Genomic DNA, 72,089 nt, shown 5'->3' with positions numbered 1-72,089 from the left:
TCAAATAGTGAAGATTGATATATTCAAAACTAATAAGAGAACCATGAATTTTAAATTTTCTAGGAATCACAAATATTATCTAAGCCAAATCCCATCAATTTAAGGCAAAAGAAACAGCCCTACAGAGGTTAATTAACTGAAAAGTCAATGATTTCAAGATTTAGTACTAAAGGAAATCCTAGAAATCATCTCTTCCAGACTCTTCATTTTATAGTTAAAAGGATTTAGGATTAAGAGATTTTTCTCAGTCATATTGATAAGAAATGTGGCTTGTAAGAATAGTGTCTCTCTGTGTTTCTCTCTGTCTCTCAAAGAAACAGTCGATAGTGAAACAAAACTCAAAGAATATACGTAGTAGAATAAATATCAGACAATACAGAGGAAAGAAGCTCTCCTAATAGGAGTAAGGAATTCAGCTCAACCATCAAAGAGAGAGAGTCCTAAATCTTATCTTAGAGAAGCTTCCCTAAAGTCTCTAGTGTACCAAGATGGAGATAAAAACATGGTAACAAGTGTTAAATCCTCAGTCAGCTTCTCCCTCAATCTTTTCCTTCAGCAACTTGAAGAAGCATTAACATCTTCCATTTTTTCTATTGAACCTGAAAACCAGAAGCACCTAACACAATTAAAGAGATTCATATGACTACAGATGTTTTTTTTTAATTTCTTCTTCTGAAAACTATCTATTAATATCCTTTGAACATTTATCAATTAGAGAATGATCCTTATTTTTTAGTTTTGATCCATTTCCTCTACTCTCTATATATTTGAGTATGAGACCTTTACAAGGAAATTTGTATTTTTTTTTTTTTTTTTGGCATTATTTTATTGATGATGGTACCTTTTAGTAAAATGGGTCTTTTTTTGCTTTTGTTTTGTCTATGATCATGACTGTTATATCCCTTTTTTTTTCTTTCCCCTCTTGTGTGTTTGCTTAACTGGAGCAGGTTGGATTCTATTCTAGGCCTTTATGTGATTTTCTCTTTCAAGTTGTCTATTATAAACAACTTATTGTTGGATTCTAGTTTCTAATATAATCTACTTCCATTGTATGGATGAGAGCAAGTCATTTATATTGAAAGTTTTGATTACTGTATTTTCTCCTATATCTCAATTTCTTTTGTTTCTTCTTCTTCCTCTTTTCCTTCTTCTTCCTCTTCTCCTTCTTCTTCCTCTTCTTCCTCCTCTTCTTCCTCTTCTTTCTCTTCTTCCTCTTTTTCTTCCCCTTCATCCTCCTCTTCTTCCTCCTCTTCTTCCTCTTCTTCTTCCCCTTCTTCTTCTTCTTCTTCTCCCTCTTCTTCCTCTTTTGCAAGGGCATAAAAATCTCACAAATGCAGAAAGGTAGAAATAGTAAATGTTTCCTTTTCAGAACACAATGCAATAAAAATTATATTCAATAAAGGGGCAAGGAAAGATAGACTAAATATCAATTAGAAATTAAATAATCCAATTCTAAAAAATGAGTGAGTCAAATGCCAAATCACAGAAACAATGCACAATTTCATTTAATAGAATGACAATAATGAAACAACATATCAAAACTTATGGGATGCAGCCAAAGCAGTTCTTCGGGGAAATTTTATATCTCTAAATAGCTATATGAATAAAAGAGAGAAATAACAGATCAATGAATTGAGCATTCAACTAAAAAAAAAAAAACTTGAAAAGGAACAAATTAAAAAACCCAATTAAAAATCAAATTAGTAATTCTGAAATTCAAATGAGAGATGAAATTAAAACAAAGAAAATCATTGAGCTAATAAATAAAATTAATAGTAGGTTTTATTTAAAAAAACAACAAAAGAGAATAACTTTTGCTTTATTTAATTAGAAAAAAGAAAGAAAAAAGCAGATTACCAGCAGCAAAAATGAAAAGGATGAAATTACCACCAATGAAAAAAAAATTAAATCAATAATTAGTATTTATTTTGCCCAACTGTATAAAACCAAGTCTGACAATCTATCTGAAATGGATGAATATTTACAAAAATATAAATTACCAAGGTTAAAAGAATAGGAAATAAATTACTTGTATAGTCCTATTTTAGAAAAAGAAATGAACAAACACTTAATAAACTCCTTAAGAATAAATCTCCAGGGCCAAAAGAATTCACAAGTGAATTGCACCATACATTTAAAAAACAATTAATGTCAATACTATATAAACTATTTGGGAAAATAGTTAAAGAAGGAATACTGCCAAATTCCTTGTATGACACAAATATGGTATTGAAAACTAAACCAGGAAGAGAAAAACAGATAAAGAAAATTACAACCAATTTCCCTAATGAATACTGATGAAAAAATTTTAAATAAAATATTAGCGAAGAGATCACAGCAATTTATCAGCAAGATAATAAGTGATAACCAAATGGGATTTATACCAGGGATTGCCCTACTGTCCCAGGAATGAACCAACCCAGAAATGCAGGGCTGGTTCAATATTAGGAAAACTATCACCATAATCTACTATATCAATAACAAAACTAATAGAAATCATATAATAATCTCAATAGTTGCAGAAAAAGTTTTTGACAAAATACAGCATGCATTTGTATTAAAAAAAAATTAATGAACATGGGGATAAAGGAAGCTTTCCTTAAAAAAAAAAAAAAGCAGTATCTATCTAAAATCGTAGCAAAAATTATTTGTAACAAAGAGAAGCTGGATGCATTCCAAATAAGATTAGGGTGAAGGAAGGATGTCCATTATCCCCATTATTATTCAATATTAAAATAGAAATATTGGATTTATCAATAAGAAAAGAAAAAGAAATGAAAGGAATTAAAATAGAAAGGAAATAAAACTATCACTCTTTGCAGATGATATGTTGATATACTAGACAGTCCTAGGAAATCATCCAAAAACCTACTGGAAACAAGTAACAGCATTAGCAAAGTTGCGGGATACAAAATAAACCCACAAATCATCAGCATTCCCATATATTATTGAGAAAGCCCATCAGCAAGAAATAGAAAAATTGTATTTAAAATTATTGTAGACAAAATGAAATACTTAGGGGTCTACCTGACAAAACAAATCCCAGAACTATATGAATACAATTACAAAACACTTCTCATACAAATAAAGTCAGATCTAAACCATTGGAAAAAATATGAATTGTTCATGGGTAGGCCAAGCTAATATAATAAAAATGACAATTCTGTCTAAATTGATCTACTTTGTCAGTGCCATAAAAATCAAACTGCCAAAAAAATATTTTATAGAAGTAAAAAAATTAACAAAATTCATCTGGAAGAAAAAAAAAGGTCAAGAGAATATTGGCTTAGCAATACCAAATATAAAACCAAAAATAAAAATTTTATAATGTAAAGCATCACACATCAAAATCATTTGGTACTGGCTAAGAAATAGAGTGGGGGGTCAGTGGAATAGATTAAATACAGAGAATACAGTAATCAAGACCTATAGAAATCTAGTATTTGATAACTCTCAAATTCTAGCTTAACAAAATAAAAATTCAGTCTTTCACAAAAATTGCTGGGAAAACTGGAAAATAATGTCAGAAACTTGGCATGGACCCATACCTCACACCCCATCCCAAAATAAGGTCAAAATGAGTACATGATTTAAGCATAAGAGGATGATCCATAAACAAATCAGGAGAACAAGGGATAATTTGCCTATTAAATCTTTGGAGAAGGGAGGAATTTAGGAGCAAAAAAAAAAAATCTAGTTATATTATGAAAGGCAAAATAGACAATTTTGAGTACATTAAATTAAAAGGCTTTTGCACAAACAAAACCAACAGAAACAAGATTAAAAGCGGAATAAAAAGTGGGGGGAAATCTTAACAGCCAGTGTTTTAGATAAAAGTCTAATTTCTAAAATATATAAAGAACTCTGTCAAATTTATAAGAATATTCCCCAAATGATAAATGGTCAAGGATATGAATAGAGAATTTTTAGATGATAAAATTAAAGCCATCTCTATTCATATGAAAAAATGCTCTAAATCACTACTGATTAGAGAAATGCAAATTAAAACAACTCTGAGATATCACCTTACACCTCTCAGATTGGCTACAATGACAGGAAAAGATAATGATAAATGTTGTTGGAGGTGATGTGGGAAAACTGAAACACTAATACATTGTTGATGGAATTGTGAAATGACCCAACCACTCTGTAGAGCTATTTAGAACTATGCCCAAAGGGCTATAAAACAGTACATAGTCTTTGACTCAGCAGTGTCATTACCGATTCTGTATCTCAAGGAAATTTTAAAGGAGACAAAAGATCCCACATGTGCAAACATGTTGGTAGCAGCTCTTTTTGTGGTAACAAAGAATTGGGAAATGAGCTGATGTCCATTAAATGAGAAATGGCTGAATAAGTTGTGGTATATGACAATACAGGAATATTACTGTTCTATAAAAAATGATGAACAAGCAGATTTTAGAATGACCTAGAAATATTTACATGATCTGATGCTGAACAAAATAAGCAGAAGTAGGAATTCATTGTGCATAATAATAGCAAGAATGTGAGATGATCAACTATGAAAGACTTGGTTTTTCTCAGTGGTTCAGATATTCAAAGCAATCCCAATAGACTTTGGACAGAAAATGCCATGTGCATACAGGAAAAGAACTAAGGAGAATGAATGTGTATCAATACATGCTATGTTCACTTCTTTTTTCTGTTTTGTTTTTAATCTCTTCCATGATTGTTTCCTTTTGCTCTGATTTTTCTCTCCCAGCATGATTCATAAAATAATGTGTATTAAAAACAAATAAATGTACTTGAAAAATAAAAAAAAAGGACTGACAGACTCTGAATGCAGATGTAAACATATTTTCCCACTTCATTTTTTCCTTTTTTTTTCTTTTGATCTGTTTCTTTTTCCACACCTTTGACTAATATGAAAATATATTTTACATGATAGCACATGCCTAAACTAGATGAAAGTGATTACCTTATTCAGTAAATAGGGGAGGAGGTGGAGGGAGAAAACTGTGTTATTCAAAATCCTGTAAAATGAATACTAAGATTTTTATTCTCATGTCTCTAAGGGGGATAAAATATTGCTATATTAGCACCCCTACACACAGACACACACAGGCACACACAGGCACACACACACACACACACACACACACACACACACACACACAAATGATGCTCTACTCCCTTGTACTTTTGAACACATCTTTTAATAAAATCACAGAAATAATTAGAGTCATAGTCTGGGCAATATTATTAAAAATGTAATCAATCGAGTTATGTAGGAGTGAAATGTTTCTAACCACAGAATGAAATCAGATGAGAAAATGTTATCTCATCTCTTGAAAGAATTAGCTACACCTCTGTGTTTATGTCTTCTGGGGAAAGAAATTCCATTGTGGGCATTTCAGCAATGGCTTCACCATTAAAAAAAAAAAAAAAAAAAAGTGGAACATGCTTTAAGTAAGGAAATCTCTTATGCCTGTTCTAGAGTGTAGCAAGGTGAAGAAAGAAATAAATTTGCAGCCTGTGAGACTGTGTTCAGAGGGGTTACTTCATTCTCATGAATATTTGTTTTCTCTTCTTTTACAATTTAAGATCTTTGAGGGCAAGGGCAGATTCACTTTGCTATTATATTCCTAGAAGGAAGTAAATGTTTAAAAAATAATTTTTTTATTGATTGATTCTGCAGTCAAATACCTAGACTTTAGTAAATAGTAAATTTAGTAAATAGAAAGACTACTATAACTGTAGTTCCTTCTTTTAAGTTATTATTCAAATTTGCTGTAAGCAAAGCATGCTAATCTCTAGGGGGAAAAGCACTTAACATTTTCTTTCTGGGCAACATAATAGCATATGTTATTCCTTTGTGTGTAATGTTCCTTCAAGATTAGTGATTTTTTTTTGTTTCATGAGGATCTTGACTCAGAATGAATAAGCAAAGTATCAAGCTAATTCTACTTTTAGTATTACATTATCCCACTGAATGAACAAAATAAAAGATATTCAGGAAATAAATCTATCACATTTTAAGATTATCAATCAGAATTAAAGGGGATCTATGTAAAGCTTCAATTTCAAAGAAGTAGGAGATAACATAAAATTTTAAACTGGATTAAATATTCTATGTTGTCAAATTAGACAAAAGTTCTATAATGTGGTACCTTCTCCCACACCTCACCTCATTTTGAAGATGTATGATAGATTCCTTATCTTTTGAAATATGTTCTAACTGGGAACATTCATGCATATTTATATTTATTTGCTTAAAATAACCAAATGATACCTCAGAAGATTGGGTTGTGAAGAATATTTTGGAAGACCCAACAGAATAAAACAACTGTGTTTCTTTATATTAAAATTTTTAAAAAGTAAGTTCACAATGACAAATATGGAGAATCAATAAATTATGTTTAAGAAAAATAGGTTTATAGATATATTTTAAAAACAGACATCTTACAATGTGTCTAGGTAAGCATATGAAGTCAGCCTATTCATCAACTACTATTTCCAAAGGAATATAAAAAGATCCAAGAGAGAAAGTTGCAATGATTTCCTATACCTTTTTTTAAGGTGTAAGAAAAACTTTGTATGACATTTTTCTTTTTCTTTTTTTTTTTTAATTTTTATTTAATAATTACTTTATATTGACAGAATCCATGCCAGGGTAATTTTTTTTTTTTTTTTTTTTACAACTTATCCTTTGCACTCGTTTCTGTTCCAATTTTTTTCCCCTCCCTCCCTCCACCCCCTCCCCTAGATGGCAAGCAGTCCTTTATATGTTGGATATGTTGCAGTATATCCTAGATACAATATATGTTTGCAGAACCGAACAGTTCTCTTGTTGCATAGGGAGAATTGGATTCAGAAGGTATAAATAACCCGGGAAGAAAAACAAAAATGCACATAGTTCACATTCATTTCCCAGTGTTCTTTCTTTGGGTGTAGCTGCTTTTTTCTGTCATTTATCAATTGAAACTCAGTTAGGTCTCTTTGTCAAAGAAATCCACTTCCATCAAAATATGTTCTCATACAATATTGTTGTCGAAGTGTATAATGATCTCCTGGTTCTACTCATTTCACTCAGCATCAGTTCATATAAGTCTCGCCAGTCCTCTCTGTATTCATCCTGCTGGTCATTTCTTACAGAACAATAATATTCCATAACATTCATATACCACAATTTACCCAGCCATTCTCCAATTGATGGGCATCCATTCATTTTCCAGTTTCTAGCCACTACAAACAGGTTTGCTACAAACATTTTGGCACATACAGGTCCCTTTCCCTTCTTTAGTATTTCTTTGGGATATAAGCCCAATAGAAACACTGCTGGATCAAAGGGTATGCACAATTTGATAATTTTTTGGGCATAATTCCAGATTGCTCTCCAGAATGGTTGGATTCGTTCACAACTCCACCAATAATGCATTAGTGTCCCAGTTTTCCCGCATCCCCTCCAACATTCATCATTATTTTTTCCTGTCATCTTAGCCAATCTGACAGGTGTGTAGTGGTATCTCAGAGTTGTCTTAATTTGCATTTCTCTGATCAATAATGATTTGGAACACTCTTTCATGTGAGTGGTAATAGTTTCAATTTCATCCTCTGAAAATTGTCTGTTCATATCCTTTGACCATTTATCAATTGCAAAATGGCTTGATTTCTTATAAATTTGAGTCAGTTCTCTATATATTTTGGAAATGAGGCCTTTATCAGAACCTTTAACTGTGAAGATGTTTTCCCAGTTTGTTGCTTCCCTTCTAATCTTGCTTGCATTAGTTTTGTTTGTACAAAGGCTTTTTAATTTGATGTAATCAAAATTTTCTATTTTGTGATCAGTAATGGTCTCTAGCTCATCTTTGGTCACAAATTTCTTTCTCCTCCACAAGTTTTCAAAAACAATCATACTGAATCCTAGATAAGCTACACTTCTGGAGTCCTGAGTTCCAATTCTGTCTTAGATGATCTGATTATAGGAGTTTAATAAAATCTTTTATGCCTTGATCTCTGTTTCCTTATTTGTGAAATGAAAACATTGTACCTAATGATTTCAATTGGTTCATCTGAGTCTATGAAAAATCTATTTGGAAGAATAAAGCATTTGAAATTGTATGTAAGAAATATATATACTAAATATATATTTTTTAGTCTGGAATAACAAGCTAAAATAAGTGATGAAATAAAATGCCTCAATAGAATAACTCAATTTTGTCTCAGATTAGGCTTAATCATAAAGCCAAATTGAATGGAGATATGAGAAGACAGAAGGAAGTCATCTGGTGCTCAGCTAGAAAGGAAAGGTAAGACAAGTAAGTAATTTTTTTTTTTCAAGTAAGTAATTTCAAAGACAGAGGAAAAGAGATGGCAAAATGCCTTTTGGTTTACAAAAATGGAAAGGAGGGGGAGAAGGTACAAGATCAAAGAAAACTTTTGCCTGATTTGAAAACAGAGGATACTAAATAGTTTAAAATCATATATTGACGTCTGCTCCTCTGAAAAATTAAACTTTGCTGAAAACACCTTTGGATTTCAGTATCCTCTTGAAAGTTGGTTAAATTTTGAAGATGGCGGAGAGGAGGCTCACAGTTGCATAAGCTCCGCGCTTTCTCTCACTATCCACTTCATTACAAGCCTCTGAATCAATGCTTGACTGAAAAAAACCCACAAATAGTTACCAAGAGAAGCCATCCTTGAGATCCGCCACGAAAGGTCTGTCTTTACTGGAGGGCTGGGGCGGTTTTAGATCGGGCGCAGGCTGAGGGCAGCGGCAGTGAGGGCACAGGAGAAGACTGGAGAGGGGGTGGAGAGTGATCGCAGCCGTCTCTGCAGGGAGAGCTTCACTACAGGTTTGGAACCTGCAGCAAGTCAACAGCCCAGCAGAGAAGCTAAAAACACCGGGGCTGAAGAACACAACCCCAAACAGCTGGAGTCTCTCAGGACCTGGCCCCCCCCCCCCCCCCCCCCTCAGTGACTCAGCACGCTTTGGGATCTCAGAGCGCAGGCGCAGCACAGTCCTGCTAGTGCCTCACTACTGCCACCTGCAGTCTGTAGAGGAAGCTCGATAACACACCCAGCCCCCCCCCCAAAGAAAGACTCCAGTTTTTTCTGTTTTTCTTTGGTAGTTTATCTCTGATTAATAGACAGAATGAGCAAGAAGCTGAAGAGGACTTTAACCCTTGACAGCTTCTATACAGATAGAGAGCAGACTCTAAATCCTGAGGAGACTAAAAACAGGCAGTCCCCAGGTGATTCCCCAAAGGAGGAAATCATCTGTTCCTCAGCACAGATGAACCTCATAGAAGTGATTAAAAAGGCTCTCACAAGGGAGCTAGAAGAAAAATGGAAAAGAGTCTGGAGAAAGTTAAAGAGAGAGTGGATAAAGAAGTAAAATCCTTGAAAAATAGGATTAGTGAACTGGAAACAGAAAACAGCTCTCTAAAAAACAAAATTGGTGAAATGGAAAAAAATTCCACAGAACAAAAGAACTCAATTGGACAATTAGAGAAAGATTTTTAAAAAGTGAGTGAAGAGAATACTTCACTGAAAATCAGAATTGAACAAGTGGAATTGAATGACTCGAGGAGACAAGAAGAATCAGTCAAGCAAATCCAAAAAAATCAAACAATGGAGAAAAATGTGAAATACCTTCTGGGGAAGACAACAGACCTGGAAAACAGATCCAGGAGAGACAATCTGAGAATCATTGGACTCCCAGAAAAACATGATGAAAAAAAAAGCCTGGACACTGTCTTCCAGGAAATCATCAAAGAGAACTGCCCAGAAGTCATAGGAACAGAGGAAAAAATAAACATTGAAAGGATTCATCGATCACCCACTGAAAGGGATCCTAAAATCAAAACACCAAGGAATATAGTGGCCAAATGCCAGAACCCTCAGGTGAAAGAAAAAATATTGCAAGCGGCTAGAAAAACCCAATTCAAGTATCAAGGAGCCACAATAAGGATCACCCAGGATCTGGCAGCATCCACATTAAAAGATCGAAGGGCCTGGAATATGATATTCCGAAAGGCTAAGGAACTTGGTATGCAACCAAAAATAACTTACCCAGCGAGAATGAGCATCTTTTTCCAGGGAAGAAGATGGACATTCAACGAAGTAAGCGAATTTCATCTATTTCTGATGAAAAAACCAGAACTTAACAAAAAGTTTGATCTACAAATATAGAACTCAAGAGAAATCTAAAAATGTAAAGATTAATCTTGGGAACTATATTTTGACTATATAGATGTATAAAGAATACATGTATACCTTGTTCTAGAAATTGATGTGGAAAGGACATTGTACCAGAAAAAGGGTAAAGTGGGGGTAGTACATCTCATGAAGAGGCATAGGAAACCTATTATATCTGAGAGAAAGAATGGAGGGGGATGAATATAGTGGGTATCTTACTGCCTTCAGAATTGGCTTTAAGTGAAAAATCTTAAGACATATTCAATCTATGGTGAAACTTCTCCCATCTCATTGAAAAGTGAGAAGGGAAAAGTGGAAAGGGAAGGAATAAGCTAAGCGGAAGGGAATACGGGAACTGGGAGGGAAAGGGGTAAGATAGGGGGAGGAACTCTAAGGCGGGGGGAGGGACACTAAAAAGGGAGGGCTGTGAGAAGCAAGGGGTGCTCACAAGCTTAATACTTGGAAGGGGGGGAAAGGGGAAAGAGGGAGGAAAGCATAAACCGGGTTAACAAGATGGCAAGTAATACAGAATTGGTCATTCTAACCATAAACGTGAACGGGTAAACTCCCCCATAAAGAGGAAGCGGTTAGCAGAATGGATTAAAAGCCAGAATCCTACAATATGTTGTTTACAGGAAACACACCTGAAGCGGGGAGATACATGCAGGTTAAAGGTAAAAGGTTGGAGCAAAATCTACTATGCTTCAGGTGAAGTCAAAAAAGCAGGGGTAGCCATCCTGATCTCAGATCAAGCTAAAGCAAAAATTGACCTAATTAAAAGAGATAAGGAAGGACACTATATCTTGCTAAAGGGTAGCATGGATAATGAAGCACTATCTATATTAAACATATATGCACCAAGTGGGGTAGCATCTAAATTCTTAAAAGAGAAACTAAGAGAGCTGCAAGAAGAAATAGACAGTAAAACTATAATAGTGGGAGATCTTAACCTTGCACTCTCAGAATTAGATAAATCAAACCAGAAAATAAATAAGAAAGAAGTCAAAGAGGTAAACAGAATACTAGAAAAGCTAGATATGATAGATCTCTGGAGAAAATGTAATGGAGACAGAAAGGAATACACTTTCTTTTCAGCAGTTCATGGAACCTATACAAAAATTGACCATATATTAGGACATAAAAACCTCAAACTCAAATGTAGTAAGGCAGAAATAGTAAATGCATCCTTTTCAGACCACGATGCAATGAAAATTACATTCAACAAAAAAGCAGGGGGAAGTAGACCAAAAAATAATTGGAAACTAAATAATCTCATACTAAAGAATGATTGGGTAAAACAGCAAATCATAGACATAATTAATAACTTCACCCAAGAAAACGATAATAATGAGACATCATACCAAAATGTATGGGATGCAGCCAAAGCGGTAATAAGGGGAAATTTCATATCTCTAGAGGCCTATTTGTATAAAATAGAGAAAGAGAAGGTCAATGAATTGGGTTTGCAATTAAAAATGCTAGAAAAGGAACAAATTAAAAACCCCCAGTCAAACACTAAACTTGAAATTCTAAAAGTAAAAGGTGAGATCAATAAAATTGAAAGTAAAAAAACTATTGAATTGATTAATAAAACTAAGAGTTGGTTCTATGAAAAAACCAACAAAATAGACAAACCCTTAGTAAATCTGATTAAAAAAAGGAAAGAGGAAAATCAAATTGTTAGTCTTAAAAATGAAAAGGGAGAACTCACTACTAACGAAGAGGAAATTAGAGCAATAATTAGGAGTTACTTTGCCCAACTTTATGCCAATAAATTCGACAACTTAAATGAAATAGAAAAATACCTCCAAAAATACAGCTTGCCCAAACTAACAGAGGAAGAAGTAAATATCCTAAACAGTCCCATCTCAGAAAAAGAAATAGAACAAACTATCAATCAACTCCCTAAGAAAAAATCCCCAGGACCAGATGGATTTACATGTGAATTCTACCAAACATTTAAAGAACAATTAACTCCAATGTTATATAAACTATTTGAAAAAATAGGGATTGAAGGAGTCCTACCAAACTCCTTTTATGACACAGATATGGTACTGATACCTAAACCAGGTAGGCTGAAAACAGAGAAAGAAAATTATAGACCAATCTCCCTAATGAATATTGATGCTAAAATCTTAAATAAAATATTAGCAAAAAGATTACAGAAAATTGTCACCAGGATAATACACTATGACCAAGTAGGATTTATACCAGGAATGCAGGGCTGGTTCAATATTAGGAAAACTATTAACATAATTGACTATATCAATAACCAAACAAACAAAAACCACATGATCATCTCAATAGATGCAGAAAAAGCATTTGATAAAATCCAACATCCATTCCTAATAAAAACACTTGAGAGCATAGGAATAAATGGACTTTTCCTTAAAATAGTCAGGAGCATATATTTAAAACCATCAGTAAGCATCATATGCAATGGGGAAAAACTGGAACCTTTCCCAGTAAGATCTGGAGTGAAGCAAGGTTGCCCACTATCACCATTATTATTTAATATCGTATTAGAAACACTAGCCTCGGCAATAAGAGTCGAGAAAGATATAAAAGGAATTAGAGTAGGCAATGAGGAAACCAAACTATCACTCTTTGCAGATGATATGATGGTATACCTAGAGAACCCCAGAGATTCTACCAAAAAGCTATTGGAAATAATTCATAATTTTAGCAAAGTAGCTGGCTACAAAATAAATCCCCATAAATCCTCAGCATTTTTATACATCACCAACAAAACCCAACAGCAAGAGATACAAAGAGAAATTCCATTCAGAATAACTGTTGATACCATAAAATATTTGGGAATCTATCTACCAAAGGAAAGTCAGGAATTATATGAGCAAAATTATAAAAAAGTCTCCACACAAATAAAGTCAGACTTAAATAATTGGAAAAATATTAAGTGCTCTTGGATCGGCCGAGCGAACATAATAAAGATGACAATACTCCCTAAACTAATCTATTTATTTAGTGCTATACCAATCAGACTTCCAAGAAAATATTTTATTGATCTAGAAAAAATAACAACAAAATTCATATGGAACAATAAAAAGTCGAGAATCTCAAGGAATTAATGAAAAAAAAATCAAATGAAGGTGGCCTAGCTGTACCTGATCTAAAATTATATTATAAAGCAGCAGTCACCAAAACCATTTGGTATTGGCTAAGAAATAGATTAGTGGATCAGTGGAAAAGGCTAGGCTCACAAGACAGAATAGTCAACTATAGCAATCTAGTGTTTGACAAACCCAAAGCCCCTAACTTCTGGGAAAAGAATTCAATATTTGATAAAAACTGCTGGGATAATTGGAAATTAGTATGGCAGAAATTAGGCATGGACCCACACTTAACACCATATACCAAGATAAGATCAAAATGGGTCTATGACCTAGGCATAAAGAACGAGACTATAAATAAATTAGAGGAACATAGAATAGTTTATCTCTCAGACTTGTGGAGGAGAAAGAAATTTGTGACCAAAGATGAACTAGAGACCATTACTGACCACAGAATAGAAAATTTCGATTACATCAAATTAAAAAGCCTTTGTACAAATAAAACTAATGCAAACAAGATTAGAAGGGAAGCAACAAACTGGGAAAACATTTTCACAGTTAAAGGTTCTGATAAAGGCCTCATTTCCAAAATATATAGAGAACTGACTCAAATTTATAAGAAATCAAGCCATTCTCCAATTGATAAATGGTCAAAGGATATGAACAGACAATTTTCAGAGGATGAGATTGAAACTATTACCACTCATATGAAAGAGTGTTCCAAATCATTATTGATCAGAGAAATGCAAATTAAGACAACTCTGAGATACCACTACACACCTGTCAGATTGGCTAAGATGACAGGAAAAAATAATGATGAATGTTGGAGGGGATGCGGGAAAACTGGGACACTAATGCATTGTTGGTGGAGTTGTGAACGAATCCAACCATTCTGGAGAGCAATCTGGAATTATGCCCAAAAAATTATCAAAATGTGCATATCCTTTGATCCAGCAGTGTTTCTATTGGGCTTATATCCCAAAGAAATACTAAAGAAGGGAAAGGGACCTGTATGTGCCAAAATGTTTGTAGCAGCCCTGTTTGTAGTGGCTAGAAACTGGAAAATGAATGGATGCCCATCAATTGGAGAATGGCTGGGTAAATTGTGGTATATGAATGTTATGGAATATTATTGTTCTGTAAGAAATGACCAGCAGGATGAATACAGAGAGGCTTGGAGAGACCTACATGAACTGATGCTAAGTGAAATGAGCAGAACCAGGAGATCATTATACACTTCGACAACGATATTGTATGAGGACATATTTTGATGGAAGTGGATTTCTTTGACAAAGAGACCTGAGTTTCAATTGATAAATGACGGACAAAAGCAGCTACACCCAAAGAAAGAACACTGGGAAACGAATGTGAACTATCTGCATTTTTGTTTCTCTTCCCGGATTATTTATACCTTCTGAATCCAATTCTCCCTACGCAACAAGAGAACTGTTCGGTTCTGCAAACATATATTGTATCTAGGATATACTGCAACATATCCAACATATAAAGGACTGCTTGCCATCTAGGGGAGGGGGTGGAGGGAGGGAGGGGAAAAAAAAAATCGGAACAGAAATGAGTGTAAATATAATGTAATTATTAAATAAAAAAATTTAAAAAAAAAAAACTCAAGAGTAAATAAAGCAAAGATGATTTTATATGAAAAAAAAAAAAAAAGAAAGTTGGTTAAATTTTATTTTGTACATGATGCCATTTGTTATGTGTTTTCAGTTGGATCACTTAAAGGTATCTCAAGCTAAGTCTGTGCTGTACTTGATCATAGAAAAGTGCTTCATGAGTGATAAACAATCTGGGAGGAAATGTTTGAGATCTTTCTATTTTAATCAGTGAACAAAGATTCAGGAAAAAATCAGAGAGGATCCTGTAAAAAAACTTTAAGTGAGAAAAATGGCAGCAGTGGACACTGGGGCCATTAATCCTTCTCCCTAACTTCTTGTGAATTTCTTATAATTCAGGAGAGAATTAAGATTTGGAATTGTATTTTATAGCACAAACTTTCTTTGTTCACTTGCAGAGTTAAGGATAGGGAACAGATAGTGGAACTAAGTAATAAAACTAAAATCCCTGGAATTTTGGTCATTTTTATTGACTGATGAAAATGAAAGCCTGAGCTTATATAGTGCTATAATTGATCATCTGATTTTTAGTACATTTTGCTAAGACAATGCCTATATGCCATATTTGGTTTATCTGATAATTAGGTAGGATACACTATTTTGCTATGGATATCTGATTAACATTCTTCATTAAAATATATGTGATACAGAAAGTAGAAAAACTCAGTGCTGGACTTGGAACCAGTAAGACCTGGGCTAAAAAATAGCACATATGATCTGGGTAAATTACTTAATCTCTCTCAGCCTCAGTTTCCTCATTTGCAAATGAGTAGCTTTGACACAAATGACCTATAAGCTCCTGTGATCCTTCTAGTCATTCAAATAGCCACAGTCTTGGTTCACAACCTCATCAACCTTTGCCTGGGAATATTAAAATCTCTTCCTGTCTTAAATCTCTTTCCCCTCCAGTCTATCCTTCACATTGTTCATTAGCCAGTTGCCTCAAGGGTAGCAACTAAAGTAAGACCTCTTTTAATTATAAAAGGAATGGTCAAAAAAAAAAGTACTATCAGATTTTCCATGACTTTTCAGAAATGGCAATATATTTTGACTATTTGAATTAGCAATTTTCAGTCCTATAATTGTATATGGATATAGCTAGTCACTGAACAGTTGCATTAGGGTCTTCAAAAAAAAAAAAAAGAAAGAACACAAATAAAGGAGTATTATTTAATTACTATGCTGAATTATTTTTGAGGATTTTTATCTTGTCTTGTTTGTTTTTAATTTTTTAAATTTTGTTTGTAATTTGGAATGTGAGAAATAAAATTTTATCACATGACAATCATTTGAAAAGTCAATACTTAATTTAATCAAGGTGTCCTGAGATATTTCTACAGTTATGTATATGAATAAATATTCCAGTTATGCCCTAGTAAGTTAACTGATAGGGATTTTCCATCAGCTTAAAAACAGCTTATATTCAACTATGTCTAAAGAATTTATGCCTTGATTCAAAAATAGCACTAGTAGGTCTGTATTACAAAGAGATCACTTTAAAAAAATGGAAAAGAATCCACATGTACAAAAATATTTGTAACAGCTTTTTTTGTGGTGTCATAGAATTGTAGAGATGGCTAATAATTGGAGACTTGCTGAACACACTGTGATATATTACGATAACAAAATACTATTATGCAAAAAGAAATTATGAGCAGGTAAATTTCAGAAAAAAAATTGAAAAGACATACATGAACTAATACAATGAAATTAGAAACAGGAGAAAACTGTACACTGACAGCAGTATTCAATGATCAAGATATACTTAACTCTTTACAGAAGTACAATGATCTAAGATAATTCCAAAAAAAAAAAATGCATAATGAAAAATTCTATCCACATCCAGAGAATGGAGTCTGAATGCAACTCAAAACATACTATTTTCCTTTTTTTTTTTCTTTTGGTTTCTCCTGGTTTTCCCCTTTTGTTCTGATTCTGCTTTCATAACATCACTAATATGTAAATATGCTTAATACAATTACATATGTATAATCTATATTTGATTAGGAAGGGGGAGAGGTTAAAAAGAGAGGGAGAAAAATATTTGAAACTCAAAATCTTATACTTGTAATTAGAAAAAAAATACTACTAAGAAGGAAAAATAAAATCATTCAGAAATAAACTGAAAAAAAAAATAAAATGCTTTCACTCTTGCCCTTGAATTGTGTAGATATTGGCAAGTCCAGTGCAAAAAGGCAGAGTTAATATAGCCCATTGCTTGCTGGAAGGTAAAGTTGACTGGCTCTTCAACATTACTGCAACTAGAATGCCTTCCTTGAGAAGGGATTGGAAAACCAGAGATCGGCATTGTCAAGAAGAGAATTGCTTTCTGGAAATTATAGTCTGGCAGTGTTGGATGACACCTGGGAAATAAGGATGTGGATTGATCATTGAAGTACATTTTAAAATTGGATATTAGCACAAAGGTGGGTTGTGGTATCTTCCCACCCTCTGACTGATTCATGTACTCATGAGGTAGTCTCAGACTTTTGAAGAATAAACATTTTGTTTTGGAAACCAACATAACATTGGTAATGCTAATATTATTTTCAGCAGTCAAGCTCTAAAGAATTTTAGCAACAAAATGCTATCTATGAAGTTCCTTAAAAGATTGGGAATGGTAGTGTTTGCTTTAATGACAAGCTATGTTAATATAAAAGCAGCATTTACAATTGTGGTAGATAAATATTTCAATATTCCATCAAGTAGCATGTGTAACCCAAAGCTCTGGCTTATTCTTGATGATATCACATGGCTGAAAACTCTTTAAAAAGTTGGTAAAATATTTTACAAGAATGCATAAAATTTATTTGTACTATAGCTGTCATCTTCCAGGAAAGACTAGTGATACATAAAGTATAAATAAATTTCAGTGACGTGTTTCCATAATGTCCTTTCAGTTTCCTACAAAATAAAAAAGTTCTTTAAGGAATTGTTGAGAATGTTAATGTATACAGAAGTGTGAGAAATTTATTCATGATGAGGTAGATTCTACTTCAATAGTACAACTTTCTATGGGTCTTAAAATAAATCTTTATCAAGTATTGGAATTGAAAATATGATATAGTTGTCAGGCATTGGTTACCAATTAAAACAAATAAAATTGGAAAATTCTAATCATCTAAGAGACTCTGATTCTTGCTTATATAAACACTGTCATGTCAGTGACATTATCAATTCTTGGTTGTTTTTTAAATTTTTAAATGAAAATAATATTAGTGTCACCAATTGCTTTATGAAAATAATTCTCTAAAATATTAAAAAGCTTTATAAAAGTGAAATAACTAAGAGCAGTTGACAGAGTACTTGACCTGGAATCAGAAGAACTCATCTTCCTAAGTTCATATGTGGCCTCAGATATTTATCAGCTGCATGACCCTGGTAAGTCACTTAACCATGTATGCCTCTATTTACTAATCTATAAAATCAGCTAGAGAAGAAAATGTCAGACATTTCCAGTGTCTTTGCCAAGAAAACCCTAAATCCCAAATGAGGTCATAAACAACAACAGAGTTACTGTCAAGTGAAAGAATTTATTAAAAAATACAAAATTTGGTAGTCAATTTATAATACCATGTCCTATATATTAAATCATTTCTCAAATCAAGTGCTTCTTAACTTCCTCCTCCCGCCCCCTCCTCCCCCCAAAAAAAAGGAAAGGAAAACGAAGAGAAAAGTTTTTCCATGTTTTTCTCTTTTCTGGAAAATTCATATGCCCTCAAACATGTTCTTATTTCTGTTGTTTTTTGTTTGTTTGTTTATTTGTTTTATTTTTGAACTTACTTGATTTTTGTTACAGAGGAGGATTTTATTGTCAGAGAAGAACACTAATCATTTTTTAAAGTTAACTTAATTTTAAAAGAGAAAACATGATTTTATTCAGAAAGCAAATGACTATAAAGAGTAAAATAAAGGTTTGTTTTCTTTTAAGACAAGATTAAGTTTCCTACTTGCCTTCTCTCCCCTCAAAAATACTTTTCTGTGAGAAGCAAGGAAAGACATTAATTCAGGAACTTCTAATAGTGCTTTTATTGTTTCCTTTTGGCCTTTCCTGTAAAACTTCTATCTCCCAAACAATAGGGCAAAGAAACACAGGTAATACCATTCTTTGTAAAAGAATATATTCTCTCAGAAAATTAGCAATAATTAATTGAATACAATAATTAATACATTTGGCATCAGAGAGGGTAATAAGAGGCAAATATGTCAGTTAAGTAAAATTAATAACACAATAGGATAGTCTAAGTGTAGAAAGAGTTAAATTATGGTAAGAATGTTGAATTATTAATATTTATGTAATTATTGTTTTTATCACCTCTCACATAGAAAATGTCTGATTCTCACAAAATAACTCTGCCTTGTTAGCATATTGTGTTATATTTTTAATCTAGTGTTTGGTACTAGATTAGTTTGACATATAGTGAATGATTAAAAATCATTGTTGATTGATGTCAATGCTTCCATAATTCATACTAATTCATCTTTAAAACCTTAGTATATTTGATTCTTTTTTTCTTTCCCATACTTTTCATATACAACCAGTTTTTTTTTTCAATTCTGTCTCTGTGATATCTTTCTAATTCATCCTTTACTCTTTATTTCTAATATTACATCTTTTTGATTGTACACTTTCACTGCTATCCACTGAACAGCTACCAAAATTTAACAAGATTTTCTGGCTCCTTTCATTTCTCAATATTACTATTCCTCCTATTCTTCAAGACTCTCTCTTCCCCTCCTCCAATATATACTGTTTTCATAATATACACACTTTTATTTTTGGTGACTCCTCATCTTAAAAACATGTTAATAGTTTCCAGTTGTTTACTGAGTAAATTTAAGTATCTTAATCTAACAATATGACATTGAAACTTTACATTTCCAAACTGGTTTCATATTATTTTGATGATGTACTCCATTTAAAAACCAAACCAAATCAAACTATACCCTATACTATGGTCAAATAAGAGATCCGAGATGGGCAAAAATACATCTTTTTTTTTTTTTTAATCTCCTCCAACTGATACTAATGTTTGCTTCCAAACTTACACAGCATTTCTTTTCTACTTCTGTTTTGCAGTGTTGATCATGGATTAGAGCTATCACTAAAGGTGCCATATCTCTCTGTTGGATTGGAAAGTTTATTATGAGTGATGAAACTACATGTCTTATTTACTTCCTGCATGGTATTCTGCAAAAAGTTGGTGTGTAATACGTGCTGAAGTGACTTGATTTTAAAATGGAAACAGGAATTCCACTTTACTTATATTTTGTTACATTTCTTTCATAATGAACAACCTCTCTTTCTCTCTACATAAAATAGAAGATAGCACATAACCTAGAAAACCAAGAGAAAATTGTATAGGGGTGGGGGGGCGGAGAGAAGATAAACACATAAAAGGAAACTAGAATTAAAGGTCGTGGTGGGTCATAAAAGACTTTACTCAGGGAAGATGGACAAATTCTTAAAGTAAATAACATAGTATAAGAAAAATGAATATCATAAAGAATCAGCATCTTTTTAAAATAGAAGTTATGGGAGGAATTAACTATCAAAGGGAGAAGTTGCAAGAGCAGAAGATACTTCTAACATGAGAAGTTTTGGGGTAGATGAACTTCTAGGTTGAAAAGGTTTCCATGGCAGGACAGAGAATCTTGAGATGCAGGAGTACAGCTTGGAGAAGGATGAAGATGAGCATCAGCACAATCTAATGGAAAAGCAACCAAAGACAAAGCTGTGATTAACCACACACACACACACACACACAATGATGGAATATATATGCATACCTGTGTAAATATGCATGTTTGAGACACCAAATAATCTCAGAAATCACTTATTATCCTGTTATTAGGTATTCCCTGAAGGGTAATGAACTTTCCAGACAGATAATTTTTTTTAAACCACCCATTTGAATAGAAGAAATCTGAATTTGGTATTATTTTTGGTAATACCCCTGCCAACCATATCACAGTCACTCACATAACATAGAAAATAAGACTGAATCTAATGGGGTCCACTAATACAATCTGAAGTATTAGGACAATAGCTTTCTTATTATCTAATAGCAATGCTATAAAGAGGTAGAGGAAGAGGGAGTGGAAGATGGGCAGGCAAAATAAAAGAAAAAGGAAAAGGAAGCATTCCAAAAAGTGAGGGTTTGCTTGTTTTGTTCTGGTATTTGGATTCCTTTGTTGACTATTTGCTCATGCAGGATCACTTAAAAAGCAGAGATTTATCTCTCACTCCTCTTGTTGCCATATATCTAACCAAACACTAAGTGTCTTAAAAGCCTTAGAGTTAAACTTTAGGAATATCTTCTTTGTCCTTTACTAATTTTAGATTGCACTAAGACTTTTGGGACAATCTATGTATCTTTCCAATAGCTCTATCAATAAAAGCATGGCCTTTAAGTTCAAAGAGTCATGAAACTTTTCCAGAAGATCACTGCTTAACTTCATACAGTCATCTACATTAAGGTGAGAAAAATCAAAAGCATAGAGATATCACACCAGGAGGGTAGAACAGACCTGAGTTTGATTGCTAAATACACAATCTTCAGGACTGAATCAATGTTTGTCTAAAAAGCTCCTTTAAGATTTGCTTTCTGAGCTAATGATGACTATATATACCGAATACTAGCACTGTTTCAGCAATAATCATAAATTATTATTAATAATAACAATAATTATTGTCAATAAAACTAATTGTATTAATAATATTGACAACTAGCATTTACATGACACTTTTAAGTTTATAGAATGCTTTATGATTTGATCTTCACAATAACTCTATAAGGTAAGTGTTATATTATTATCTTCATCCAGAGGGAAAAAAAACTGAATCATAGAGAATTTAAATCACTTTTTAGGATTAAGCATCTATTTTCTGAGGCAGAATTTAGACTCAGATTTTCCTGATTCCAAGTCTGGAATTCTATTCACTCTCCTACCTCACAACTTCAAATTCTGCTCATGCAACATACCAGGAGGGAATAATCAAGAATGAGGCTGGTACTTCTTTCCAAAGTCTAATGAAAGAAGCACAAATAAAGCTTAAGCTGCATGAGGTTAATCTAGCACTCTTACCTTAAGAATGCCTTACATCATCACATTTGAACAACATAAAGCTCACAGAAAGCTTCATTTTTTCTCTGGGGTAAAACAGATAACTTCCTAGAGGCTTTGTTGCTTAGTTACAAACTAACCAGAAGACCATAATGAATCATCTCAAAATCAAATTATCAATAAAGTACATTATCACAATCTATTATTGAGATAGTCATTTGACATTTTTTCTTATATTAGGAAGAAAGTCATATTCAAAACCTATAGAGTAACAGAAGCTGCGTGATAACTTGATTAACTAATATTAGGACACATTTAAAGGTTTCTTCATTGTGAATACAATAAAATGACAATCATTTTACAATATTCACATGAATTAACGCCTATAAAAGTATCTCTAGTAGAACTAAAACAGATTTTCTTTCCTCTCAATTAAAGCAAATCCAAACTATCTTTGAGTTTATGAGTCTATATGAATGACATCAAAAAGCATTCAGACACAATCAGACCCAGTCTGGAACTATGCTATCAGTAAGGAAATTTGTTGTCCCACTGAGGTCAACTAGGTGCATTTGATGCTTGAGTGGGAAAAATGTTATCCATGAACTATTCACAGATTTCTGAAAACAGAGATTAGCTTGGGTTTCAAATCCGCCTTATAATATCTCAACAAAAAGAAAATAAAGATTAATGAACACCTCAAGGAAACAGGTTTTGGTCATCAGAGAGATATAAAGAAGGGTTTGTCAAAAGTGACCCCAGGAAATATAGCCTCAAATTATTATAAATGTGTATCCTAAAATAATGTGGCTCATGATGCTTTAGAGGATCTTGAAGCCTTTGAAATGTGTCATAGATTTGCTTTTGCTGTAATACAAATCTCCCCTCTGAGACCCTGATGTTGCCCCAGTTAGGCCAAAGGTCAAATATGTATTAAAATATTTGTTAAATGCTTACAGTATGCCAAGTACTGCATAAAGAGCAGAGTCTATAAGTGCAATGAATTAAACAATCCCTGCCTATTAAGGATCATATCTAAATGAAGGGGCAGGCCAGTTATCCAAGATGTCCCACAGCTGTGAATCATAACATTGGAAGGAGTTGCAAAGCAGTCTTTACTAACAGAAGATGTTCCTTGTGTATTGGGAATGAAATAAATTGGAAGCAAGAGGGAAGAGGAGAGAGGTCAGACATCATAACTGCCTCTCAACCTCCTTGTAAAATCATCATCATCCTCTCACATGAAGAGAACTATTCTAGAGGTCTAAGTTAGACTTTCAGCAGCCACTGGCAAGTGGCTCCAGTAGCACAACATATGGCGCCCAATGTGGGGCACAAGAATCACAAGAAACAAAGAAGTTTGTGAGTAGGATCTCCCAAGAGTGTTCCTTTGATAACCCATTGGGAAGGAAAGGGAGAAAAGAGCTGGCAAGACTTTTTTAGTTGGGGTAATTAAATGGGCCAACATATCAAAGGGCCAAGCCTGGAGACTGATGATGATGATATGAAAAATGCCTGTTCTGACTATAGTCCTCTTCTCTATTTGAAAGTTTGATTCCATGACATCTCACAAGATTCAACATCTGTTATAGTACTGTTTGCACTCCCTAGCATGTGGACTCAGATATCTTAACATGTGGACTTAGATAACAACCAATGCATGTGGGGGACCATACTGTGGGGGAAAAATTATCACACTCCCATAAAACAAAAAATGGGGAATTGTTAAGAAGCATGCCTAAGTGAAGGGGCAGGTCAATTCTCTGAGAGCCTCCAAGCAGTGAATCATAACACTTGAAGGAGTTGCAAAGCAGCCTTCACAGATGTTCCTTGTGGATTGGGAATGAAATAAATTGGAGGCAAGAGGGAAGAAGAGAGAGGTGAAACAATGCAACTGCCTCTCAGTGGAGAGGTCAGAGAACAGCAACTGCTTCTCAGTCTCCTTGTATCATCGTCATCATCTTCTCCTATAAGGAGATCCATTCTACAGGTCTGAGTTAGACTTCCAGCAGCCACTGGCAAGTGGCTCCAGTATCACATCACCTGCCCACAAAAAGTGTATAACAAGAATAAATGTAAAGCTATATAGAATAAAGATAAATAGAATAAATGCAAAATAAGTTAAAAGAGTCTAGGAGAAATGAATGTGGAAAGTCAAAAAAAAAAAAAAACAGAAGTTGGGAAAAGGTATTGGAGGACATACCTTTTGATCTTTAGCTCCCATTTTTGCTGAAGAAAATAATCACAATGCTATTTGAGGCTTCATTTTCCACTGACCTCATAAGATATTCTTATAATAAAGAATGGCATCATTTCTTAACTTTTCATTATGTGTGACATAGTGCAAGGATCTGTTGAAGAATTTTACATTCATTTGGGAAATTTCTTACTTTTTGAGCAATACTTGTTTTAAAGATAACAATATTTATTAAAGCCCATAATTCCTCACATCAGGAAAAAAAAATTTCTGATCCAACAAATAAAATTTCCTGATTTTTATTTGGGTGTATGATTTAAATAAAATTCATGAGACCTTGAAGACATAATATGGCTTTAAATAAAAGAAAAAGAATTTCATCAATAAAAATGAACTTTTCCCCAGTATTTAGTGTTCCAATATTTGTAGTGTCTTGCTCATAAGAAATACATTTTTAATATTTACAGCTATTATTTTTTTCATTTTTTTCTTTAATTAACATGTGTGTGTGTGTGTGTGTGTGTGTGTGTGTGTGTGTGTGTGTTTGTCTTGTTTTGTTTTGAATGATCTTCTTGCTATTCTTCCTAGAAGCCTGAGCATCCTGAAGAAGAATCAGGGATAGGATATCTTAGTCTTACTAGTCAGGGTTCTATCCAAAGGGATGTATTTTTTCTTTCTTTCTTTCTTTCTTTCTTTCTTTCTTTCTTTCTTTCTTTCTTTCTTTCTTTCTTTCTTTCTTTCTTTCTTTTTTTTTTTTTTTTGGAAATACTGAAACCTCCCTGCATATGTAAGGATTTACCAGCTAGATTTTGTTTTTTTAAAGGAAGAAGCCTTACACTCAAGTCACTCTGGTACTCATTAATTAACTAACAATAGGTCTTAGGCCAAGCTCCAGTTAGTCATTGTTTAGGTCCTCATTAATTCAGAGTGAATATAAATAGGAATTGTTTCTGTTTTGATCAGAAACCCTGAGGGTTTTCCCTTCCCAGATTTTTTTTTTTTTTTGATTAGGTAAAAGGACATTCTTTGTCTCATTTTTTATTTAATTTTAATCACTAAATAAGTGTAACCTCACTCAAACTGAGACCAGTTAAAAACCTTAGTTTAAAAATGCCAAGGTCACCCACTGTATCTAGAGGCACCTCTTGTCCTTCTGAACCTTGCCACTGGACCCAAATGACAGTGGAGGAGAAAGTGAGACTGGTGACTTTGCACAGCAATCTGTTATTTAAATCTAACTCACTTGTGGGTCATGGCCTCTCCTCCCTGTTGTCTATCTTTTTTTGGAGAATGAAGGCTTAACAATAAACAACAATTTGCAACACTTACTGACATATGCTCTTTAAGAACATTTCTTTAAAGTAATAATCATTCTTTAATACTATATTAAAATCAATTAGAAAAACAAAAGGTTAGCCATTCCCATCCAGAGGGAAAACTATGGACACTAAATGTGGATCAGATTATATATAGTATCTTCACCTTTCTTCTTATTGTTGTTATTTATCTGCTTTTTTTTTTTTTTTTTTTTTTTTTTTTGCACAACAAAATAAATATAGAAATACGTTTAGAAGAATTGCTCATATTTAACCTCTATTGTCTAGGGGAGGTGGCAATTGAGGAGGGAGAGAGAAAAATTTGGAACACTAGGATTTGCAAGGGTGAATATTGAAAACACAACTCTGAGGTATCACCTCACACCTCTGAGATTGCTGAAATGACAGGAAAAAATAATCATAAATGTTGGGCTAGATATGAGAAAACTGGGACACTAATGCATTGTTGGTGGAGTCATGAAATGATCCAACCATTCTGGAGAACAATATGAAACTATGCTGTCTAGCTGTCAAACTATGCATATACCCTTTGACCCAGCAATGCCATTACTAGGTCTGTATCCCAAGGAAATCTTAAAGGAGGGAAAAGGACCCACACGTGCAAAAATGTTTGTAGCAGCTCTTTTTGTGATAGTAAAAAACTGGAAAATGAATAGATGTCCATCAGTTGGAGAATGACTGAACAAATTGTGGTATATTAAAATAATGGAATATTATTGTTCTATAAAAAATGATAAATAAGCTGATTTTAGAAAGGCCTGGAAAGATTTACATGAACTGATGTTGAGCAAAACAAGTAGTAATATTTTATATATAATAACAACAAGAACATGCAGTCTTCAACTATGAAAGACTTCGTTCTTTTCAGTGATTTAGACATCTAAAGCAATCCGAATAGACTTTGGACAGAAAATGCCATCTGCATTCAGAACAAGAACTAAAGAGACTGAATGTAAATCAATACATCCATGTTCATTTCTTTTTTTCTTTTCTTTTTTTTTTTTAATCTCTCCTATGTTTTTTTTTTTCCATTTTGCTCTAACTTTTCTCACCCAATATAAAACAGCATGCTAAAAATAAATGTTGAAATGTTGAAAAGTATCTTCATACATATTTTGAAAAATAAAAAGCTATTATTATTTAAAAAGAAAAAGAAAAACAAAGGTCAAAATGAAACATGTGCCAGGCATGAAATCTAGCATTCAACAGACACCACTAAGGGTAAAGCAATTAGTTCAATATTTTTTTATCTTGTCAAAGTCAGAGATCTGAATTAGCTTAATAACTATACAAGCACATGCATATCCACTGATATCCCAAAATGAAACCATAGCAATACTATTGCTTGACTTGAGGAATTCACAGACCATTGTAATTAACCTTTTTAAAATATGCTTTTCCCTTAAAAGCTTCCTCTTACTCTTCCATCCATGTAAAATTATATAAGATCCTTTGTATCTTTTCTCACTTTTTCAGTTAAAATGAAAACAACATAAAATAAAATAAATTTCTTGATGGGTTTAAATGATTTTTTTTTTCCCTACTAGTTGCCAAATGCTTTTTAAATGGAAAACTTAAAAATTAAATTGAAGCAATGAGAGAGAGAGGACTAGGTGTTTTCATCAAGAAAAAAAAAGTCACACAACTGCACACTTAATAATGACATAGCTTCAAGGAAAGCAATATAATTTGAGTACTTTATATATAGTATTTTGAAAGACAACTTTTCATATAGTGAGAAAGCTATCCCTAATGCCATGTATGTATGGGTCCACATACAGATCACATTTTTTGGGGGGCACATGAAAGACCTTAGCACTATTATTGTCCCAAACTTAAGCAGTTATTATGAGCTTTAAAATAATTATACTATGAAGCATATTGAATTTATCATAATGATCGGTTTGAAAATTCTATGTTAATGTAGTTCTACTATTCTTATCTCTGACCTAATTTCTGTGTATAGGGACAAAGCCACATTAGGATCCAGTGTTTAGGCAAGAATTCTTAATCTGTAGTATGTGTGTGTATGTGTATATGTGTGTGTGTGTATGTATTATGTATGTATGTTTTATGTATATATGTATATGTGTATATTTATATATTTGTGGTGTGTCTGTATATGCACACACACACACATATAAAATGTGTGTATATACTAGTGTTTCAATATAATTAGTATTGTTTGTAATATTCTGTATTTTATTTATTTAAAAATACTATTTTAGAGAAGGGTTCTAGAGACTTAACTGGCCTACCTAAGAAATTCAGGACATGGTCTAAAAATTACTCTAAAAAAACTGGTAGCATCTTGGCAAAATAAGAATCAAGATAGGGGCAGTGTTTCAAGAAAATTCCTACTGAGGAGTCCTGATCTAATTATTTCATGAGTTAACATTAATAATGAGGTCAATTGCCTTTCTGGGACATAGATTCAGGGCATAACTAAAGCCTTCCATAGCATGCCAAACCTGATAACCTATATCCACTTCTGCTGATTCACATAAGGAAAAATAATAATCAAAAGGAATCTGGATATAATTGACAGAGATTATAAATTCTTTGAAAAGAAACTGAAGATTTTTGGGGCACAAATACTGCTTTCATCACTATTATTTATTTAGGTAAGGGACACTGAAAGAGAAAATGAAACTTTGACAACTTAATGGTATATTCTGAGGTATTTTAGAAAATGATTTGGTTTTTTGGATTATAACTAAAAGAAAGAAAGAAGAAAATGGGAAGCTGAACAATGATTCAGTAGATCAAATGCTATTAGGTAAACTTTTTTTTTTTTTTTTTTTGCTTAGAGATCTACAAATATGACCAAGTAGTCTTTGAGTTGAAAAAGGGAGGAAAAGAGAAACTATTCTTATCTATCCATCTCCCTATCATTGAGAGTAGCCACTATAACACAATTATGAGATTAGTCGGAGAAACATTCAGTCATAAAGAAGTCACAAAATCCAATAAGGATATCAGTAATTTAGTAATCCCTACGTATTTATTCACAAATAGAAAAACAAGTAAATTGTAGATCTTAGTATAAATTTTACTTTTATGTGTCACTGATTCTTATAGCAGATTAAAATAAATAGCACATAGAACTAAGTATACATTAAATTGAGAAATATACCTTATAAAGAAAGGAAAGTAATATATAAAAGGGTTTATAAAGTAGTGAAATTCCATACAAAGGTATGCCCTCTATAGGAAGTTAAGGAACCTGGGTAGAGAATATTGGGGGAGAATATTTATGTAAAAATGAAAAAAAAAAAAAGAAAGCAATAATGTCATCAGGGTAGACTACAGACTACCCTGAACAAAAGAGGAAATGGATAAGATATACAGATCAGAGGTCCCAATGGCATGATATGAATGTGATTGAATATTGCAGTGTTCAAACAATCAGAAATTTTTTTGCCTAAAACAAAGCATTTGATAAATTTTTGACTAACTTGCACAGAAATTTTATTTTTTGAAAGGTGAAGGAAACTACAAAGACAAATGTTATTCTTAACCTAATTTTAATCAAAAGGAAGTAGATAATGAACTAGAAATATAAACCTTTGGGGATATATTTTATCTCTTATATTGGAACTTATGTTCCTCTTATGTTGGAACTTATCATAAAGAGAAAGGTTGTGGGGCTTCTAGATGGCACAGTGGATAGAGCATCAGTCTTGAAGTCAGGAGATGCCGAGTTCAAATCTGGTGTCGGACACTTAACACTTCCTAGCTGTGTGACCCTGGGCAAATCTTAGCCCTAATTGCCTCAGGGGAAAAAAATAAGGATAGAGTGTGACAACTGTGCTAGCACCCCAGACACCCCAGAATCAGCTGGAGTCAGGATAAGCAAAAAGAAAATGAAGCATAGTTAAAACTATCTTTGGGGAAAACAGAAGGTCTAAAGAAGTGACTAATTTATGGGGAAATGATAAAAGACTATTATTCAAAGGTAGAACTACAACTATTATTTTAATTTTGGTCAGTTTGCAAAGTTTTTATTCTTGGTCTTTAGATGCAGGATTGAACAGGATGGAAGCAGAATATCTGCGACCACCTTCTCCCTCATCTACTGCCAAAGTGTGAGTCTGGCTCATTTTACTCCACACCCCAGTCCCTCCTACAATCCTCTGTATACACCAATCATTGAGCCAGCACAGGATAGTGGGAAGGACCATTTTCCAAGCATATGCCCATAGAGTATTGTCCAATCAGTAGTTAGCCTCAAGTGCTCAGCAGCTCCGACCTCAGTGCATTGACTCAATAGTTTCAGCCCTCTACAATAAAGAAAGAGAAAGGCTGAGCATAGTCAATGTGTACTGTGAATTGTAGAAAATAAGATTTAAAATAATTCAGAAAAGTTGGCTGAGATTTTTACAGAAAATGGCAGTTCAGAAGAGATGGTAAGTTCTCAGCAATGAAATTCTTAATATGCAAATAGAAATAATTCCAGTGAGAACAAGAAGAGAAAGCAGTCCACAGTGACTGATATGGATATACAAGTAATTTATCAATTGGGATAGATTTTTTTTAAAGTACAGAAAATGGAAACAAATATAGATAAACAACAAATATAGAAGACTATAACAATATAGTGTAAAAATACTGTTGAAGCACTAAAGATTCAAATAATTGAGGCTGCAGATTAGCAATGAAGTACCCCTCTCCACCAAAAAGAAAATGAAGCATAGTTAAAACTATCTTTGGGGAAAACAGAAGGTCTAAAGAAGTGACTAATTTATGGGGAAATGATAAAAGACTATTATTTGAAGGTAGAACTACACCTATTATTTTCATTTTGGTCAGTTTACAAAGCACAATCTATTATATTAATTTATTTTATTTAACAAATCAGAACTTAGAATTATGACAAAGACAAAACTGGTTAACTGGGAATCTAAAGTAATAACAAGAAACCTAAAGGGAGCAAATGTCTTAGAAAAACTCATGTCAAAAAATCTAGTTGAACTAATTTTAAAGATATTGGGAGGGGGTGGGGGTAAGGCAAAACCAGTGCTTGAGAATAAAGATCTGCTGAGATATTCATTTTGGGAAAAAAAGAAAAATATTGCAACCTTCAAATTATTTTGCTCCTAAGCCCTGATTTCTTGTAAAATGAAGTATTACTAAATGAATGGCTCAGAAACATTTAGAAAAAGAAATGGTGATAAACAAAGTGCCAACATAGTTTCATCAAAAACTTATGGCAAGAGGGTTCTGGGAAGATGGTAGAACAGTTCAGAAAATTCCAAACTCTACAGCTCTCCTCAACAACCAAGACAGTATTATACCTCACAGCAAAGAGAAAATGCTAAAACAAACAAACAAAAATTACAGCAGAACAGTGGTACTACTGGGCCAACCAGAGAACCAAAGAAGGATATCAGGAGAAATGTTTGGTCCAAGTGAAGTATAAATAACTCTAGGTTAGTTTGAATGAAACAGCAAGTGGATAGCCCTGGGGAATTTGTGTTGGGAGGTAGTCTTTGTCACAGCCATAGGAATTTTCATTTCCCAGACACTGTGGAAATTCTGCCATCTTAGTAGTGGAAGACAAGGGAACCTCTGCTGATAAAGATGCCAGACCCAGCTGCGATGTCAAGATGTAAAATTAGCACATGTCTGTGAGTACAGAGATTGTGAGGTTGGCACACTGTTGACTCTGAGGGATAGTTCTTGGTTTCCACTTTCATCCAAAGGGGAAAACTGAAAGAGAACTTGATGAAAACCTGAGGACCTAAGGTTAGGGGTACTATGCATCAGATCTGAGGATTCGAGGCAATTGAACTAATAAGCATTTCAAGAGAAAGAGAGAGGAAAAGACAGAGAGACAGAGACAGAGACAGAGAGAGAGAGAGAGAGAGAGAAAGAGAAACAGAGAGAGTGAGTGTGTGTGTGTGTGTGTGTGTGTGTGTGTGTGTGCGCTAGAAAGAAGGGAAAGGAGGAAGCAGACAAAGGAGAATGAACCTAACCATAGAAAATTATTATGGGAATAAAAAAAGACTGATTCATTTTCAGGGTAGAATGCTGAAGCAAAAAAGCCTCTCCTATCACAAAGATTAATGTCAAATGGTCACCTTCTCAAAAAGAATTCATAGAAAAATTCAAATAAAGCACTCTCTCAAATGAGAGAAAATGAGGAAAAAAAATTTTTTAATGAAAGAATGATCCAAGAAGAATAAAATTATAGAAAGAAAGTCAACCAACTTAAAAAGCAGATCCAGAATCTTAAGGAATAAAATGACTCCTTGAAAACTAGAATTGGGGAAGGGGAATCCATTGAAGTTATAAGAGAACTAGAAATAATAAAACAAAATATGAAAAAAAATGAATAGAATATGAGACATGTCTTAAGAAAAGCAATTGATCTATACAATGGATCAAGAAGAGAAAACAAAAGAATAATCAGACCAACTGAAAGTATAACAAATATATATATATATATATATATATATTATTGATAAAATAATACAAGAAATAAAGAGAATTGATTTGAAGTGTTATAACAAAAGGGAATAATAGAAATGAAAAAAATTCCATTGATCATCACCTGAATGACATTCCATGAGGAAAACCTACAGGAACATCATAGCTAAATTCTAAAACGCCCAGGTCTAGAAGAAAATATTAAGATCAACAAGAAGAAAAATTAAATATAGAGGAATCCAAATTGGAATCACACAACACTTAGGAACAACTACATTAAAAGATTGCAGTTTTTGAAATATTACATATGTCAAATAGCAAAAGAAGTGGGATTGTGGCTGAAAATAGAATACCCTACAAAGTTAAGGTTAATCCTGAATGAAAAAAAATATATATTCAATAAATTGTCAAATGTTAAGGATTTTTTTTTTTTTGCAAAAAGGCCTGGACTTAAAAGAAAATTTGACATATAAGATCTAGGAGAAATAAAAGGTAAATATCAAATACAAATTATAAGGAACTCAATAAGAACAAACTTTGTTTCTACATGGAACAATAAATGATATGTCTAAGATTATCAATAGCACCTGAGTAGTTTGGAAGAGAGTTTGAAGTAGAGCTGTGTGTAATGTAATTCTAAAAAACAAAATCATGTAGGAAAAGGTAAAAAAAAAAAAATTAGTTACTTCATACAAATGAGATACAAAAGGAAGAACTGATACAAAGGAATTAAATGGGGAAAGAGGACTGGTAGTTCTGTAACCCTAGTCTCATTGGACATTGTGTAGAGAGGAAACTTGAGTGTGTGTGTGTGTGTGTGTGTGTGTGTGTGTGTGTGTGATGTATATATGCGTGTATATATTATATATATATATATATATATATATATATATATATACCTGCATATACATATATATGTGTGAAACTCTTCTAAATTCAGAAAGAAATAATAGAATAAGGAAATATTTAAAGAGAGAACAATAAACATTTAGAAAGAAATAAAAGTCTTTAAATTTATAAATAAAAGGGTAGGGTGGCATGGTACAGAAGAGTGTATAGATTAACAGGGATGTGATCAAGAGAATGGAAAGGTGGAAGGAGAGGATAAGGGAAGGATCCTTGGAGGGGTAGGTAGGTTAAAGAAGTTAAAAGAATAATTTGGGAGGTTGTGGAGATAGATTATAGGAGGTCAATATAGCAGATAGAAGTAATGTAGAGAAGTTGGGGGGAGAGGAAATAAGAGAAATAATATATAGATGTACACACATACATACATAATGATCAAGAGTAGAAATTATTAGGTTAACAAATAGGAATAGTAATCATGATCTATGACAAAGTTAAAGTTAAAATAGATTTAATTAAAAGGAAAAAATAGGGAAACTACACTATATATCAGCCAAATTAATCAATATTGTTTTAGACTATTTAATATAGACAGAATAAGGTTGGAATATTGTTATGATACAGGAAATGATGAGTTAATAGATTTACAAAAATATGGAAAGACAAACTTATCAAGGAAGAAGTTAGACACTTTCAGCGAAGCAGATGACAAACAAGTACTATGGTTTTACATTGATGCTGGTAACTATACATATATTTGTGTGTATACATATATACACATATATATTTGTGTGTATGTGTGTATACATGTGTATATATATATATATATATATATATATATATATGAGTACAGATATCAATATGTATGTATATAGGTATGTCAATATGTATATATATACATGAATGCATATATGTGCATACCTTTGTATACATATTCATACATGTGTGTTGTATATAATGAATATTAATATATCTGCGCTTAATTATAGGCTTTTTAGGGGAAAGGCAAGAGGGGAAGAGATTTTAAAAAAGAATAAAGTAAAAAAGTTCACATCAGGGAACAAAAGAAAATCTACAAAGAAGCAAAGATGGACTGCTCTGAATACAATGTATCATATTTATTACATAGGCTTTCTAAAAGTGGAAATTTATTCTTTATATTTTGAATCCTTCCTTATGTTCTACTATATATATAGAACATTTTTTTCTTTTTTCTATTTTTTAAAATTTAAGTTTAATATAAATAAAAACTTTATGGCAGAGTAATTTTGTGGGAATCTGAAAGGGTCATAAAATAAATTATATTAATCACATTGATTATCTTAAAAAATGTGAATTTATTCCAGCAAGATTGAAGTATCAGGTAATATTTTGAGCAAAATGCAAACTTCAAATTTTCTTTTGAGGGAAACATTGAGATTACAAAGCACTGCAATCCTTCATAATAACACAAAAGCTGCAACCCTTCTCAAACACTTTTAGGAACAAAGTTCTAATCTCTTTTGAAGTACTGTGTTTATCATAGATTTTTTAATGTAGTTGGAGCTGGGAATGGAGAAGTCCTGACCCCTGTTACTACCACATTTACTCCTTCTACTGTGGCCCCAGGCTAATGCCTAGAGTTGTGGCTGGTCCAATTTGCTTAGCAGACAAGGCTCAAACAAAGTAGAAATTGAAACCCCTATTAACTGGGGCATTTTGCTATTTCTTAGGTATTACATATTTACCATATATAAAACTATACTACCATTTTTATGATATGTTATTATTGTTGTTGTTTTTGTTATAATGTCACCTGTAAAGTATTTGAACACTGTACCTCTGAACACAATTCTTCATAAGCTCTGTGGTTTTTGTTGCCTGATTTTTGTTAGAGTGAAGCTCTTAAGGAACCTATATATCATGTTACAACTATTATAAACTAAATTGTTATATTTAATAAATAAAAATCTAGAATTATGATAAAGATTAAATGTGGTGTTCTCTTCTTTTCTAAAATATGATCATTCTCTGGGAGCAGGTTTCTTGGGGAGGTTTTCTGGAGGCAGCCTTAGTTTTGGTTCAAGTAATAATCACTCCAAATGCAGCCAGGGATTAAAGTACAGTCTTTTATTGTCTCTTCAAAAATAGCCCGGTTAGTTTTCTTAGAGGCCGTTCTCCCTCCTTGGTTCTAAAAGCTCTTGCAACTCTCTCTGAATCTCCAGTTCTCAATCTCAATCTTGGTTCTGCTCCTCCCAATCTTTCGTTCTGTCTGACTGCTGTCTCTAGTTTGTCAATCTCCCGAACTGACTGACTGACTGAAGCTCTAAGAGCTTCTTATATATGATCTCTTAAAGGTGTGAACTCAAAGGTTGACTCCTCCTCTGGGAGAGTGGGATTATGGGAGATGCGCATCTCCGGACTTGTGAACTCTACTGTATGAGATCTTATATAAACTTTCTTAAAGGTATGAGCTCCAAAAGTGTGAACCATAAGCATTGTTTCTATCAACTCTAATGACTTCACAGCTTGTAAGGATTCTAATAATTAAAGGTATATTGTACATATCTACTCTTTCACTGCAATTTTATATTCCAATTTGGATATGTGATTAGAGTTATAGTTTCCTCATGTATTAATTAAAGGATAAGGTTTGGACTAGATGATCTCTAAAGTCTCTCTTAGTGTGATACCAGAATACATGCTCATGTCTCCAAATTTAATCCAAATTTGTTCCTGAAAACCCAGAGCTAAAAATAGTTTTAGGAATTTAGGGGAAAGTAGAAGCCAAGATTAAAGAAAAGTTATCTTCCTAACACAAATAACACATAGTAAGAAAGTGTTGTTGCAATTTCATAAATAAATCCAGCCTCTTACTAAGGGAATATAAGATAAATCTAAGAGCTAGTAGGCTTAAAATTGTTGCCATATCATAGCCTATCCCAAGGACTATTCTTAAATGTCAAGTCCTTTTTTCAGACTTACCTTAGTCAAACCATATCCAGAAATCCCTGGGAATATCAATGGCATAAAATAGACAAATATGAAGATTGTTAATGATGTTCTTAATTAAGATTTATAAATATTAACACATGTTACATTTAAAATAGTAAAAAAAAAAAGTCAAAAAATTAGTTGCTACTTTAATTCCTTGGAATTATACATCTACTACAAGTTTCAAAGTATTCCCAATCTACCATAGAGGACTTAACTGTCATGCTGAAGAATTATATGTACCTTTTCCAACCAGTTAATTTATAGAATAACTGAAAGCTGATATGAAAAATGATTAGTTTTTTTTTTTAATGAGGTAGTACCACCCAAGCATAAAGAAACAAGCAACAATATACTTCTCAATTTATGAGCAGTTATTAGAATATAGATGGGTTACAAATACTTACAGCCATGTGTCTTGCTAAGTGATTGATGCACAGTTCTAAGGTATTCATTTAAACAGGTACCATTTATAATAAATCTCTTGTCAAAGTAACACACAGAAATAGGAAGAAAAACATGACAATGATAAGGTTCACGCTGGAAACATTCATATTATTTATTTCCACTTAAAACTAAGCTTGAAATTATGAAACTTGATTTCCCATAAGAACTAGTTATAATTTGGAGTGCCAAAAATTAATTAAGAAGAAGTAATGAATCAAGCACAAATTTTGCACCCCATGAAGCCCTTCCTCTGAACAGTATACTTCATATTTCACTTAGAACATTTCTCTTTTATTATACTTTTTGTAACTGTCTTCTATCTAAGCTAGACTATTTCATTTATCTTTCTATGTATAATGCCACCTAACCTTGTCTTACACATCATAAGTGTTCAATAAATATATCTTTAATATATCTTACTTACATCATAGAGCCAGGTGTATGTCTTATATCACAATGAATAAAAAAGTAGGAGATGACAATTTTGTATCATTGTTAAGTTTACCATATTGTTAGTGAGAAAGTATTTAATTAGGAGGGGAAAATGACATTTACTTTCCTAAGGTTAAATCCAATCCTTTATTGCTGTGTAGAAAATATCTTAATGTACACACTTCTAGAAGCTTCTGACGTCAAGGAATGTTTTTATATACATCTATGTAATAGATATTTCTATCTCCAAAAGTGGAAATTCACCATTTTTCTTGTTTTTTTTTTCACCTTTATATGCTTATAGTGCACAATAAATGTCTATTGAATTTTTCTTTTTCAATTTATTTGTTCTATTTGTTTTTAGTCAAGCCTTGAGTATTTTTCTTGAAAATTTAGCTTTAGAGGATTCATTATTTGATAAAACTGTTAGTAAATACAAATATAAACAACTGTGAATTACTAAAACAAGTTTAATTGTATTTAGTCCCATTTCAAGGACAGAATCCCTAATATTTTGAGATCTATACATACATAGGCAATTAATCTGGATCAATAGGAAATGATTTTACATCACAGCCTAGGATAAACCATGAAAGTCAAAGGATCTTTTACATTTCACTTTACTAGTTTGACACTTTAATATTCTACTTCTTCACTAGAAAATACTACCAAAGATCATAAAGTCTTGGGCAAATGGAAGGTAATGACCTTATGAGACAGTAAGAATATGTCAAACAAACTAAAATATATATATATATATATGTGTGTGTGTGTGTGTGTGTGTGTGTGTGTGTGTGTATACATATATATATATATATGTATATGAAAATTTTGAATGAAATGTGAAACATCTCATTGGAAAAACAGACGATCTGGGAAATAGATTCAGAAGAATCAGTTTTTAAATTATTGGTCTAATTGATGCATTGTTGGTGGAATTGTGAACACATCCAGCCATTCTGGAGAGCAATTTGGAACTATGCTCAAAAAGTTATCAAACTGTGCATATCCTTTGATCCAGCAGTGTTTCTACTGGACTTATACTCCAAAGAGATACTAAAGAAGGGAAAGGGACCTGTATGTGCCAAAATGTTTGTGGCAGCCTTGTTTGTAGTGGCTAGAAGCTGGAAAATGAATGGATGTCCATCAATTGGAGAATGGTTGAGTAAATTGTGGTATATGAATGTTATGGAATATTATTGTTCTGTAAGGAATGACCAGCAGGATGAATACAGAGAGGACTGGTGAGATTTACATGAACTGATGCTAAGTGAAATGAGCAGAACCAGATCATTATATACTTCAACAACAATACTGTTTGAGGATGTATTCTGATGGAAGTGGATCTCTTCGATAAAGAGAGCTAATTCAGTTTCAATTGATCAAGGATGAACAGAAGCAGCTCCACCCAAAGAAAGAACACTGGGAAATGAATATAAACTACTTGCATTTTTTGTTTTTCTTCCCAGGTTATTTATACCTTTTGAATCCAATTCTCTCTGTGCAACAAGAAAACTGTTCAGTTCTGTACACATATATTGTATCTAGGTTATACTGTAACCTATTTAACATGTAAAGGACTGCTTGCCATCTGGGGAAGGGGGTGGAGGGAGGGAGAGAAAAAATCGGAACAGAAATGAGTGCAAGGGATAATGCTGTAAAAAATTACCCTGGCATGGGTTCTGTCAATAAAAAGTTATTTAAAAAATAATTATTGGTCTACCTGAAAGCTATGACCAAAAAAAGAACTTCAATAGCATTCTACAAGTGATCATTAAGGAAAATTGTCCATATACTATAGAAACAGACTAATTGAATGTCTCCACCAATCACTTCTGGAAAGAGATGCCACAAGGAAAACCCTAGGAAATGTTACTGTGAAATAACAAAACTGAAATCTCAAGGAAAAAATACTGCAAGATGCCAGACAAAAAAAATTCAAATATTAAGGAGCAATAGTCAGGATTATCCAGAAACTGGCAGCTTCTATAATAAAGGATCCAAGGTCCTAGAATATCATATTCCAGAAGGCAAAGAATCTGGGATTACAACCAAAAATTAACTACCCAATGAGACTCAGCATCATCTTTCAGGGGAGGCAATGGAGTTTCAATGAAAAAATAGACCTTAACCAGAGAATTTAAACTGAAAACACAGGATTCAAGAGAAGTATACAAAGGTAAGCAAGGAAAATATATCTTATTTAAAGATGAAATTGTTGACATTCTTAGATGGGAAAATGATATCTGTAATTCTTGAGAATTTTATCTGTCATTGGGGCAGACAGAGGGAGGCATCACATGACTGAGGGTATGGTTGTAAATGAAGTCTGGTGTGATGTCATCAAAGTAAAAGTCATTAAGTTGTGGGAAAATGTCTGTACTTGAAAAAAGATGAAAGGGAAAGTATAATGAGACAATTAGCTCACATGAAGTGGAGCAGAAGACCTATTACAATTGAGGGGGGAAAGTGAGGGGGGTAAGCATTGTCTCAAGCTTGATCTCACCAGAGTTGGCTCTAAGAGGGAAGAACTTAATCATTCAGTTGAGTATAGAAATTAATCTAATCTTATAAAGAGGTAGGAGAAAAAAAGAAAAGGATGAACAGGATATAAAAGGGAATACAGAAACATTTGGGGAAAAGAGAAGAGAAAAGGGGAATGGATGATGGAAGATAAGGTAGTGGGTGGAGGGGTTTAAAAAATAGTAAAAAGAGACAGGAGGGAAAAACTAATAGGAGATAAAATAGTGAGTGGAGTCAATAAAGAAACAAATAATAATAATTTAGCAGAGGGGTAATGATAGGAGATAAGGTAGTGGATAGGGTGAATAAAATAATACACAACTAAGGATAGGGTGGAAATAGTGAACAAAAATATATATAGGGGAGAAATTAGGATGGAAGGAAATACAGAGTTGGTAATCATTACTGTGAATGTGAATGGGATGAACACTCCTATAAAATGAAAGCAAATAGCAGAGTGGATTGAGAAAAAAAAAAAAACAGAATCCTAAAATATGTTGTTTATTAAAAAAAAAAAAAAAAACTGTTTTGACACAGAGAGATACATGCAGAGTAAAGATAAAAGTCTGGAACAGAATTTATTATGCTTCAGCTGAAGTAAAAAAAAGAAAGTATATCTTGATAAAGGTTACCACAAACAACAAAATAGTAAGGATACTAAATGTGTATGCATCATATGGTAAAACAGGCAAATTCCTAGAGAAGATTTTAAGCCACTGGAAAAAATAGGCAGTAAAACTACATTAGTGGGAGACCTCAACCTTCCCCTCTCAGAATCAGATAAATTTAACCACAAAATAAACTAGCAAGAAAACAAGAAGGTTAATATAATCCTAGACAACCTAGATGTAATAGGCCTCTAGAGAAAATTGAATCAGGACAGAAAGGAATATACCCTTTTCTCAGCAGTTATATGACACCTATACAAAAATTGACCATGTATTAGGGCATAAAACCTTGCAATCAAGTGCAGAAAGGCAGAAATAGTTAATGTTTCCTTTTCAGATGACAGTACAATAAAAATTATATTTAATAAAGGGTCACAGAAAAATAGAATACAAATCAATTAGAAATTAAATAATCTAATTTTAAATAATGAGAGGGTCAAACAACAAATCATAGAAACAATCTATAATTTCATTCAAGAGAATGACAATAGTGAGAGAAAATACCAAATCCCAGGAGATGCAGCCAAAGCAGATCTTAGGGAAAATTTTATATCTAAATATAACTCTAACTGAATAACTGAATAAAATAGAAAAAGAGGAGATCAATTAATTGGACATTCAACTGAAAAAGTTAGGGAAAAAAAAAAAAAACAACAACCTCCCCAAGTTAACCAACCACCAATTAAATATCAAATTAGAAGTTTTGAAACTCACAAGAGAGATTAATAAATTATAAACAAGAAAATTATTGAAATAATAAATAAAACTAAGCATTGGTTTTATGGGGGAAAAAAACCCCAAATATATAATTCTTTGGTTAATTTGATCAGCAAAAGGAAAGAAAAAAAAGAAAAGAAAAACAAATCACCAGCATGAAAAATGAAAAGGTGAACTTAAAAATTAAAGCAATAATTAGGAGCTATTTTGCCCAATTATATAACAGCAAGTCTGACAATCTAACTGAAATGGATGAATATTTACAAAAATATAAATTGCCTAGATCAACAGAAGAGGAAATACTTCATGTAAATAGTTCCACTTGTGAAAAAGAAATTGAACAAAAAAATTAATGAACTCCTTAAGAAAAACTTTCCATGGTCAGAAGGATTCACAAGTGAATTCTACTAAAGATTTAAAGAACAATTAATTCTAATACTATAAAAACTATTTGGGAAAATGGGTAAAGAAAAAGTCCTGTCAAATTTGTTCTATCACACAAATATGGCACTTATATTTAAACCAGGAAGAGCCGAAACAAAAAATGAAAATTACAGATAAATCTCCCTAATTAATATTGATGCAAAAATTCTGAATAAAATATTAGCAAAAAGGTTACAGGAACTTAATAAGCAAGATAATACACTATGACCAAGTAGGTTTTGTACCAGGAATTCAGAATTGGTTCAATATCAGGAAAACTATTACCATAATCAACTATATCAATAACAAAAGCAACAGAAATTATATAATAATCTCAATAGATGCAGGAAAAGGTTTTGACAAAATACAGCCACCATTGCTATTAAAAACATGAGAAAACAAGTGGGTAACAGGGGCTTTCCTTAAAATAATAAGCAGCATTTATCTAAAATGTAATGGAGAGAACCTAGACACATTCCAAATAAGATCAGAGATGAAACAAGGATGCCCATTATCACCATTATTATTCAACATTATACGGGGCAGCTAGGTGGCGCAGTGGATAGAGCACCAGCCCTGAAGTCAGGAGGACCTGAGTTCAAATCTGATCTCAGACACTGTCTAGCTGTGTGACCCTGGGCAAGTCACTTAACCCCAATTGCCTCAAAAAAAAAAAAAAAAAAAAAAAACATTATACTAGAAATATTGGCTTTGCCAATAAGAAAAGAAAGAGAAATTACAGGAATTAGAATAGGCAATGAGGAAATAAAACTATCTTTACTTCCAGATGATATAATGACATACTTTGAGAATCCTAGAAAATTATCCAAAAACCTATTGGAAATAATTCATCTTTGGAAAAGTGGCAGGATATAAAATAAACCCATACAAATTGTCAGCATTTCCATATATTACTGACAAAACCCATCAGCAAGAGACAGAAAGAGAAATTCTATTTAAAATTACTGTAGAAAAAATAAACTACTTGGGGTTTTACCTGCCAAGACAAACAAACCCAAGAACTATATGAATACAATTACAAAACACTTCTTACACAAATAAAGTCAGATCTAAACAATTGGAAAAATATCAATTGTTCATGATTAGGCCAAGCTATTATAATAAAAATGACAATTCAGCCTTAATTGGCCTACTTGTTCAGTGCCATACCAATCAAACTAACAAAATATTATTTTATACAACTAAAAAATATAATAGCAAAATTTATCTGGAAGAACAAATGGTCAAGAATGTCAAGCGACTTAATGGAAAACAAACAAACAAACAAACAAAACATGGATGGTGGCTTAGCAGTACCAAAGCCAAAACTATATTATAAAGCAACTGCCATCAAAACCAAAAAAAAAAACAAAAACAAAAAAAAAAAAAAAAAAAAAAAAACTACTATTGGCTAAGAAATAAGAGAGGTGGATCAGTGAAATAGATTAGATACCCATGACACAGCAGTAATATCTTTAGGAATCTAGTATTTGATAAATCCCCAAACATCAACTTCTAGAATAAAAATTTACTATTTGACAAAAATTTCTGGGGAAACTGGAAAAAAGTATTAGAAACTAGACATAGACCTATATCTCAAACTCCATACCAAAATAAGGTCAAAATGGATAAATATTTGGGCATGAAGGATGATACTATAAACAACATAAAAAAAAAGTGATTACATATATCATATCTTTGCAGATGGGAGGAATTTATGACCAAAGAAACTATAAAATGCAAAATGGATAACATGGATTACATTAAGTTAAAAAGGTTTTGCACCAAAAAACCCAAAAGAAACAAAATTAAACGGTAAGTAGAAAACTGGGGGACCTTAATAGCCAGTATTTCTTATAAAGGTCTCATTTATAAAATATATAAAGAATTGTGTCAGATTTATAAAAATAAAATTCATTTCCCAATTGATAAATGATCATAGGATGTGAATACACAATGTTCAGATGATGAAAACTATCTATATTTATCTATAATTAAAGCTATCTATAGTTATATGCAAAAATGTTCTAAACTACTATTGATTCGTGAAATGCAAAATAAAACAACTCTGAGATTTCACCTGACAACTCTCAGACTGGCTAAGATGACTGGAAAAGATAATGTTAAATGTTGGAGGGAATGTGGAAAACCTGGAACATGAATGTATTGCTGTTGGAGTTGTGAAATGATCCTACCATTCTGGAAAGTAATCTGTAACTATGTCCAAAAGACTATCCAACTGTGCCTACCCTTTGACCCAACAGTGTCATATTTGGGTCTATATCCCAAGGAAATCATAAAAAGGGGGGAAAGGACCCATATGTGCAAAATATTTGTAGCTGATCTTTTTGTGGTAGCAAGGAATTTGAAAATGATTGGATGCCCACTAATTGGGTAATGGCTGAACAAGTTGTGGTATCTGAAATTAAAAGAAGTTTATTATTCTACAAAAAATGATGAACAAACTGATTTCAGAAAGGATTGTAAAGATTTACATGAACTGATGCTGGGCAAAACAAGCAGAACCAGTAGTATTTTGTATACAACAACAGCAAGAATGTGCAATGATCAACTATGAAAAACTTGGTTTTTCCCAGAGGCTCATTGATCCAAAGCAATTCCAATAGACTTTGAACAGAACATACCATCTTTACCCAGAAAAAGAATTGAGGAGATTGAATATAGCTCAACACATGTTAGGTTCACTTCTTTTTTTTTCTGTTTATTTTTATCTCTTTCATGATTTTTCCCTTTTGCTCTGATTTCTCTCTTTCAGCATGATTTGTAAGGCAATATGTATGAAAAATAATTAACTAAAAGAAAATAAAAGAAGTAAAAAGTGAAGCTGGTTTTTCTGGGATCAGATCTTGACTTAATTTAAAATTTCTCACTTCCATTGAATGGGATTTACTCTATATTTTCTGGTATATTCTAATCTATATGACTTCTCAGATTTATATTTCTTATCTGCTTCAATAAATGTATATATAGAATTTTAAAGAGGTATCCATAACCTTAATCAGACTGCCAAATAACTTAGTGACTCAAAAAGTTGCTTCTCTGGTTCAGAAATCCCATTTATATTTACATATGCTTTACATGGAAACAAATAAAAGTTACACTTTTATAGGGAAATGTAGTTTATTTTAAAATAAAATGATAGCCCACAATTCTCTCATCAACTAATATTTTTTGAAGAAATTTAATTAAAAGAGCATCAAATGCACCAGAAAAGAAAAGAAAAGAAAGTATGTGAAACTACTGAGGCATTTCATGAAGTTGCTGAATCCAATTGTGAACATTGTGAATTCAATAATTTCAATTTATTATTATTTGGTGGCCAATTTGCTAGCTTAGGTATGCTTTTAAATCTTTATTTTAAAACTTATAAAGTAAACTACTTTAGTCAAATTTTGGAAGGTCATATACTTTCCTTATATATACAATCAGGAACATATGTATCATGGAAGGCAGTGAGTTACAGTATTTAGAGATCTGGATATGGAGTTAGGAAGATCTGGAGTCAGTTCTCTCCCCTCTGAGCCAAAATAGTTCAGTAATCCTGGACAAGTTGCCAAACTGATCTATGCCTCAGGCAAGGTTAAACTGCAAAAGTGTTGTTGATCTTTATTGAAAGAGTGAGCTTCCTTACTGAGGAATCCTAACAACAGATAAGTCATAGGTGTAGGAAAAAAATTGATATTCATTTTAGTCTTTATCTTTTTATATAGAAGTATATAGGTTTATTTTCCTATTTTGTATTTCCTTCCTAGATACTTTAATGATATTCATATTTCTACTCTTCATATTTTGCTTTTCTTTACCTGGGACTTTTGATTATCAAATTTTTCTTCTAATTTTAGCAATTTTGGGGTTCACAAAATCTGGAGTCTCTCTTGTTTCAAATTTATCTGATTAGTCACTTAACAAATATGTACTATATACAAAGTTCTTATCACAGTGCTTGGCACATTGTAGTTGCTTAATAAATATTTCTTGAAATGAATTGAATTATAGAGTTGTTCAAATTATCCTGAACTATTTTTTCTTCTTAACTAAAAGTATGAAAAAAAAAAAAAAGGATTATAATTAAGGAATAAAAGTACCCATAGCATTCATCTAATCAAATCTTCTTATTTTTTGAGAACTGAAGCCCAGAGAAATTACATTGTTTGTTTAACATTAAACGTGTAAAATTTGAATCCAGTTCCTCTGATTCTTAATCCAATTTTCTTTCCATTTTTCCATTGTACAATTTCCATTGTACAATTTGTACAAAGATTCATAAGCATGAATCTGAGTTGTGGTGGACAAGAACACAAATTCTAAATATTTGGCATCTCACATGGTGTTTAATTAGTCAATATTGGGCACAAAATATTGATACCAAAAAAAAAAAAAAAAGGGACATAGTCATTTTAAATTGGAAACTACAAATCACAAATAACTTGGCACTTGAATAAAACTGAAATTGACGTATTAGCTCACAATCATTTGTGTGATATCTTGATGACTGAGCAAAAAATGATTCCCCCCCATCTTTTGGCCTGAACCTTACCTTTTTTTTTTTTTTTTTGCAGATTTGTTCATATAAATTCAAGAGATTTTTTTTTTCCTTCACAAAACAGTACCATTCCTTAAAACAATGCAAGGCTTTGACTTGCTCCTCTAATTACCAGTTACTCCTAAGTGGACTATACTGTCATTTGTAGACTGCTCAGTGTGAGAAATTCCTCTGACAAGAAAAGCCACAACATAATCGTAAGGACTTGCAACTTTGCAGCACTCTATATAGTTGCTTGAATGTTTCTTTTCAGTTTAAAAAAAATAATAAAAGGGGAAAATATTCCAAAGAAATAAAGGTAAATAAATGTAAAAAATTTTTGAGGTACATCTTCATAATGTTGCTTTCTTTGCAATTGAAGAATTTTGAGTTTTTTGTTCACAGCCTTACTGGAGTGACATTGTTGATTTTGTTAATAAGTAGTCAAGTAAGTGAGCATAATCAATTGCTAAATAGTAGTGCCCCCTTTCAGTGCTGCATATTTCCCTTGTTTTTATGTAACAAAGGATATTATATTATATTTAATTTATTTTCAGAAAAAAAATGGTAGATGAAGTTGTCTGATTTCTTTTCTCCACTCCTTACCAAAGTGACTTCTATATTTTGGACATTTGTGTCTTCCTTTTTTATTTCATCTACTTCTAAAAGACAGATTGGCAATGCAGCCCTTTCAAAAATGCCTATGATGTATGCCAATACATATATTTAATTTCATTCTTTCCAGTTTATAAAATTATATTTACAATAGTGAAGCAGCATTAACCTCTTGTGAGTTTTCCTTCATTTAAATTAGCTTTTGAACCATAATGCCTCAATTTTAAGTGAAATATGCTAAGTTAACACTGAACACTTCTATGAAAACACTTCAGTAATGATGGTTCAGATAAGATTTGTTGACTTTCAATTGTAAAAGTTACCCAGCTTGGACTCCCTTGATGGCCTGGTATCCATGGATATCTCAGACCACTACTTCTTTCATCAAACTCATGAATAAAGACTGAGATTGCTATATTAATTAAAAATAGAACAAAGTTGTTTTTTTTTTTGTTTGTTTGTTTGTTTGTTTACCTTCCCCCCAGAATAAACAAATAGGAATTATAATGTGACATGATATTTTTATTGAATAATTCCTATTGTGAAATTATTTTCATGTAATGACAAAGTCTTTTATGTTTAGGGGAGGATGACCAAACATCAAATATATTTTCAATATTATTGCAAGAGCAATGATATTTAAGAATACTTAATAATTGACAGGTTAACAGGTTTAAAAAAACACCTTTGCTATTCCATTCAAAAAAGAAGATAAATCTTAATGTATTGAATATTACTTAGCTTCCTGAGAAGCATCTTGATTTTTGTAACAGTTTCTAGAATGGAATACATTCAAATGATTCACATCTGGTGTCTGACGATTCCCATGGTTACCAGGTGAATCATTGGCAGAAATTGTTTTTTTCTTCTTGTAAAAAGGCAGAAATATCTATTTAACTTTTATAATACTCTGTGTAGATAAGACTTAGCTCAATCCATGAGCAAAATTATTTTCCCTGGATCATATTTTAATTTACTGTGGTATTATAGGAATAGTTTTACTGGCCACAAATAACATTCTTAGATTGAGTATTAAAATGGCCCCAAATAAATGACCTTCCCAGTAATTACTATTCAAAAGATTGATTGATAATCAGTATTACTGTTAGAAGTTATGATTGAATAACAATAGAAATCATTAGTTGAATTCTAGTGATTTGATTAAAAATAAACCAAAATCATGAGAGTACTGGTCACGTTAGGGAGAAAACTCATTACCTTAAATGTCAGCATTTTAGGGCAAAGTTTCACTTCCCAATGTGAGAGCTATGACTCTCTTCTGTAAAGACTTATAGCTACTCTCATCTTCTTTCTTTCCTTACTTACTACTATTATCAACTTGGTTTTTTCCTGTACCGAGATTAAAAATAAATCCAATAAAAATAATATAATTAAAATTTGGACATCCAGAAATTTTGAGAAAGGGATCACTGGATCCTACAATTCATAGGTGTAAAGCTGGAAGAAACCTTAGAAGCCTTCTCCAATATTCTCATTTAATAGATGAGAAACCAAAATCCAAAGAGGTCAAAATAATTTATTCTACAAAATGTGAATGGCACAAAAATGATTTCAACCTAGATCTTTTACCTCTACTGTAGCCAATATTTTTTCCTTTACTAGACAGAGATATTTTCCAGATTGTTTAGAATGTAAAAGAATATGTGCCATTAAAGAAATTTCCCACATAGCAGTTTGGATCAAAATATTTTTAAAACAGATTACATACTTCCTTGTCTCCTGAAAAAGAATATAAAGCATAATTAATAGTTCTGAGTTGTCCTGATCAATGATTATAAATCCATTTGTCCAGGTATATCTAAACAACCCAGCCCTGTCTGTCTACCCTGGTAACTTTTCTACCCATCATGCCTCCATTCTTTACATGCTCCTTTAGTTTCAATAACTAAAATACCTACCTGCGGCTACCACTCCCTTGTATGTGTGGTGTCCTGTTTCAATGGAAGATCCTTGAGAGAAAACTATCTCATTTTTGTAAAATTTTCTCCTTTATACTTAACACTGTGCTTAACACTAGTGAATAACTAGTATTCACTAAACATCCTCTTCCCCATCCCCACCCCTTGCTTCTATATTGAATTTTCAATAAGAAAGATCTCTATTTCAAGCCTAGTTCTTCTTTCTACTAGTTCCATAATCTTCCAGTAGTCACTGATTTTATCTTAAACCTCAATCTGAACTTTTGTGAATAAGGAATAAGAAAATTTCTTCTCCCAATATGTAACTATGAGGTTCAGTTGTGATGATATATATAAAATGTTTTAAAAAGAAGATTTTACATGAAAGTAAGTTATTATTCTTAGGGTGAATATATCTCATTTTATTATTCTGTAATATAGTGAATCTTCCAAGACTTGCTAAGGTACATAGGGCTACTTACTGCCATGCAAAAGCTGTCACACTTTCTTTTTTTTTTTTTTTTTGAGATAGTATTAAATAATACTATTTATAGCTTACCGTTCTCATTACTGAACAGTATGCTTTAACTTCTCTCTACCACTAACATCTCTGTCATCATTTCATTTCATCAAAACACTGTTTGCAATCTGTAATGGCTTCACAAAATAGATTAGTAAGGTTTTAGATTATTTTGTGCAATTGAATTAAAAAAAGCTTCTAATAGAATGAAAACTCCCTGGAAATATGGGCTATTTACTATTTTTTTCCCTTCAAAATCTTAGCACTAATTATGGCAGTAGGGATTCATTAAATGCTTGTTGTTCATTGGAAATTTGATTTCCTCTGTTATTAGTAAATTCCAAGAGTTTTAGCCACTTCAGAATTTGTGCCCTCCATTTTATGAATTTTTAATTTGCACCCAATATTGTCCATGTTATCTGATGTTAGCTTTGATTATTTTAGCATTGTTTTTGTTTATATTACTATAGTCAATGTTCATAGTGTTCTCCTAGTTGTGAAACAGTTTGTGTAAGTCTTCCTTTCCGCCTCCCCCCGATATTTTTCATTTATGACACAACATTCCACAACATTCACATACCATAATTTATCCAACCATTTTCCAATCATTGGGCACAAATTTGTTAAGAGTTTTGAAATTATAAATAAAGTCACTATGAATATTTTGTAATACATAGGAAAAATCTTTATGTTATTGACCTTTTCAAGGAATATATTAACAATTTGGTTTATTGTAATGCCAGAGAAACTGAGGCAAGATAGAGATTAGAGCATTTTTAACATTTTATTTGGATTTCTGAGAGGGAGAGATAGTCTGGAGGCAGAGCAGAATACATTCTGCCTTCCGGGCTGAATTAGACTTTCATCTCAAAGAATCCAGCATTGAATATGAGATTCCAGAGATTTTTTATAGGACTTTAGCAATAAGGGAGAACAAAGATAAAAGGTTGGGGGAGGCAGAGTGAGCATTGGACATTCTGATAAGTTGGGAAGATCCGGAGCCCATGATGTCTAAAATAGAAGATCTTTTCCTCATCTGAGATTAAACATTTACAATTTATAACCTTAGAGTAGTAGCCAGTTCTAAATTATATCAGTCCTAATTGGGGGGAGGATTGCCACCGAGGAGATTGAGACAGAACAATTCAAGGAACAGAGGCAGAACAATTCAGGGAAACCAAGGCAGATCAATCCAGGGAAATTGAGGCAGGACAATTTAGGGAAACTGAAGCAGAATAAAAGGAAACTGTGGCACAATGGTATCCTTCATGGATCCTCTTTAAGATTCCCTCTAATCTGAACTCCCCACTCTCTTACTCACCCATATTCATCAGGTGCAAATGACTGCTAACTTAACCTTTGCAACAGTTGTTAAACATTAGTATCTATCATCACTTTAATGTAAGCCCTCCTCATCTCATACCTATTCTATTGTAATAACCTGTTAATGGGTCTTCCTGACTCAAGTTTCTCACCAACTCTAATGCAACTTCTATTCTGTCATTAAAATGTTTATTCAGAAGTTTAAATCTGGTCAACCCTACCATACCCAAACCAAATAAATTTCAGTAGCTCACTATTGTCTCTAGGATCTAATACAAAATTCTTTGACATTCATAGTGCTCTTATACCTTTCAGTCTTCTTATACAGTCTTAATTTTCATTCAATAACAATGGTCTTGTTTCTGATCCTGGACAAGACACTTGCTCTCTTACCTTAACTCATTTTCTTGAACTGCCCTTCACATCTGGAATATTCTTCCACCTCTGCTCTGCTATTTGAGCTGATTGGCTTCTTTTAAGTACCATTTTACACAGTTATCTTTTACTAGAAACTTTTCTAATCCTTAATTTTATTGGTTTCACTCTGTTAATTTTGTCCTTTTAATCCTGTTTATAGCTTACTTTGCATATATTTATTTGCATATTGTACTCCTTATTAGAGTATAAACCATTTAAGTGCAGGAAATGTCTTTGTTTCCTTTTGTTTTCCTGATATTTAGCTCAGTATCTGGCACATAGAAGGTACTTAATAAAGTTTATCAATTGATTGATAGTGTCTTTTATTTAAAATGTCCAAATAATTTTTATAGTATATTAGATCAATTCACAACTCTATTAACATTTAGTATGCTGAATTTCTCATAATTTTAACATTTAGTTTTTTACCATCTTTTAAATTTGCATTGTTTTTTCAATATTTTATAATTGTTTAACTTTTTGATGCTTTGTTAAAAATTTAGAACATTTTTGCATGGTTGTTTATATATTTTTATTTCTTTGACTGAAATGTAGATTATTAATGTCCTCTGATCACTACCCAATTAAGAAATGCCTCCTAGGCTCATGGATGCATTTCAGTTCCTTACAGACTTTCGGTGTCTGGCTTTATCAGAGATTATATGAAATTAAGTTTCCCTTCTAATATATATATATGTGTGTGTGTGTCTTTATTGATATAGATATTTATGTAAACATATATTTATATTATATCTAATATATATTTATGTAAATATATATTTATATTATATCTAATATATATTTCCTTCTTTTGATTTTGCTGATTTTATATTTGCAAAAAATTTTTAAAATACTACATCTATTGATAGTTTTCAAAATTATAAATTTCCATTATCTTATTACTATTTTCTATTGTAAATTTTTTAATATTTAGATTGTTTATTCATTTGGAATTTATTTGTGGCACACAATTATTTGTTGTACAATTATTTGTGGTGTTATTCAATAGCTATATTATAGGTAAACCACTTTTTGTTGTTTTCCAGGAATTGTTATCAAAAAAGTTTTTTCCCTTTTCTTCTTTACCATCTTCCCCCTAGTAATTGTGTTCATAGATTTATAAAGAACTCAGTTATTGTTGTTCAGTCCAACTCTTTGTTGTGTCACTTGGGAGTTTTCAGGGCAAATAGACTGGAGTTATATACAATTCTTTGTTCTGTCACTTGGAGTTTTCAAGGCAAATATACTGAAGTGATTTTGATGAGGTTCAGCTCCCTGTAATTCTTGGTCAGGGAGCCAAAAATGATGAAGTTCCATGTGGGGCAGTGAGTTGTGGGCAACCCCTTCTGGTCCTGCAGGTTCTTTGTAAATGAATTTACGCATCCAAAAAGTAAGACTGGCAAAATAAGTTTATTATAAGAACTGAGAAGTAAAGATCTAGCAGAGAAATCCCAACAGAGAGGTAAATAGGGTCCTGTTAGGGAAATAGGTGAGAGAGATTAAAAAAAGGAATAACACTGAAAAGAGAATATCTTTCCAGCTGGCAGAGGGTCACAGCTATGCCAAGGAGAGAGAGAGGTTCCTTGGCATGATTCCTGCTTTTGGATTTCTGCAAGGAATTGAGATGAAGGAAACTTGTTATATGGGTAGCTCTTGGTGGGGGCTGGGAGCAGTTTGAATTGGAATGAGAATAAAGAATCTTGTAATTGAATGAATGTCCCTGGGCTAATCTCCAACTCAAGAGGGTTGGATAGAAATCTCAACGTCCAGCTCAAGCTAAGTAGGACTCAACCAGTCCCACCCAGATAACAGAAAGAAACCACTTTATCTTGATTCCCTAGGGCAGGTTTCTCAGGGAAGAGCTTCTCTGAAGGAGTTTCCCAAGCTTTATCCCAAAGTTTGAGAGTGAGAGAGAGTTTAGGGGCTCCCCTCTTCAATTTGACATTTCCTTCACTGACTTATTTTACAGATGAGGAAACTGAGGAAAACTGTGACTTGTCCAGTCATACAATTAGGTTTCTGGGTCAAAACTTGAACAGGGCTCTCTTCCTGACTCCAGATCTGGCATTCAATCTACTGTATCCCTTAGTGGCCCTTAAAGTAGCTGTAGCTATTTGTTTTTATGAGTTTTTCATTTTTTTGAAACATAAATAGTAGCTTTGATGATCATTTATTTATAGTTTTATATGACAGAAGACATTTAATTCATAATTTGCCATTATTTCTTTACTTGACCTTTTATTCTTCCATATGATTTTATAATAAATATGCTTAACTCTATGAAGTATCTCCTTGGTAAAATGATTCATGCAACACTACATTATTTGATTAATTTGGGTAATAAAGTGTTAATTGAGAACAGTTTCATTATGAAACTCTTGAAATATTTAATTATTATTTCTAAAATCTTGTTTTGTAATTACATTTATATGTCCTATGTGTCTTGCTCAGTTAGCTCTTATGCTTAATGCATTTTGCAACTACTTTAAACGGAAGTACTCATTATATCTTTTTCTCTTAGTTTTCTTTAGCAGTGTACAGAAACACTGATGATTTTTGTGGATTTATGTTGTATCTGCCACTTTGCTAAAGCTATTAATTGTCTCAACTAGTTTTTTCATTGCTTCTCCAGGGCTAAGTAAACTGTCATATCATCTACAAATAGAAATAATTTTGCCTTCTCTTTTCCACTTATTTCTTTAATTACTTTTCTTTGACTTATTGCAAAGCTAACATTTTTAATACTATGCAAAATAATTAGGCAGAAGGATAATATTCTTTCTTTGTGCTTTATCATATTGTGAAAGCTTCTAATTTTTCTCCATTACAAAACGTGCCAGTTTAAAGTTTTTCATAAATGATTCTGATCATATTAATAAATTCCCTTTCTTTGGCTATATTTTTTCATAATATGGTAACATAAATAAATTTAGAATTTTGACAAAGCTTTTCTACATCTAAGGCTATACAGAAGTATCAGATGAGAGATCATTTAGTTAAGATCAGAGAAGAAAGAAAAGCAGTACTATAGAAAGATGATACCTCACTCAGAGGTAATGAAGTAGGTATTTGTTGATCAGAAAAATAGAAAAAAATATCTTGTCTATTTAGGTCTCACATTAAATACATAAGAGAGAATCTCTTAAGACATTTTAAAAAATGGAATATTACATTTCAATTTTGGAATTTCATGGGGGTATATATGATGGCTGCCTGAGGGAGCTTAATATTAAATCAAATAAACGGAATCATTTGACAATAGGTTTAGGATTCACACCTTACCAGAAAAACACTTATTTAGAAATAGTTGTAACAAATAATTACTTGCAAGTTTTGTTGACAGTCATAAGTGTCCTTATGCCAGCCAAGAATCCCAAGGTCACAAAGCATGTCAAAGGTATTTGTATATCTTTGTAAGGTATTTCAAATGAATTTTAAGCAGTTACCTCAGCCTAAAAGATTTTGAAAATCATGTAGGATATCTATTTTACAGAACAGGAAAGCAAATCAAAGACACATTTGTAATAGTAAATCATGATACCATATAGTAGCATTTAGCTTTCGAGGATTCATTATTTGATAAAACTGTTAGAAATACAAATATAAACAATTGTGAATTACTAAAACAAGTCTAATTGTATTTGGTCACATTCCAAGGACAGAATCCCTAATATTTTGAGATCTATGCATACATAGGCAATTAATCTGGATCGATAGGGAGTGATTTTACATCACAGCCTAGGATAAACCACGAAAGTCAAAGGATCTTTTACATTTTACTTTACTAGTTTGACACTTTAATATTCTACTTCTTCACTAGAAAATACTACCAAAGATTATAAAGTCTTGGGCAAAAAACTGAATTTCATCAGGATATAGACTGTATTTTTCTAACTGCTATCTGTTCATTGAATACAGAAATGTGATTTGAAAATACAGAGCTAGCTAAAAAAGTGATGCTGAAAAATGAGGTTTGGATTTCTAAACCACAGCCAAAAATACAGGAATGACAGTATTCTATGCCATTATGAAGTAAAAATATCAAAGCTGTTAAGCATGTGTTTTTCTGGAGTCCTGAACTTATAATTAAGAGAGCTTTAAAATAAAGAGAAGATAGAAGAGAAAGAAATCTATGTTTGTAAAGCCATCTAACTTGATTCTGTAGAAAGTAGCTACAATGACTGAATAAGTAAGTGAAATACCTAGCAGTTCATAGGAGGAAAAATCTAAGAAAGGAAAAGGTAATAAAGTGCATGGATCCAAATCAGTAAGTAAAAATGCTCATCTCTTAAGTAAAATAGAAACTAGAGGTTTTAATGGAAGAAAATAAATTTATTTATATAGGTCTCTCTGAGCCTTATTCTGATGAAACCCTTACCTGAGAATGTGTATCTGAATGAACAATATTTATTAAAAAGAAACATCCGGCAAACAAACAAACAATAAAAACCAGGATAGAGAAAAAATATATTTGGTGGGGTTCTTTTGTATGTTAAAAAGCCATACTCGTATAAGAAGTCCTTGAGTGAGATAGGAAGGAGAGAAGGTTTGTACAAAGAATCAAATAAATTTCAGTGGGAGGAGAAACAAGTAATTTTGTCATCAAAATATATTATATATTCTAAGTGGAATAAGAAATAGAGGAGGGACTTCCGGTTAAGATGGCGGAGAGGAGGCTCACAGTTGCATAAGCTCCGCGCTTTCTCTCACTATCCACTTCATTACAAGCCTCTGAATCAATGCTTGACTGAAAAAAACCCACAAATAGTTACCAAGAGAAGCCATCCTTGAGATCCGCCAAGAAAGGTCTGTCTTTACTGGAGGGCTGGGGCGGTTTTAGATCGGGCGCAGGCGGCGGGCAGCAGCAGTGAGAGCACGGGAGCAGACTGGAGAGGGGGTGGGGAGTGATCGTAGCCGTTTCTGCGGGGAGAGCTTCGCTACAGGTTTGGATAATTTCCTCCGGCAGCAAGTCAACAGCCCAGCAGAGAAGCTAAAAACACCGGGCTGAAGAATACAACCCCAAACAGCTGGAGTCTCTCAGGACCTGGCCGCCCCCCCCTTCCCCCCCCTCAGTGACTCAGCACGCTTTGGGATCTCAGAGCGCAGGCGCAGCACAGTCCTGCTAGTGCCTCACTGCTGCCCCCTGCAGTCTGTAGAGGAAGCTCGATAACACACCCAGCCCTCCCCCAAAGAAAGACTCCAGTTTTTTCTGTTTTTCTTTGGTAGTTTATCTCTGATTAATAGACAGAATGAGCAAGAAGCTGAAGAGGACTTTAACCCTTGACAGCTTCTATACAGATAGAGAGCAGACTCTAAATCCTGAGGAGACTAAAAACAGGCAGTCCCCAGGTGATTCCCCAAAGGAGGAAATCATCTGTTCCTCAGCACAGATGAACCTCATAGAAGTGATTAAAAAGGCTCTCACAAGGGAGCTAGAAGAAAAATGGGGAAAGCAGAGTGAGGCTTGGCAAAAGGAGAGGGAGGCTTGGGAAAAGAGCCTGGAGAAAGTTAAAGAGAGAGTGGATAAAGAAGTAAAATCCTTGAAAAATAGGATTAGTGAATTGGAAACAGAAAACAGCTCTCTAAAAAACAAAATTGGCGAAATGGAAAAAAATTCCACAGAACAAAAGAACTCAATTGGACAATTAGAGAAAGATTTTAAAAAAGTGAGTGAAGAGAATACTTCACTGAAAATCAGAATTGAACAAGTGGAATTGAATGACTCGAGGAGACAAGAAGAATCAGTCAAGCAAATCCAAAAAAATCAAACAATGGAGAAAAATGTGAAATACCTTCTGGGGAAGACAACAGACCTGGAAAACAGATCCAGGAGAGACAATCTGAGAATCATTGGACTCCCAGAAAAACATGATGAAAAAAAGAGCCTGGACACTGTCTTCCAGGAAATTATCAAAGAGAACTGCCCAGAAGTCATAGGAACAGAGGAAAAAATAAACATTGAAAGGATTCATCGATCACCCACTGAAAGGGATCCTAAAATCAAAACACCAAGGAATATAGTGGCCAAATGCCAGAACCCTCAGGTGAAAGAAAAAATATTGCAAGCGGCTAGAAAAACCCAATTCAAGTATCAAGGAGCCACAATAAGGATCACCCAGGATCTGGCAGCATCCACATTAAAAGATCGAAGGGCCTGGAATATGATATTCCGAAAGGCTAAGGAACTTGGTATGCAACCAAAAATAACTTACCCAGCGAGAATGAGCATCTTTTTCCAGGGAAGAAGATGGACATTCAACGAAGTAAGCGAATTTCATCTATTTCTGATGAAAAAACCAGAACTTAACAAAAAGTTTGATCTACAAATATAGAACTCAAGAGAAATCTAAAAAGGTAAAGATTAATCTTGGGAACTATATTTTGACTATATAGATGTATAAAGAATACATGTATACCTTGTTCTAGAAATTGATGTGGAAAGGACATTGTACCAGAAAAAGGGTAAAGTGGGGGTAGTACATCTCATGAAGAGGCATAGGAAACCTATTATATCTGAGAGAAAGAATGGAGGGGGATGAATATAGTGGGTATCTTACTGCCTTCAGAATTGGCTTTAAGTGAAAAATCTTAAGACATATTCAATCTATGGTGAAACTTCTCCCATCTCATTGAAAAGTGAGAAGGGAAAAGTGGAAAGGGAAGGAATAAGCTAAGGGGAAGGGAATACGGGAACTGGGAGGGAAAGGGGTAAGATAGGGGGAGGAACTCTAAGGAGGGGGGAGGGATACTAAAAAGGGAGGGCTGTGAGAAGCAAGGGGTGCTCACAAGCTTAATACTTGGAAGGGGGGAAAGGGGAAAGAAGGGAGGAAAGCATAAACCGGGGTTAACAAGATGGCAAGTAATACAGAATTGGTCATTCTAACCATAAACGTGAACGGGGTAAACTCCCCCATAAAGAGAAAGCGGTTAGCAGAATGGATTAAAAGCCAGAATCCTACAATATGTTGTTTACAGGAAACACACCTGAAGCGGGGAGATACATGCAGGTTAAAGGTAAAAGGTTGGAGCAAAATCTACTATGCTTCAGGTGAAGTCAAAAAAGCAGGGGTAGCCATCCTGATCTCAGATCAAGCTAAAGCAAAAATTGACCTAATTAAAAGAGATAAGGAAGGACACTATATCTTGCTAAAGGGTAGCATGGATAATGAAGCACTATCTATATTAAACATATATGCACCAAGTGGGGTAGCATCTAAATTCTTAAAAGAGAAACTAAGAGAGCTGCAAGAAGAAATAGACAGTAAAACTATAATAGTGGGAGATCTTAACCTTGCACTCTCAGAATTAGATAAATCAAACCAGAAAATAAATAAGAAAGAAGTCAAAGAGGTAAACAGAATACTAGAAAAGCTAGATATGATAGATCTCTGGAGAAAATGTAATGGAGACAGAAAGGAATACACTTTCTTTTCAGCAGTTCATGGAACCTATACAAAAATTGACCATATATTAGGACATAAAAACCTCAAACTCAAATGCAGTAAGGCAGAAATAGTAAATGCATCCTTTTCAGACCACGATGCAATGAAAATTACATTCAACAAAAAAGCAGGGGGAAGTAGACCAAAAAATAATTGGAAACTAAATAATCTCATACTAAAGAATGATTGGGTAAAACAGCAAATCATAGACATAATTAATAACTTCACCCAAGAAAACGATAATAATGAGACATCATACCAAAATGTATGGGATGCAGCCAAAGCGGTAATAAGGGGAAATTTCATATCTCTAGAGGCCTATTTGTATAAAATAGAGAAAGAGAAGGTCAATGAATTGGGTTTGCAATTAAAAATGCTAGAAAAGGAACAAATTAAAAACCCCCAGTCAAACACTAAACTTGAAATTCTAAAAGTAAAAGGTGAGATCAATAAAATTGAAAGTAAAAAAACTATTGAATTGATTAATAAAACTAAGAGTTGGTTCTATGAAAAAACCAACAAAATAGACAAACCCTTAGTAAATCTGATTAAAAAAAGGAAAGAGGAAAATCAAATTGTTAGTCTTAAAAATGAAAAGGGAGAACTCACCACTAACGAAGAGGAAATTAGAGCAATAATTAGGAGTTACTTTGCCCAACTTTATGCCAATAAATTCGACAACTTAAATGAAATAGAAAAATACCTCCAAAAATACAGCTTGCCCAAACTAACAGAGGAAGAAGTAAATATCCTAAACAGTCCCATCTCAGAAAAAGAAATAGAACAAACTATCAATCAACTCCCTAAGAAAAAATCCCCAGGACCAGATGGATTTACATGTGAATTCTACCAAACATTTAAAGAACAATTAACTCCAATGTTATATAAACTATTTGAAAAAATAGGGATTGAAGGAGTCCTACCAAACTCCTTTTATGACACAGATATGGTACTGATACCTAAACCAGGTAGGCTGAAAACAGAGAAAGAAAATTATAGACCAATCTCCCTAATGAATATTGATGCTAAAATCTTAAATAAAATATTAGCAAAAAGATTACAGAAAATTGTCACCAGGATAATACACTATGACCAAGTAGGATTTATACCAGGAATGCAGGGCTGGTTCAATATTAGGAAAACTATTAACATAATTGACTATATCAATAACCAAACAAACAAAAACCACATGATCATCTCAATAGATGCAGAAAAAGCATTTGATAAAATCCAACATCCATTCCTAATAAAAACACTTGAGAGCATAGGAATAAATGGACTTTTCCTTAAAATAGTCAGGAGCATATATTTAAAACCATCAGTAAGCATCATATGCAATGGGGAAAAACTGGAACCTTTCCCAGTAAGATCTGGAGTGAAGCAAGGTTGCCCACTATCACCATTATTATTTAATATCGTATTAGAAACACTAGCCTCGGCAATAAGAGTCGAGAAAGATATAAAAGGAATTAGAGTAGGCAATGAGGAAACCAAACTATCACTCTTTGCAGATGATATGATGGTATACCTAGAGAACCCCAGAGATTCTACCAAAAAGCTATTGGAAATAATTCATAATTTTAGCAAAGTAGCTGGCTACAAAATAAATCCCCATAAATCCTCAGCATTTTTATACATCACCAACAAAACCCAACAGCAAGAGATACAAAGAGAAATTCCATTCAGAATAACTGTTGATACCATAAAATATTTGGGAATCTATCTACCAAAGGAAAGTCAGGAATTATATGAGCAAAATTATAAAAAAGTCTCCACACAAATAAAGTCAGACTTAAATAATTGGAAAAATATTAAGTGCTCTTGGATCGGCCGAGCGAACATAATAAAGATGACAATACTCCCTAAACTAATCTATTTATTTAGTGCTATACCAATCAGACTTCCAAGAAAATATTTTATTGATCTAGAAAAAATAACAACAAAATTCATATGGAACAATAAAAAGTCGAGAATCTCAAGGGAATTAATGAAAAAAAAATCAAATGAAGGTGGCCTAGCTGTACCTGATCTAAAATTATATTATAAAGCAGCAGTCACCAAAACCATTTGGTATTGGCTAAGAAATAGATTAGTGGATCAGTGGAAAAGGCTAGGCTCACAAGACAGAATAGTCAACTATAGCAATCTAGTGTTTGACAAACCCAAAGCCCCTAACTTCTGGGAAAAGAATTCATTATTTGATAAAAACTGCTGGGATAATTGGAAATTAGTATGGCAGAAATTAGGCATGGACCCACACTTAACACCATATACCAAGATAAGATCAAAATGGGTCTATGACCTAGGCATAAAGAACGAGACTATAAATAAATTAGAGGAACATAGAATAGTTTATCTCTCAGACTTGTGGAGGAGAAAGAAATTTGTGACCAAAGATGAACTAGAGACCATTACTGATCACAGAATAGAAAATTTCGATTACATCAAATTAAAAAGCCTTTGTACAAATAAAATTAATGCAAACAAGATTAGAAGGGAAGCGACAAACTGGGAAAACATTTTCACAGTTAAAGGTTCTGATAAAGGCCTCATTTCCAAAATATATAGAGAACTGACTCAAATTTATAAGAAATCAAGCCATTCTCCAATTGATAAATGGTCAAAGGATATGAACAGACAATTTTCAGAGGATGAGATTGAAACTATTACCACTCATATGAAAGAGTGTTCCAAATCATTATTGATCAGAGAAATGCAAATTAAGACAACTCTGAGATACCACTACACACCTGTCAGATTGGCTAAGATGACAGGAAAAAATAATGATGAATGTTGGAGGGGATGCGGGAAAACTGGGACACTAATGCATTGTTGGTGGAGTTGTGAACGAATCCAACCATTCTGGAGAGCAATCTGGAATTATGCCCAAAAAATTATCAAAATGTGCATATCCTTTGACCCAGCAGTGTTTCTATTGGGCTTATATCCCAAAGAAATACTAAAGAAGGGAAAGGGACCTGTATGTGCCAAAATGTTTGTAGCAGCCCTGTTTGTAGTGGCTAGAAACTGGAAAATGAATGGATGCCCATCAATTGGAGAATGGCTGGGTAAATTGTGGTATATGAATGTTATGGAATATTATTGTTCTGTAAGAAATGACCAGCAGGATGAATACAGAGAGGCTTGGAGAGACCTACATGAACTGATGCTAAGTGAAATGAGCAGAACCAGGAGATCATTATACACTTCGACAACAATATTGTATGAGGACATATTTTGATGGAAGTGGATTTCTTTGACAAAGAGACCTGAGTTTCAATTGATAAATGACGGACAAAAGCAGCTACACCCAAAGAAAGAACACTGGGAAACGAATGTGAACTATCTGCATTTTTGTTTCTCTTCCCGGATTATTTATACCTTCTGAATCCAATTCTCCCTATGCAACAAGAGAACTGTTCGGTTCTGCAAACATATATTGTATCTAGGATATACTGCAACATATCCAACATATAAAGGACTGCTTGCCATCTAGGGGAGGGGGTGGAGGGAGGGAGGGGAAAAAAAATCGGAACAGAAATGAGTGTAAATATAATGTAATTATTAAATAAAAAAATTTAAAAAAAAAAAAAAAAAAAAAAAAAAAAAAAAAAAAAAAAAAAGAAATAGAGGAGGATTTTGGAAAATAAAACAGAGACCTGGAATAGAAGCATGATGTAGCATAGTGAAGGATAATACAAATACCCAGAAATCTGCAGAAACTCTACCAGAAGTAGAGCAGCTGAAAGCATCTAGGTGGTCTTTATCAAAGACCACATCATTCAAGATTAGTAGGAACAAATGAATTGTAAATTGTACTCTACATCTCATTGTGACTGATAGGAAACTGGTTGTGGGGAGGGGTGATTGAAAAGGACCTGAACTTTTCCTAGAGAGGGAATGATCAGCACTTCCTCTAGTTTGTGATAGAGCATAACTAGGATCCCAATCCTACAGAATGAGCCAGACCAGAAAATTATGACTCTCGAGAATGACATTTTGAATACATATAAAAAAAAAAAGTCAATTAGAAGGGGAAAAAATGACAAGTGTTTAAAAAAACCTATTGTTATATATAGGGACCCAATAATCAATTCATATTCTTTTAAAACATTTCTGTGCATGAGAAAAGGAGTGAAGAAGGAATTTTTTTTCATATCTCTGCAAATTTGCTTGGTTTTGTAATGCAGTAATATTCAACTTTAGCAGTTTTGTAGTTGTCATTTTTCCCATTTACAACATTGTAACTATTGTGAATATTGTTTTCTTGGTTCTGCTTCCTTAACTTTTTATTATTTCATGTGTCTTTCCATATTTCTCTGTTTTTATCATGCCTTATAATATTGTGAAAAGTTCATATCATTCTCATACCACAATTTGGTTAATACTTCCTCTATTAATGACCATGTACTTTATTTTGAGTTCTTTCCTATGACAAAACATCATGATATAAATATTTTAGGCTATATTGCCACAGTTCCCTTTTGATGCCCTGACCTAGTTTCCCCATTGTCCTATCTGCCATGGGATAAAGGTCTTTATCTATTTTAGACATCATTAGAATATTAGGAGCCTCTCTAGTACCTCCCACTATATTGTCTTATGTGCCTTCCTCCATTTGGTTATCCCCATCCAGGTACCTCTCCCATTATGTCTTGTTCTTGTTATCCTATAAAAAAGCTTGTTGTCTGATACTTAAGGCTGGGTTCTTTGAGATGATAGTCTCATCCAGCCCTGGGACCAACCATGGATCCATTTCGTTCCAGTATATCTGTCCATTTAATAAATTATTAAATTGGTCTCTAATCTCTGTCTTGCTTAGTTTCTCCGGCATTACAATATGGGGTCTTTTTTTTTTCCTTATTAATAATCTCCTTGAGTTATATGATGGTCATGTACTTTATTTCCAGTTCTTTTCTATGATAAAACATCATAATATAAATATTTTAGACCATATAGATTAATTTTTTTTCTTATTAATTACCTCCTTGAGTTATATGTGTGGCAATCAAAATATAGCACATTTTAATCACTTTACTTACATAATTTGCAGACTGTTTCCTAAAATAGTTATTTATAACTCTATTAATAATAAAAAGCATTTTTTTCACAAATTATATTTTTAAAATCAATAGTGGAGGAAAGAGAAGGATCAACATAAAAGTGTGGTAGTGGTAAATTTACCTTAGGGATAAATCAGGTAATAACTAAGAAATCAAAAGTGCTTAATTTTAATTCCCTTCTATTTTACTTTCCAAAGCAAATGACCTTCCCTCCCAAACATGACAAGACAAAAATACATAATAAGGAATTGATATTCAAGATAATTATTCAGATACAAAAAAAAAAAAAAAAACTAACTTAGCTATCCTTGAGAGAATCAGTCACCTAGACAAGATGAACTATGAGTATGGACACTGAAAATTTTGGTGAATGTAAAAATTAAACAATAATCTGTGCTATCTGAAAGAATGTGGGGAATGGGAGATTTACTGCAGCAGCAGAATACAGAAAACAACTCATTTAAAAAAAACAAAAAACCAGGAGAATTTATTTAATAGCAATTGCAAGTAAGTTTCATTGTGAAAACCAAACATGGCTTCATCAAAAGCAAGTCATGACAGATTAATGTTATTTTCTTTCTTGATACTGATTCCAAAGTTCAGGGGCATATGATAGTTACAGTTTACCTATATTTTAGCAAACTTTTTACAAGAATATATCATAGTGTTCTTGTGGGAATGTAGAGAGATTCCAAATAGATAACAAAATCAAATGGATTTAGAATGCGCTGAATATTAAACTCAAAAAAGGAGTCAATTTGTCAAATGTCAGTGTCGTGCCTCAGGGATTATTATAAAAAAATATACTGAACAACACAGAGGCAAGGAAAGTGGGAGATGTTATGGCCATAACTCTGAAACAAGGATTCTTACAAGATTTTAAGTCAGTGGAATTGAAAAGACAATGGTTATCTAGTTTAGCATGGTGCTTAATAGTTCTCTAATTCAGTACATGTACTTAGTTCTTAATATAGTTTTATAAGATTCACACTATGATAATGTTATTATAGGAGAGCATATAAGAGTCAGAGAAGACAAGCGAACTGGAGGCAGGAGCGCAAGTCCTTGATCTCAGAGAGATTCATTCCATCTTCATCAGCCTTGTGTAGCTGGCCTGACCTCCTGCACTTTCCCCATTGAGACCAAGGCTGGTGTGAAAGAAAACTCTAGAAAACTGGCCTGGGCCCCAGGTAAAGAAAATAGATTGTGAAGGAGATAATAAAGGATTTAGACTTTAACACCTGGCTACTCTTGTGATGATTACTCTACTGAAAAGAAGGCTGCTCCCAAGACCTCCAGAAAACCAAGTAAGAACACTTTGTATTTCTATATGGGAAAATAATATGCTTAACTCTTGAGATCTATATCTCTGCTATGGGTATATTTGGGGGAGTCAGGTATAATTTGATTTTATTGTGATGATATAAAAAAGAAACTAGAGGAGGGAAGGTGATTCTACTGGAAGAAGAAAAATGGAGTTAAAATCGATTAAATTACATCTCATGAAGAGGCAAAAAAAATATATATATATTGAAATTGAGGGAAAGAGGGGAGGGGGATGAGCATTGTGCAAATTTTACTCTCATCAGATTTGGCTCAAAGATAGAATGTCAGACACATTTAGCTTCACAGCGAAGCTTGTTTTAGCCTAATGGAAAGTAGGAAAGAAAGGGGGAAAAGAAAGAGGCAGGGGCTACAAAAAGAGAGAGCTTTTTGAGGGAATGGTGATCAGTTACAAAATACTGGGGAGGAGGGAAAGAGCAAAATGGAAGAGAAAAATATAACTGGGAGTAACCAAGATGGCAGGAAATACAGAGTCAGTAATTTTACCTGTGAATGTGAATTTCATTGAATTTTAAATTAGTTTAATTTTTTTTCTTAAAATATGGTGTTACCATTAAAATCATAAACAAATAGACTATAAAATTAAAATAAAAAAAAAAAACTTCATGCTTTGCCTTAGAGACTGATAGCATTGCTCTTTAATTTAAAAAGATAAAAAGTCATGCAAATAATCAACTGAACAGTTACCTAGTGTAAATTTCAATAGAAAATTCCCAATAAAGTCAAATACATGATTTTTCTTTGTATTCTTCTTCACAAACAAGGAAAGAAGAGATCATATATTATACCTGTCTTACCAAAGGAGCGAATTTTAAAAGTTATACACATATATGTTGTATAAATGCATATTTCTTAAGAACTAAACTATTTTGTCTAAATTTTGTCTTTCCCCTATTGTTTATCAATAGTACATATGCAGCAGCTGACTAATATTTGTTAAATTAAATGAATAGTACATTATATATAATCTTCCTAATTGTCTTTATTAAGCCAGAATTGTGGAAGAAATGGAGATCAATTTGACATATAAAGAGAGGGACAACACTGACCCACCACAGTGAGTTTATATTTATAAATAGAAAATTATTTGTTAAGCACATGCTATGTGCCAAGCAATTTACTAAGCATTAAAAATGGACATAAAACTTCTGATCATTCTTGTCGCAAACAACTTATCGAAGAAGTGATTATTATTTTCTATTATATTAATAACCTATTATTAATTTGGATCCAGGTTTTTAAATTTTTTTCATTCAGTAATCAGTTCCTATAAGTTCAGTCCTCCAGTCTCTGAAGGACAAGGTTGATAAATGACATTGGTTTAATCCTCAAAGGATTTGATCTATGAATCTTAGAGGGACTCTCTCTAATTAAGAGACCATACTTCTGTTTAAAGAGTAATAGATTCTAAATCTAGGTGAATTCCAGCCCTGAAGCATATCCTTCCATAAAGTTTAGGGTAAACCAACTCATAAAGGAGAAAACCAAACTGAGTGGTCTGGCTGAAGATGGATTGCTAAAGGCTACTGATTCTCATGATCAAGTCAAGTTCTCAGCAGGAAGAATAGAAGACTTTTAATATGACTAATCTCTCATTAATTGTTCACCAACCAGGGTTATGTTTATCTGTATCCTATGTTCCAAAGGTATTTAAATGCATTCAATGTTTCCATATTTCTGTTTTTGGTTACCAAGAGAAACTACTGACCAAAAATTTATTCATTATGAGCTAGCCTAATTAATAAATTAATTATTAATTACTTAGAAACTATGTCCTTAAATTTTTTCATTTGTCTTTTTATAGGCTACATATAGTTGTAGGCCAGATAGAAAGGTCCAGGGCTTCTTAGGGGATGATAGTAAACCAAATAAGGAAGCTCCAGTGTTTCATAGGCCCTTGTAACAGGGAGAATGGAAAATAATGATGTTTATCCATGTTTTTGGAAATACTGTTATTAATAATTCCTTGCTCATAGAAGAGGTATCACTATAGCACAGCCTTTAGCTTGCCTGACATAAGGGAATGGGATTCTTCAATGATTTTAACAATCATACACACACACACACACACACACCTATATAGATATGCACATGCATGTGTATATAGTTTAATTATCTCAAAAGGAGGTCATTATAACTAGTTAATAAGAGAAACATTTATAACACATAAAATACATAATTGGTACAACAGAGAAATCACTCTCCTCCAAAAAAAAGTTATATGCAATATTTTAGGGAAATCGGGACATTTTGCAGAGGAGGTTAAGAGATTTGGAATTTCATGGATGAGTAGAAATTTAGATGGTAAGAGAGGAAAGCAATTTATAACACAAGATGAAATTCTGAGGTTTCTCTGCCTTCAGAAAATGGATCTTTTGTTATTGTTTACAAGTATTATCTAAAGTTACCTTAAGAAATTTCTTTTTAAGGCCTCAATTTTACTCCCCCTCCCATTTCCCCATATGTCACTTGTAGTAATGTCATTTTCTAAATAAAATATTCAATTAATTTTGTTATTCTTTCTAACAACAATTCAATCTCTTCTTTCTTGACACAAACCTGTTTCATGTTCTATATTACACTCACTGTGTCCTTCAATTCTTATTTTCCTTCTTAATTTTCTTCTTTCTTTTCTCCCTTTTTTCAGTTTTTTTCTTCCTTTCTTGCCTTCTGAAAGAGCAGCCTAGAACACAATGAGGTTTATTGACTTCTTTAGAGTCACTTGACCAGAATGCATCAGAGTCAGAAGAAACCTCATGACTTAAGATATCATAAACTTCATATTTTATAGCAGTCATCACCAGTTATTTTTAGGAAATTGTGATGTTTAAAAAAAGCTATTCCTAAAAATAAAATTTAAAAACATTTTCTACATCCATATGCAAAGTGTAAAAAACAGGGAGTACATGAAATAAGAAGGATACAGTAATTCTGGATGAACTATTGTGTGTGTGTGTGTGTGTGTGTGTGTGTGTGTGTGTGTGTACTGAAAGCACAATTAATCACCATCAAAGACATATCTCATGTCCATATATCCCTTTAAGATTCATTCTCTACCACAGCTTTAGTCAGAAATCTCTTTAAATCTTTAAGAGGAGTTTGAGTTCTTAAAGACTATACCTATAAAACACATTTTTTTTTTTTAGCAGGTACTACAAAGCTAGAAAAGCTTGACTTTATATATCACTCTTCTGACATGCTTATAAAACCTAATTGAATTTGACAATGTTTAGCATAAGTTTGAATCATAGATGATAGATTTTCAACCATTACAATTCACCAAAACATCTAATAAAATGTAGAAGAGGTTCAATTTACATTTTTGGAAGGTGCACATTGTTGACATTTTGAGTTCTTAAAGACTTGAAGTATAATATTTAGAGTTTACAAAGAATGTATATTCTAGATCTCATTTGATTCTCATATCAATACTCTTAAATAAAAGTGTAATTATTTCCACAAATGAAGAAAAGGGGATTCAGAGAAGTCAAGTGACTTGTTAGGCACACTGCAAATGTCAAATGCAGTTCACAAGGCTAGATTGTGCCCAAGTATAAATTTAATTTTTCCAATACCATATACTTGCTATCAACAAACATTACAAGTTTATAGGTAAGACAATGTGTTTGATCTACTGATGATAAATACTAGCTTATTAAATATTTATAACATTAATGGTGGAAAATTGGGTAAGTAAAATGATAAAAAGCCTTTATCCTTCATTTAAATAATAAATCTCAACTAGATTACATTATTATTTAGTTGAGATGAAAAACAAAATTTAATAATATGATAAAGTTTAAATAAATGCTATGGAATTTGACTTGATTAGAAAGTAGAATATTATATCTGAAAGTGATTCCATGATCTTTCCTATATATGATCCTAAATCCTGAAGAATGCTACAAAAGTAGAAAGCAGAAAGATCTGGCATGGAGAAAAAACAAGGACAACTATGATTCCATCCAAGTTTAATCATTCATCATCTTAAGGTTTAGAGTTGAACTATCCCAGAACTTCTAAAAGTAGCTAGATATTCTCAATCTATCATTCACCTGACAATAAATTTATGTTGTGCCCAAAATCTTTAGGTAGAAGCATTATGATCGGAATTACTCACAGCAGCATATCCAATGTGTTAGTTCTCAGTGTTTAATCAAACGCTATAGTTAGACAGAAATACAACATAAGACACAAATCCCAGAGCCTTGATATTTTATGTAATTGTAGAGTATGTAATAGATAATAGGTAGAAAATGATGTTGGATACCAATTAATCTGTGTTATTCTGAGAGGTGCAGATTTGTGTCATGTAATGTACAACAATTCCTTCTTATCCAAAGCATGTATACTAACAATATTTTTGGAGCATTCTGGTAATCCTGGAAAATTTGTCTCAAATTGGCTAAATCAATCAGAGGCTAAGTTATAGGGATCAAATTGTTGGTGTGTTAAGGGGATGTCCACCCAAAGCATGTCAAGACTTCCTCTGGCAAATTGAGCAAATGACAGTGATTGCTTCCAATGGCCATGAAGGCCAAAGTAGGGAAGTTGAAGCACTTAGAGATTGGTCAGGTATTAAAGACTTCAAAGTCATCCACACTGCATCTTTGAATACTGCCAATGGTCTTGACTTTTTTGATGCCATTGAGTTTGATGACTCAGAAAGAAAAGAAAATTGAGACTGATGACTTTGTGCAATTCTGCCTCACTTAAATCCAATTAAAGTAGGAATCAAAATATCACCCCATGATGCTATTTATCCTTTTTGAAAATAAAAGATGAACAATTCCATCACAATATTTTAACATGATTTGGTCAGACAATTCCCCAGTGGAAAGGCATCTCCTCAATTTCCATTTTCTTGCCACTACAAAAATTGCTGCTACATTTTTTTTTAATAAATATGGATTCTTTTCCTTATTCTTTGATATCATTGGGATATAGACCTACTAGTAATATTCCTGGGTCAGAGAATATGCCCAGTTTTATAACCTTTTGGGCTCAATTTTAAATATTTCTTCAATAGTCAGACTGGTTTACAACTCCAACAACAGTCCATTAGTGTCTATTTTTCTACACTCCTAACAGCATTTGCCAATTTTCTTTTCTATGAACTAATTTGAAGAGTTGTTTTAATTTTCATTTCTCTAATAAACATTGACTTAACTCATTTAATGGACTATTAGTAGCTTTGGTTTGATTTAAAATTTGATTCTGGACTTAATGTTGTTTGTTCATATCCTTCAATCTTTATCAATTAAGGGATGCCTCATATTTTTTATAAATTTGATTCAGTTTCTATATATTCAAGAAATGAGGACTGCATCAGAGAATCTTGTAATTTTATTCCCCTTAGTTTTTTTTCATTTCTAACTTTGGCTACATTAATTTTTGTTAAGAATTTTTTTTCACATAATTAAATTTATACATTTAGCTTCTTGTGATTATATTTCTTGTTTGGTCATAACTCTTCCATTATCTATTTTTAAATTTAAAAAAATCTATATTTTAATTTTTATTTTCTCTGATTATATGGAAAAACAACATTTTTATTACACATGTAAATTCATTTTTACACATTTTTTCATTAATTGTATTGGGAGAGAAAATCCAAACAAAAGGGAAAAACAAGAGGAGGAAAAAAAAAAACAGAAGAAAAAGAAAGTGAACATAGCAAGTGTTGATTCCTTCCTTCCTTCCTTCCTTTCTTTCCTTCCTTCCTTCCTTCATTCCTTCCTTCCCTACCTTCCTTCCATAGTTCTCCATAGTTCTCTCTCTCATTGAAGATGGTGTTTTCCATTCAGTTTATTGGGATTGCCTTAGATGACTAAACTGCTGAGAAGTATCAAATCTGTCATAGTTGATCATCAAAAAAGCTTGTTGCCATGAACAATGATTTCCTGGTTCTGTTTGTTTCATTTATTACCAATTCATGTAAATGTTTCCAGACATTTCCAAAATCATCCTGATAGTCGATGCATTCCTGGTATAAATCCCACTTTGATATAATGTATTATTTTGCTAAATTGTTGTAATCTCTTTGCTTAAGCTTTATTTAAAAGTTTTGCTTCAATATTCATTAGTCAAATTGATCTGTAATTCTCTTTCTCTCTTTTGGCTTTTCCTGGTTGAGATATTAATATCATATTTGTGTCAAAGAAAGAATTTGGCAGGAGTCCTTCTTTGCTTATTTTTCTAAATAGTTTACATAGTATTGGAATTAATTGTTTTTTAAATGTTTGGTACAATTCACTTGTAAATCTATCTATACATGGAGATTTTTTTTCTTGAAAAATTCATTGATGGCTTGGTTAATTTCTTTTTCACAAATGGGACTGTTTAAGTGAAGTATTTCCTTTTTTGTTAATCTGGGGAACATAGATTTTTATAGTTATTTCAACTAGATTATCAGATACGTTGTCATACAGTTGGACAAAATAGTTTCTAATTATTGCTTTGATTACTTTTTCATTGGTGGTAATTTCACCCTTCTCATTTTTGATGCTGATAATTTGGTTTTATTCTTTCCTGTCTCTAATCAAATTAACCAAAAGATTTATCTTTTTTTTTTCATGAAACCAAATTTTAGTTTTATTAATTAGTTCAATAATTTTCTTACTTTCAATTGTAGTAATCTCTACTTTGATTTTCACATTTCTTAAATTGGTGGGGTTTTTAAATTTATTCTTTTTCTAGCTGTTTTAGTTGCATGCCCAATTCTTTGATTTCCTCTTTCTCTATTTTACCCATGTAATTCTATAGAGATATAAATTTTCCCCTAAGAACTGCTTTGGCTGCATCCCATAGGAATTGGCATATTATCTCATTATTGCCATTTTCTTAAAAGAAATGATTGATTTTACCTATGATTTGTTGTTTCATTCACTTATTCATCAAAATTATTTAATATCCAATTGTTGTTGGATAGATATCCAATCTATTTTTCCCTTTTTCAAGTGTAATTTGTATTGTATTGTGACCTAAAAAGGAAACATTTACTATTTCTGTCTTTCTGCATTTGATTGTGAAGTTTTTGTTGTTGTTGTATTGCATGGTCAATTTTTGAGTAGGTGCCAATACTACTGAGAAAAAGTTATATTCTTTTCTGTCCCTATTCAATTTTCTCCACAGGTATATCATATTTAAGTTTTCTAAGATTCTATTAACCTCCTTAATTTCTTTCTTATTTATTTTGTGGTTGGATTTATCTAATTCTGAGAGGGGGAAGGTAAAGTCCCTCACCAGTATAGTTTTGTTGTTTATTTTTTCCTGTAACTGGAAAGAAGGAAGGAGTGAAGGAAGGTAGGGAGAAAGGGAGGAAGGGAAGGAGAAAGGGAAAGAAGGAGGGAGGAAGGGAGGGACAAGGGAGGAAGGGAGGGAGAGAGAGAAGAGGGAGGGAAGGAAAAAGGAAGGAAGAGAAGGAGGGAGGGAGGGAAGGAAAAAGGAAGGAAGAGAAGGAGGGAGGGAGGGAAGGAAAAAGGAAGGAAGGGAAGGAGAGAGGGAGGAAAGGAAAAAGGAAGGAAGGGAAGGAGAGAGGGAGGGAAGGAAAAAGGAAGGAAGGGAAGGAGAGAGGGAGGGAAGGAAAAAGGAAGGAAGGGAAGGAGGGAGGGAGGGAAGGGAAGGAGGGAGGAAGGAGGGACAAGGGAGGAAGGGAGGGAGAGAGAGAAGAGGGAGGGAAGGAAAAAGGAAGGAAGAGAAGGAGGGAGGGAGGGAAGGAAAAAGGAAGGAAGAGAAGGAGGGAGGGAGGGAAGGAAAAAGGAAGGAAGGGAAGGAGAGAGGGAGGAAAGGAAAAAGGAAGGAAGGGAAGGAGAGAGGGAGGGAAGGAAAAAGGAAGGAAGGGAAGGAGAGAGGGAGGGAAGGAAAAAGGAAGGAAGGGAAGGAGGGAGGGAGGGAAGGGAAGGAGGGAGGGAAGGAAAAAGGAAGGAAGGAAGGGAAGGAGGGAGGGAGGGAGAAAGAGAAGGAGAGGAGGGA

Source organism: Antechinus flavipes, chromosome 3 (assembly GCF_016432865.1).
Source record: "Antechinus flavipes isolate AdamAnt ecotype Samford, QLD, Australia chromosome 3, AdamAnt_v2, whole genome shotgun sequence".
NCBI classification, from domain to species: domain Eukaryota; kingdom Metazoa; phylum Chordata; class Mammalia; order Dasyuromorphia; family Dasyuridae; genus Antechinus; species Antechinus flavipes.
Note: the sequence above shows the minus strand (reverse complement) of the source record.